We start from the raw sequence: 72,089 nt of genomic DNA, 5'->3' as shown, positions 1-72,089 counted from the left end.
TGCAACTCAATCACAAGAGGCAGGTTAATTATATGTTTCCAAACTCTATGTGGTGCCAGGCATGCAAAAGTCATTATAGACAGTTCACTTTCCTTGAACTCAAACAGGGAATTGTGCAAGAATACAGCAACTTTAAAGCTCAGCCAGGCCCGGCTCGCCCATTGACTCTAGTGGCGCAATGCACCACGGCGCCTGGGCGATCAGGCAAGTGGGGGAGCTTCGCGGCGGCCTCCCTTTTCCCTCCACCAGCCACACCGCGAGAACAGGGAGGGAAGCGAGCGGAACAGGGGCACTAGGACCCTGTTCCGCTCTGCAGCGCCAGGGTCATCCCTCACCCCGGCGCTGTGTTTCATTGGTAGAGGTGACGCCACTACCAATGAAATGCAGCGCCCTGTTGGCAGGAAGGAACCCGCCGTGGCCCGGCCTGTCCAGGCACCCCGCTGGGATAAGGGATGAGGGCCGCGTGGAGCAGCGGCGCCTCCTCCCCCACTCAATCTGGCGGCATCGGACAGGCAGGCAGCCTCCGGCACAGTGCGGCCCTGCTGTGAGGTGTGGGGGCCGCCGTGAGGCTCCTGCCACCCGGCACGCCAGGTAAGAGGTTTTTTTTTAAGAGTGGGGGGGCGCCCGAGGGATCCCTGCACCAGGGCGCCCGATGACCTTAAGACGGCCCTGAGCTCAGCTGAGATCTCAGCTCACATGTCCAATGGCTATAGATGAAGCATTTTAAGTTTCAAGTCAATGCAAAAGTTAAGACCACAACTTCAATGAAACCTTTTCAATATTATTATAAGGGAGAGTAGATCATGTTTTGAAATGCAGTATTGCCAGACTAGAAAGATTTTGTATAACACCTGTCAAATTTATCAAAGGCCTTTCATAGCCATTGCAGTCACACAGTCTCCCACCCACAGACCGATTACAAGCAGCAAAAAATCTTCATGCACCCTCTACATAAAAGGTGCTTGGGGGGGGGGGGTAGACATCCTAACTCTGTTCTGCCAACTTGCCACTCCCCACATTTCTTCCCTTCTGGCTACAACATGTGTCCCTGGTAGCCACAGGGAAATCATGTCCTTATTTCTCAGAGAAGTTTAGAACTATTTAAAGAGAAAGGATTAATGTAGGAACACAGTCTGATACAGTTTTGTGGGACAAAAACCCTCATCACACAGAGAAAATGCTAGACACACATCACCCAGTGATTTAGTGATTTAGGTCACTCCCTGTTAACTCTAAAACACAACTAAATAAAACTGGTTCAAGATACATGTTTTCTATACAGAGCATCAATGTCCATGAAAAATAAAGTGGTATCAAGGAAAAAAGGGCTATGAACTATAGAGGTAAACCAATGAAACCAACGTTTGCAAACTCCCTGTCATTTAAGGTTGCTAAAAGACTGACAAGTTAGAAACAAAGATTTTCATGAATTTATCACTCATGTTCTGTCTGACCTTCACTATTGCCAATTAACATCTGTTTGCTTGCAGGGTGTGTGTGTGTGTGTGTTTGCGCAAGATTTATTTTAAAGCATCTTGTAAATAAAAATGTTTAAGTCTCCAATACTATTGTTTTGGTCTTTAAGGCTTTGCAGAAGATGTTTCTTTTAACCCATATTATTGAAATGCAGTATTTATATTCTTCTTCTAATCCAATACAATTTGAAATCCTTCACTAAGCTCATTAAATACAAAATGCTATCACAACCTTCAGACAAAACCTTATTACCCAAAGCAAACAGAACTCTATTTACCAGTCTGTGTTTTGGAGCTCATGTCCCATTTGTAATTAGCACAGAACCAAGCTCCAAAAAGAAAACAGATAAGAATATGGATAAAAATTGCCCAATGAATAATCTTAAACGAGTCAAAATGTCGACATATAATTTGAAACACTTATCCAATATCTGCAAAAAAAAATCATGCTTGACGTTCATTTTCTCAAAACCTCAATTATCTAGCATGTTTTACTGAATCAAAGCCATAAACATACAATACCAATCTCAGAAACACACCCATTAAGCACACCAAGAACTTATTAGAGGCATCACCAAAAAACATTTTCAAAGGCTTGATTTCAAACATGGATGAGCCCTATTACACTGAAAGCAAAATCATTAAATATTCTTATTCAACCAGCATGTTGAAATTATACTTAATATTGTCATCAGGTTTCCTAATCTTACACACATTTTCATATAGCCCTCTAATGGGCTACAATTACAAACAGAGTGGGGAAATATTCAATGAATGCATGTAGGAAAGCAGTGAACAGTTCTATTAGCAAACATATCCAATAAATGAATTTAAACTCAAAAATAACTTTAGAATGAAAAGGCCTATTATATTTAATTATATCCCCTATAAGAATATCATAGGCTTAGATATGTTGAAATATACAGTAGGTTGTAGAAAGCTAGACTACTTATATTGCCAACATCAAATTGCTCATCACTACATTTTGAGGGAGGGTAGAGTTTTTGGAAGGCACAGAGTGGCAAGCAAAAGGAGTCCCTCTTATATAATACTACCACTTCCCCACCATTAAAACTGCCGCCACCCCCTCCAGCTTTCCCAAACTCAGCTATGAACATGACGGATAAGAACACAAATGGGAACAATATTCTTACCCATGTGCTCCATCATCCTTCCAGTACCTTTACAAGAAGGTATACAGTATGTGGAATCTCCTTCCTCTGGCACTGCTCACGTGAATAAACTTTTCACAGATACTTGCCAGCAGTGCAATGTCCCCTTCCCAAATGCTGAACAACAATGAAATATTCAATACATAAACATTTGACTAGCTATGTTCAGCTCTATAAGTGCATTCTGATTCAAATGATCTATTTTTAATACGTGTTTACTTCACATCAAGTCAAAACGGCTTGAAGGCCTCCCTGGATTTAAGACAACTGATGCTTTAGTTCATTGGTATTTTTTCTGAAGCTTTTCCACACACAAATGATCCAATAACTGGCATGTATTCTAAGTCAGAAATCAAAAGAATCTTTTTTGTCAGGGAAGATGGAGTACATGAGTGAGTTTGTGAGCATGTGTTTTCCCCTTGGCTATAGTTCTGCATAGGGTCCCTTCCAGGGCTATAAGGCCGGGATCCCTGCATATGTTGCAGGGGGCAGAATAGGAGGCATGTCATGGCAGGGTCCCTGGAAGACCCTTGTCTGCTTTTGTGGTTGTGTGGCTAGGAAGCTGCTGAACAGGGTGGAAGGCCTGGTTCACAATCTTACCCTTTTTGTATCTAAAATAGTTAAGTAGTATGGTAAAGGTAAAGGTAAAGGTAAAGGGACCCCTGACCATTAGGTCCAGTCGTGACCGACTCTGGGGTTGCGCGCTCATCTCGCATTATTGGCCGCGGCGTATAGCTTCCAGGTCATGTGGCCAGCATGACAAAGCCGCTTCTGGCAAACCAGAGCAGCACATGGAAACACCGTTTACCTTCCCGCTGTAGCGGTTCCTATTTATCTACTTGCATTTTGACGTGCTTTCGAACTGCTAGGTTGGCAGGAGCTGGGACCAAGCAACAGGAGCTCACCCCGTCACAGGGATTCGAACCGCCGACCTTCTGATCAGCAAGCCCTAGGCTCAGTGGTTTAACCACAGTAGTATGAGCCCCCATAATAAGCTGTACCTATGCAACTTTCATAGTTGGGACCTTAACCAAATTATTCATGTCTCATGGAAAATATACGTGGAAAGTGTTAAGTCCCAGTACAGTGCACAGCATATGTGGAAAGTAGTATGGCCTGAGATCCAGAAGAGTGTAGCTTGGGAAGAGGGAGAAGCTGTCATCATTGCTATATAACAGTAAAAATCAGGCCATAGTTAGATTGCTGCTTGGAGAGAGAAGGATCCCAATTAGTTAATGCCAGTGTAAACTTCCATCTTTGATAAACCATAGAAGTGCCCTTACAATTTAATAAAGAATCTGATTATTCATGCTGCCGAGCAAAAATCAATCTTCAACTAGTAAGGATTAAGGGGAGCTCTTGTCGAGAGATATTATCTCAAATCCAGATATTAGAACATCCGTGCACCTGCCTATGAAGAACATGTCACCAACAAAAGTGGATAGACTGTCAGCCTAATGTGGCACAGTAGTGTTGTTTTGCTATTCATATGGCAATAGTATATTGCAAACACAATGCACTCTCCAAACCATGCATATTTTTCAGGCAGATTCATACAGCACCCTATTCCCATGTTTGCCAAGAGTACTTCAGAGAAGGGGAGCATATGCTTCTCTAAGCTTTGGAACAATATTTAGATAATTATTTCAATGACAACAGAACAAGTTGATGTTCAAGTACTATCAGCAACACGTCTTTCAATTAGCAGTTCTGATAACATCCTGTACTTATCCTGCCACAAAAGCTGCAAGATGAAATGATTAAAAATGGTTATTTTCAGCAGTAAAAGCACTTTTTAAAATTAAATTTGTATACCGCCCTTCATCCGAAGATCACAGGACAGTTTAAAAATACAAAATGAGAACACAAAATACATAATAAAACAAAAAACAAACCAATAGCCTGCCTACCACAAATACATTTAAAGGCCATAAAAGGTTAATTAGCTAAAGGCCTGGTTATAGAGAAATGTTTTCGCCTGGTGCCTAAAGATATGTAACAAAGGCACCAAGTGAGCCTCCCTGGGGAGAGCATTACAAACAGGGAGCCACAGCAGAAAAAGTCCGTTCTCATGTTGCCACCTCCGAACATCTCATGAAGGAGGTACACAAACAAGGGCCTCAGATTATTATTGCACTGTCTAGGTTGATTCATATGGGGAGAGGCAGTCCTTTGAGCATTGCATTCTTGAGCTGTTTAAGGCTTTATAGGTCAAAACCAGCACTTTGAATTGTCACAGCGAGCAACCTAACCACTGATGTTTGCACCATATAACACATTACGGTAATCTGATCTCAAGGTTACTAGAGCATAGACAACAGAAGTTAAGTTATCCCTGTCCAGATAGGGGCACAGCTGGGCCACCCACCCAAGCTGATGGAAGGTACTCCATGCCACCTGAACCATTGCAAAGATGTGCGGGACAGCCACGCCAGAAGGATACCATGGTAGATGCTAAAGCTTTACATCATATAATAACTGTACAGAAGTAGCACAGGGCATATAGGAAAACATAGGTGTTTGTTAATAACATAACTATAAATAGGAGAAGATAGGATGCATTCTGTAATTTACAGCACAATCCAATGAATATTTACTCATATATAAGTCACACCATTGGAAATTGTAAGCATGCACAGGACTGCAGCCTCAGATTACATTAGCATTGTTGAAAAAACTACTGTCTTGCCAAGCCCACACTTGTTAAGATACAGTACAGGTAAAAGGACAGAATAGCAATGACAACCAGATTCAGGTACTTAAACATGTCACCCTGCATTTTAACCATTAGAAGACCTTTAGAAACATGATTAAAACTGGCTTGAAGGAACATCACTTCCTCTCTCCTCATGTCACAATAAAAGCAGAAATTAGTAATCAGAAATTTACAGGACAGAAATTAGTAAGCACTCAAATATGGTTTGGAACATCTAACTCTCAAGAAAAAGTGAGAGTCTCCACAGTACAAAATGACTTGCATGCCCAACACTCCAATCCTGCAAGCATTACTTCAAGATAAGCTCCACGTATTTCAATGGTTCAAACATATGCATGTTAGAATTGCAGCCTCTGTGGCAAAAAATTGACCACTCAATCATTGTAAAGTTAACAATATTAGTGGGACTACATGAATGCATGTTAGCTATGATTTATCCAAGGCTTTGCAAATACAGTACTATCTTCCAAGCAGGACTTGACACAAAAGCTGAACATTTATAGCTTCTTACCTCATCTTCCCAGTCATAAATATACTATACACTTCTTTTTACTAAATAAATAAAAAAATAGGAAGCTGCTCTAGTCTACAGGTGAAACTCGGAAAATTTGAATATTGTCGAAAAGTGCATTTATTTCAGTAACGCAACTTATTATTTTTTATTTTTCTTTTAATTTTTACAAATGCTTTCTTTTGGAAATTCCACAGTAATAAAACAAATAGTTACAATAATACAAAAATAAACATCGCTATTACATTTCATTAAATCAATTCCATTAATAATTGACCCACCTAACAACAAATAATTACAATTACAAGAAATAAAGGCTTGACATATCTTGCTTTGCATGTCATGCATCTATCTCATATATTGGTTTCACCTTTTAAGTTGCATTACTGAAATAAATGCACTTTTTGATGATATTCTAATTTGCCGAGTTTCAGCTGTATACCAAGTCAGACCACTGGTCACTCTAGTTCAATACTATCTACACTGAAAATCTGGAACTCCTGTTAGTCAATAGGCAGTCTCTTCCTAATCCTACCTGGAGATGCCAAAAATTGAACCAGGGACCTTCTGCATGCAAAGCATGTGCCCTGCACTGAGCCACAGTCTTTATGCTTCAAGTCAAATTTAACGGATGTGTCTTCCCAACGAAGGTGTTAAAACTGAAAACCATACAGAATCTTTTCCCAGAGTCTTCACAAGACCCGTTCTCTGCTATTATTGCAACCCTGTCTCCCCAGGGTGAAAGGCAGATAAGGCAACATGCAGCATTATCATTGTTATTGTTGCTATTAAAAATTATTGCATGCTTTTTTTTACTAAGGCAATTCAAAGCAACTGAAATTTAAACAGACACGAAAGAAAAACAAATAACAATCTACAATACAATACAATACAAAGGGGGGGGGCAGGAATCAAACATTCCAGAAGAAGGCCACAGATTAATAAAAGCCAAAGGCCTGGCAAAAAAGAAATGCAAATGTAGCAGATAAAGCTATGTAATGATGGCACCAGGGGAGCCTCCCTGGGAGCAACATTCCACAAGCAGGGAGCCACCACAGGAATGGCCTGTTCTCATGTTACCACTACATCCCAAAGAAGGGGCACATGAAGAAGGGCCTCAGATAACAATCGCAAGGTGCAAGTTGGTTCATATGGAGAGAGGCAGTCCTTGAGCTATTACGGTCCTGAGCCAAATAAGGATTTAAAGCTCAAAACCAACACTCTGAAATGGACCCAGAAACTAACTGGTAGCCAATGAAGTCGGTCCAGGGCTGGTGCCATGCACTCAGACTGTCTTACTGAGAATGTACTCCAGGGCTCCACTAAGTGATTTCGTGTAGTTGTTAAACAACATACAAGATAAAACCTAACCCTGCAGAGCACACACTAAAGGCTCCCTGGGCATCAGCCTGTGGAAACAACCACCCGAGTTGATCTGGAACCACAGGAAAGTGCTGCCGCTCACTCCAACTTAGGTAGCCACTCCAGAAGGATACCATGGCCAGTGGTATCTAAAGCTACTAAGAGATTAAGGAGAATTAATAGGGCCCCGTGTCTCTCCTGACACACATCATCATTCCAAAGCATTTTTCGTGCCAAAACTGGGCCTAAATGTCAATTGAAATGGCTCTAGAAAATTGGTCAAGGCATGGCTTGAACGTGTGCAGCATACTAAGCTAAGACAAGCAACAGACAAGGACAGGGATTTTAAAGTATTTCCTCATCCATAAATATCTAGCTATATTACCCATCAAACCAACTGAACATTGAGACATACAATTCAAAACATATAATGATCCGTGGAAAAAACTTTATCACTTGGAGGCATGCTGTAAAATGCGAGGTGTAGATCAAATTAAGCCAGACAAGATTTAAAGCCCCCTAAAACGCCATATATTTTTGAATACGGTTTTGGAGTCAAGGAAATCTTTCTGCTGCAGCAGATGTTAAACACTGAACTGTGAGTGGAAGGGAAACGTGTGCCAACTGGGATAAAAGGAAGGTCTATGATGGGTCTCATGCTTCTGCTTGTGTAAGAACATATTTGGATCAAGTTCCTTTTTTCTTGTACATCTTTCCAATGAAATATTTAAAAAAACAGCACTTCTGTGAACAGCAGATACCTTCTGCAAGCAGGAAGACACTTTTGGGTTCAACCCAATATTTTTCAACAGAGATTACTGAAGCATAACACGACCACATAGTAATCAAACAATTATCCTGTCTTTTTTTTTAAGACTAACTTTGTTTGGGGGTACAACTTTCATCTAGAATATTCAAAATACTTGAAACATTCTAAATCCCTGAAAGCTAGGGCCCTAGCTGTATAAAAAACAACAAAAGACAATGAAACCTCTGGAAAATTCAAAGTTTAAAATAGAATTAAGCATGGCTTGGTGTAAGCAATATATGTTAATATATTTAAAAGTGGAGTAATGATCTAAGTGGTATGTAGGAGTGAGAGTGTTAAGTTTTAATGTGGAATCAGGTTCCCACACAGCTATGGAGCATTACGAACACGGGATGCATGCATAAGTTGCCTCAGACAAGTTGCTATTTCACAGTCTACTCTACCTCAGAGGATCACTGCAAAAATAAAAATACATGATGTCACAAATGCCAGTCTACCCTCCTTGAAATCTCTATCATACAATTATGCCATTAACATTCCAAAATCCCATTCTACAGGATACTTTCACATATGCATATAGCCATTTCACTACTCTCAATGCGCACAGCATATAATTCCATAAGATAGGACATACAGCTATACGGAGATTCAGCAGTATAATCCATAATGTCTTTAATTGTAGAATCTTACTTACTTTATGTAGTATCTTGCACCTTCAAATGTATAGGCCTCTTCCCAGCCTGTGGGTAGGTCTAAGAAGGAATACAAAGAGCATTTGATCACATTACGGAACCAACTGACAGTAACCAAGTCCATTTTAAATCTATGCATTATTAAAAGAAAGCAATGCTTTTATCTGTACACTTACTACTGGTTGAAATTCCAAACAACAGCCAATAAGATTGAAATTATACCAAGAAAAATCGATGAAGAACAATTCTAAGCTCACTCTTGGTGTCTTCACTGCAACTTACTCTCTCACATATATCCTCAGGATTGTCATTTTACGGAGCAATCCTAAGTATGGGGAAGCCATCATAATTTATTCTGCTTTACACCCGCATAAAGTATGTCAGATCCAAACTCAGAAGTGGTGCCACTGCTACCGGTAACTGAGTCAGCTTTAATATGACAGAGGGAAAACAAGTCTTTAAAATAGAATTTGATATATGCCAACGTTTTGCTGGTGTAAATTCCACTGGCTTGCAGGTCATATGACACAGTTGAACATAGTTAGGTTCTAATTTTTACCTCTCCCCACCTAGTCCCACCCACACCACTCCTCCAGCATGCTAATTTTTCAGGGTTTATGCTGGTGTAAAGTAAGGTAAAGGTAAAGGGACCCCTGACCATTAGGTCCAGTCGTGACCAACTCTGGGGTTGCGCGCTCATCTCGCATTATTGGCAGAGGGAGCCGGTGTATAGCTTCCAGGTCATGTGGCCAGCATGACAAAGCCGCTTCTAGCAAACCAGAGCAGCACATGGAAACGCCGTTTACCTTCCCGCTGTAGCGGTTCCTATTTATCTACTTGCATTTTGACGTGCTTTCGAACTGCTAGGTTGGCAGGAGCTGGGACCAAGCAACGGGAGCTCACCCCGTCACAGGGATTCGAACTGCCGACCTTCTGATCAGCAAGCCCTAGGCTAAGTGGTTTTTAACCACAGCGCCACCTGGGTCCCTAAAGTAAAGTAAGGTAAGGTAAAAGGTAAAGGACCCCTGGACAGTTAAGTCCAGTCAAAGGCGATAATGGGGTGCAGCGCTCATCTCACTTTCAGGCCAAGGGAGCAAGGCGTTTGTCCACAGACAACTTCCTGGGTCATGTGGCCAGCATGACTAAACCGCTTCTGGCGCAACGAAACACCATGACAGAAACCACAGTACACAGAAACGCCATTCACCTTCCTGCCACAGCGGTACCTATTTATCTACTTCCACTGACATGCTTTTGAACTGCTAGGTTGGCAGAAGCTAGCAGATTCAAACCGCCAACCTTCTGATCAGCAAACACAAGACACTCGGTGGTTTAGACCACAGCACCACCTGCGTCCCTATTGTAAAATACACTGGTTTTGGATCAATCAGCTTAGATAATAATAATAATAATAATAATAATAATAATAATAATAATTTTTATACCCCGCCCTCCCCAGTCAAAACCAGGCTCAGGGCAGCTAACACCAATAAAATTACAATAAGACATAAAAGAAAAGAAAACAATTTATTAAAATACAGATTAAAATACAATTTAAAATTTAAAATGCAGCCTCATTTTAAGTAGTCCATAAATCCAAACCATGAGGGAGAAAAACACAGGGGTCAGACTGAATCCAACCCAAAGGCCAGGCGGAACAGCTCTGTCTTGCAGGCCCTGCGGAAAGATGACAAATCCCGCAGGGCCCTGGTCTCCTGTGAAAGAGCGTTCCACCAAGTTGGGGTCAATACTGAAAAGGCCCTGGCCCTAGTTGAGGCCAATCTAGCCACCTTTATGGCTCGGGATCTCCAGTATATTGTTGTTTGTGGACCTTAAGGTCCTCCGCGGGGCATACCAGGAGAGGCAGTCCCGTAGGTACAAGGGTCCCAAGCCGCATAGGGCTTTAAAGGTCAAAACCAGCACCTTAAACCTGATCCTGTACTCCACCGGGAGCCAGTGCAGCTGGTAAAGCACTGGATGAATGTGATCCCGCGGCCAGGACCCCATAAGGAGCCTCGCCACGGCATTCTGCACCCGCTGGAGTTTCTGGGTCAGCTTCAAGGGCAGCCCCGCGTAGAGCGAGTTACGACCGTCCCATGGATCATTGTGGCCAGATCAGGGCGAGAGAGGTAAGGGACCAACTGCTTGATACGGCGGAGATGGAAAAATGCCACCTTAGCTGTGGCTGCAACCTGCGCCTCCATGGAAAGGGAGGCGTCGAAGGTTACACCCAAACTCTTGACAGAAGGTGCTGGCACTAATTGAGCCCCTGCAAGAGATGGGAGTTGGCCCCCAACCCCATGTCATCCCGACCCAGCCAGAGGACCTCTGTCTTCAAAGGATTTAGCTTCAACCGGCTCTCACGTAGCCATCCAGCCACAGCTTCCAAGCACTTGGTCAGTGTGTCTGGGGCCGAGGCAGGTAGATAGATCTGGGTGTCATCAGCATATTGTTGACAACCCAGCCCAAAACTCCGGACAATCTGGGCAGAGGGCGCATAAAGATATTAAAAAGCATTGGGGAAAGGATTGCGCCTTGTGGGACTCCACACACCAAGGAGTGCCGCAGCGACAACTCCCTCCCTAGCGCCACAGATGTGGGCAGGCTAGAGCGAGGGACTTACACCAGAATAGTCTGGCTGAGAATAAGATCCACTGGATCCTAATTCACCCATCCCAACAGATGTTGTGCTTTGATTGCTCTCTTAAACAAATAGTTTCAGGAATATTTGTCTATTAGACTTTGTCTTATATTCCACCACATGGAGTTTTGTCTAGCATCAGTAACATACATCAGTACTAGTTCAGATGCACATATTACTTTAGACACTACTTGTAGTCATGTAACTCTATAAACTGTAACATATTTGAACACAAGTCACTCTAAAAACAAGATTGCACTCTAAGTCACATCCTTCCAAAATGGTAGCTGGGTAAGAATCACAACAGAAGCTATTTGTTATGACAGCATAGTTACATCATCTTGCCATATCTTCAAGTTGAGCTTGCAAGTGTTCATAGACCAGACAATACTATTGAGAATTTATTCTCACTACTAATCCAGTGGCAGAGGAAGAGAAATACGGTGTTTCTCTCTAGTCAGCAATGGAGCATCAATCACTAAAGGCTCTTTTTAGAAGAGGAATCAAAATCAAAGCCTGTCCTCCTCTTTCACTAGAAAAACGCAAGACCACAGAGAAAAAAACTAGACTACTAAAACAGTATGCTTTTTTAATCATAAGCTTCACTGCCTAAAATAATCACTTAGACAAGAGTACTGTATTTTCCTTTGTTGTCTTAATACATCTGGCTTTGCTTATTGCGATACATATCACCTGTCTTTTTTAAGCTGCAGTACATAGCATGAAAAATACCAGTCTAGTAACCAAAATGTTTATAGGAGATACAATCTTTTGGAGAAATATTTTATGCTAATATGAAGCATTTCAAGCAGTACAGCAAACTTGTATCAGGGAATATTGCACAAGCTAGAGTAAAAAAGCTTTCCACATTCATTCCCATGTAAGAAAAAGAACAGCAGGTCTGGTTGGTATATTAGTACGATCAGTTATCCAAATATTATCATAAGACTATTCAGAATTCACCATGCCAGCAGTATGAAGCATTCCATTTGCCAAAAAATAAGTTTGGTTCATTACCTAAAAATATTCTTAAGACAACAAAAAAACCCTGAGTTTTCATGGAAGCTGTTAACATGCTTTGGCACAACTGGCAAATTGATGAAGCGGAGCAACAATGTGCATGGTGAAAACAGAATGTATTGAAAATGTGATCAGAGAAAAAAAGCTTAAATACAGTGGGAGAACATACATCAATTCATGAATGCCAAGTGTGAAACGCAACTACACTCAACATTGAACTCCAAATGTATCTGGCTATAAACTATTCCAAGACATTCCCCACAAATATGACTAGGAAGGATGATAAACAGAACACAAGAACCTCTCCTCCAGGTCACATGCAGTAAAGGCAAAAGAGCAATGTAATGTGTGAATAAGAAACATGCAAACAAGATGTACCAACTGAACATCTCCAGGCTGCCCTCTCTTTCCTTTTTCCCTACAACAGGTATTTACACCAATGAAAAACATTTCTAAATACCCACCTCTCAACAGCCAGTGTACTGAGCCATCAGGTAGCAAAGCAGAAAGCTTTGCTTTAAATCCCTTTTCCAGCCAATCCCTCTTTCTGCTGCTACTCTTCTCCAGAGAAACAAATGGCAAAGGAGACAAATTCTACCTTCCTCTCCTCCCCAGTTATTCCTCAAGCTCCTGCCCCCACTTTCTCAGTCCCACCATTCCCCAACCACTCTCTTATCCTAGATTGAGAGGGGAAGTTTCTAGGTGAATGCACTTGAGTGCAATCTATGAATTTCACAAACCAGTCATCATTAGATGCCAAGCTCTAGAGATCATGATGCTGAAAAGGTATGAGCAGGTGATTTTGTGTTCTGCTCAGGGAGGAAGCTTTAAGCATACAGACTGTGCGACTGCAAGAGAGTACAGTAAAGGAATCCATTGGCTGTGAGCTACTTTCAAGAAGCATAGCAGTTATAATATAAAAGGCAGACAAAAAGGTAGAAGAGCATGCATACATCACCAAGACAACTGAAAGCTTGTACAATTATTTCATTTTTGATACCAGACTTTTGTAACACTTTAACTGCAGAGAACATTTCACCTTTGCAGAGAGATTCATTATTCAACCTGCACTTGGGTGCTGCTGGTTAAATGTAATTTCGTTCCCGTTAGCCTACAATGCATTCAGAGACCCTGAATGGCTAGGCAACTGTCACAGGCTCATACTGTCCCTTAATCGAGGAAAATAAACATTTCCCTATAGCCATACTGCATAAAGGGTTTATAAATGTCTATATTTGTTTTATCTACTTGCAGAACGGAATAGGGCAGCACAAACAGGGAATAGGAATAGATTCAAGAAGCAAGACAAGGGAGAAACAGCTTCTTGCTAAAGTTTCATCTGGCTATGTTGAAGATCTTAAAGCAGTTCAGAACGCTTGTCCAGTGGGTGGAGATGTGGCCACTGAAGAAGATGCATTAAGAGAGCTGCCGATTTCTCTGCAGCTTAGCAGAGTAGTAAGCTAGATTTTGGAGGAACACAACTAAGTTGATAAGAAAACAGATTTGAGGTTAGCTGAGCTGAAATCCAGGAGCCAACTGGAAAAAGATTAGTATGGGTTTAGTTTCCCAAAGAAGAGAGAAGGATTATAGGGTTGGTTACTAAAGAGAATTTGCAGAGCAGAATGGCAGATGAGGATAATAACAGTAAGGGATAGCCAATGGCTAACAAGTCAGCGAAGAAGATATACTGGGGGGGGTTAATAAGGAAATTAGTAAACTGGACATTTGAGAATAAATACTACTTAGGAGTACAAGATAATGAAGGACTGGAGGGCCAATGGGAAATATGTAAAGGAAACTGCCTAGTTAGGGGTGGGTGGGATTAAGGGTTAATTGGAATTGTGAATCAGTGCAATTTAATTAACTAGGATGGCATGACAGTACAGTAATAGAGGTGAGCCACACAAAGACAATGTTTACGTGTCAGTTCTTAGGGAAAGTAGAGTTGCTGGAGTTAAAATTATTGAGGAGTGTCACACATTTCACTTAAGGGCATTTGAGCCTCTTGTGTATCATTTCCCACCAAGAGTTAATATGTTCATCCAAGCCATAAAAGCAGAAGCCAGCCATTTTCACACTGGATGTGAAATCTGTACTTTGCAGTCACACTATAGACCAGCTTCAAAAAAAAGTTAGCCTGAAGTGTGCACTCCTTACTTCCTAGACTAGAGGCTGGGACAGAAGATTTAGGAATTGAGGAAATTTCATTGAAGAGACAGAGGGCCCATGGGGAGGGGGTGGCAGGAAACAACTGAGAGATCAGTTAGTTTTGAGAATGCAGACTATATGCTCATTGGAATGAAAGTTACAATGGGCAGTAGGATAATGTGTACAAAGTGAAGGGTCAGAGACAACTAGCTCAAAAGATGCTGTGAAAACACAAAAGACTGAAATGGCAGATACTTGGAGAATGGGGGCACAGCAAGAGACAGTTTTAGTTTAAAGGGTCTGGGATAGTATACCTGTACACTCCTTTCAAGTGGTCATTGAAAAGGGAGGGAGGGAGTTAAGAGATTTAGAAGCACAAAATAGTGCCTTTCAATGGTGGGTCATTGTGGTCATTAGGAGTTTTTTGTGGAGAAGGAAGAACAATTTATTAGTACCAGGCTTGTGGCCTGAATTCGAATGTGAATCCAAAGCATTTTGGTAAAAGAGAATTCTCTCTCTACTTTGGAAACATGTAGTAAATGAATGGAGTAATTAGATGGGGAAGCAGTTGAGCAAAGAGATGGGTTACAGGGAGAGAGAAAAGGGCCTATGAAAGAAAGGGGTTTTTGCGGGGGCGGGGGGAGATGAATGATCACTGAGCATGAGTTGTCATTTTGCCCCTTCCCAAGGAAGGTGAGGACAAAAGCTCCAGTCAACAGCAAAAGAAGAAGAAAGGTTAAGTAAAGTTAATGAGGGGTACAGACAAGTCAAACTGGATTATGGTTGGAAGCAAGAAGAAAACTCAGCCAGGACGTTCTGCAAGAGTTTAGTGATTTTTTAAGCACATGTCGAGGAAAACCCAGTGGCAGAGGCTGAGTCAAGATCGGAACTGTGGTCCAAGAGGTAGCAGAGACAGGCTTATATGCAGAGGGTCTGCAATGCCAAATTGAAGGGATTGGGTGAGGTAAAGCTCAAATGTGGTTTTATATGAAGCCCCCACAAATTGGAGGGATTATAATGTGGCAAGTGTGACTCAGTGGTGGCTCTATTTGGAGGGGGGGGGACAAGTTTTCCCCCAAAGACAAGAGATGGGAGTGAAGGAAGGGTTTACAGGTGTGGGGGAATGGGGGTGATTCATTGTGGTGCTTTTGTATGAAGAGCCCACCTCACCCAAGTTGAAGGGTTTTTAAACATGGAGAGAGGAGTTGACAGCACCTCCAGGCGAAATGTTTAAAGGAGGGGGAAAGCACCACAGAGAGTGACTCAGTGTCAGCTTTCAAGTCCACAAGAAGGTTTTAAGCAAGTGAGGAGGAGCAGGGTGTGAGAGAGGGGCTGTGTGCCTGTGTGTAGGGGGAAAACAGTGTGTGAGAGGAGAGCAAGAAAAGAAGGGCTAGGCAGGTAAGTGGGGGAGGAAAATCAAGAAACCCACCTCCACCTCTTTCTTTCTTTCCTCACTCTATTCCACCTTCCCTGCAATAAGATCTCTACACTCTTTTCCACGGAGGGCTTGTGAGGACACGGGAAGGGGGGGGCTGAAAGAGAATGACATACAGAGAAGAGAGAAAGGCAGGGGGAAAGTGGGGTTAGCGACGCTTCCAAGCGGGCTGCGCTGTTTTGTGTTTTTCTCCTTACCTGGGCTGCGGCGGTGCCCGGTGATCGCCGCCTCTCCCGTCAGCGGGTGCAGCCAGGTCGTGCTCTTCGCTTCCTCGCTAAGGGGAGAAAACACAGGGCGGCGCGTGAGAGGAGGAGCAGGAGGAGCGCGCGGCGGTGACCCGACCCCGGCCGGACCCTAAAGCCGACCACGACGACCCTCCCTCACAATCTCCCCGGAGGAGCGCCTTAGCGCCGCCGCCGCCGCCGCCTTTGACGCCCCCACCCCGGGCGGGCGGGCGGGCAGCCCCGGAGCCGCTCCTCTCCTCCTCCTCCGCTTCTTCTTCTTCTTCCCCTCAGGGTCATGCCTCCCTCCTTTCCCGCCTCGCGTCCCCTCGCTGCCGCCGCTCCCTCCGCCTTCGCTCCCGCCTCGCTCGCTCGCTTACTTGATGAAGAAGACGCGGCCGCCGCGGCTGATCCCGTAGCTCCAGCAGGCGGGCAGCGAGCGCAGCCGCTCCGCGGTCAGGTCCGCCGCCATGTCCGAGCGCGGCGGAGGAGGCGGCAGTAGCGGCGGCGGCAGCAGCAGCCGGGGCGAAAGCGGCGCGCGGGGGCACGGGAAGGAAAGAGCGCGAGGGAGTGGGAATGGGCGGGGGAGGGAGCGCGGCGCGCCGCCGCCGTCAACACAGCCGCCGCGCGCGCGCGCCGCCGCAAACGAACCAGCCGAAAACACCTGGACGGCGGCGCGAGCTTGGAGAGAGTGAGAAAAGACAGTTGGGGAAAGGCGGGGGGGGGGAGAGGAGGAGGAGAGAAGCTGAGCCCCGCCCACAGGGAGGGCTTATCAGCCGCCAATCAGTACCGAGCTCTCCTGCCACGCTCCTCCTCCACCACCTCGGTATCTCCCCTTCAGCTCTTCTCCCTCCCCCCTTCCGCAGCCGACTCGTTGGCTCGCGAACGCGCGCTGCGAAGCCCCGCCCACCGTGGATTCTTTATCCCCGCCTTGAAATTAAAGGCCGGGGGAAACCCAACAGCGCGCCTCCTATTGGCGACCAGCGGAGGTTACGCGCTCCGGTGTTGCTTAAAAACTCCTGGAAGGGCGAAGAGGGGCTCTGTGTGTGTTTTAATGCTTACCCACGCAACCTCTACACATATGTTGTCCGCAGAATGGTGTGGTGTTTTCCCCCCAGCATGCACGCGCGTTGGCGCTATTCAATGGGCCGTAGCAAAATGTGTTTATGACAGAGTGAATTATCGTATTCATATTAGCCTTCTTTTTATTTTATTTTTATTTCTCTTTCTCCATTCCCCCACCTCCCGAGCTTCGGTGGCATTCAATGGGCAGAGGAGTCATTTGGGGTGTTTGCGTCAAAGGCTGCGATGCTCTTCACGGTTCCGGAGGGGGCGAAAACTAAAGCACCGTTCAGCACCGTGCTGCATGTGTGTGCTAGAGAATAGTGCAGCATTCCGGGAAGGTGGGAACATTTCTCATGTAGGAGCCGCTGTGCCTTGTTTCTGGAGAAGGCGAACATTACTGCTAGGCAAACAGACGGATTTAGGAGTAGTATCAAAGTCCAGCCGGAAGCATCTGATGGATTGATTACAGCACAATCCTACCCCGTGCGCTCATAAACCCGAGGAAAGCGTTGGCAGAATTGCAACCTGATCCATGCCATTCATTCAAAGCATGTGGCTTCTCCAAGACGATTCTGGGTACTGTAGCTTGCAGAGGGTGCTGGGAAACGCAGTTTTACGAGGAGCAAACTACAGTTCCCAGGATTCTTTGGAGGAAAGTCACGTGCTTTAAGTGCATGCTGTGGATACCTACCGTACTCAGAAGGAAGCCCTGCATCTAGGCTTGGAGCCTAAATTTCTGTCCAATATAAAGGATGGCAAAAAACCCCTTCTGGGCAGGATTGTTTGTCTAGGCCAGCATCTTGTTTCCAGCAGTGACTAGACATGGACTTGTGGGACTCCCCACATGGTGGGCATGATGCAGCCTTCCTCTTCAGCTACTAGCCACAATGGCTATGTTCTCCCTCCACTGTCAGAGGCTGTAGGACTGAACACCAGTTGCTGGGAATTGCAGGTGGGAAGAGTGAAGTTCTGCTCTGGTGCTGCTTGCCAGCTTCCCACTGGCATCTGGTTGGCCACTAGGATGCTTGGCTCCATGGGACAATTGCTGTCATATGATGCCACTGCTAAAAGAATTGCATTGGGCCCCAATTAGCTACCAAGCTAGGTTCAACACACTGGTGCAGGTGTACAGAGCCCTGTACAGCTTAGAACCAAGATACCCAAGAGATTGCCTCATCCTCTGCACACCCAACCAATCACTGGGTTCTGCAGAACAGGGCATCCTGCACATGTCAGCCTATCAGGAGGTCCATTCCACAGGATTGGATTCGGGCCTTGCATATCAGGCAGGTACCTTCTCTCTGGCCTTTCCGATGCCCCCTAAAGATGTTCCTCTTTCAACAAGCCTACTAAAATCTTCATCCCAGTTGGTGCGTGTCTTGGATTTGAACTGATTTTATTTATGTGCTGTTACTGTTTTAAATTGGTTTTATATTAATAATTGATTTTTAATCGCTTTTATATATTGCTTCAACTTTTTCTAATATGAAACTTTTATATGCATTATTATATTGTAAATCACTTTGGGATGCCTAATGGGAAGGAGTTAATAACTGATTATGATGATGATGACCAATAGTAATAATAATAATAATAATGCTTATTGCAGTTTCTCTGTTAGGTTTTAGAGCATTGATGTTTTATTGTTAAACTTAACACTTTGTGCGTGTGTGTGTGTGTGTGCAAGTCTCCTAGAGCAATTTGTTTTAGGAGACAACTACATTGAATAAAGAATAAGAAATTAATAATGATATAGAAGCAGTTTTTTATTTTGTTTACACACACACACACACACACCATCCTTCCTTGCCAGGCAATCCCAGAGGGGGTGCAAGAAAGCCATATAATATGTAAAACAACGTAATCATAGTACCATAAAGCAAGGCAGATAAACATCAAATAGCAAGCAGAACAAGCATAAAAAAGAATAAGAACAATAAGATAAAACATCTGGCCTAAGCACTCTTGCCCAACAAATGATGAAAACATAAGATTCAATGCCAGCCGTGCAAGAAGTGGAGTGATCACTCAGCCTGCAAAGAGGGGTAGCTGCATAGGCGATGAAACAAATTAAGCTAGGGCAAAATCTATATAATACTTTTGTCAGTTTCAACTTTGCAACTAATCCAGCAAAGGCTGCAATTCGATGCAGAGTTAGATATGTTTAAACTAATTTTTTTCAACACGCGCTGCTCCACTGAGTTGGCTTTGGATGCATGTCTGAGCCTGAGGGCATAATCTAAAGAACTGGTGCTCTTCGTGTGGCTGTGTCTAACTAACAAGAGCTTTATCTTGAACCTAGTGAGTTTCAGCTCTTACAGGACTATACTCTTTTAATATATTTAAAAAATCCTTCCAGTAGCACCTTAGAGACCAACTAAGTTTGTTATTGGTATGAGCTTTCGTGTCAAGCAATGCCTTTTCTCTGACAGCTTCAAAAAAGAAATCACTGAAAATGAGTAATCGCAGAGGTCAAGTGAGAGGTCATGTGAAAGGTGGAGGGGAGTTGTGGAAATACAAGGAAATATACATATGCTGGCAGGTAATAACAATGCAGCCTAATGACTGCATTGTTCATGGAAAAAGCAACCCCAAGAGTGAGGTCACGTTTCAACCACATCCCTTCCCCTAGATGACAAGCTGCACCTTTGTAGTTTTGTCTCTAAAGTTAAGCAGGTATGGGCTTGACCACAACCTGGAGCGCTCGGAAGGCTTCTGCGTACCTGAGTGCCTTCAAAAGACTGGAAGGAAACAAGCAGAAGTAAAAACAATACTTTATTGTGCAGGCAGATGTTTTATGTCTTGAATTTAAATTCACTCTATTATCATGGTCTCATACACCTCCTTTCTCTATTCCTTCTCTCCTCCCGCCCTTCCCCATGGATGTGAAGACTGTTCTCAGGTTTTGTTCACAAGCAGACACTTGTTTTTTCTAGTTGGCTGGGGCTGAGCGACCTCAGATATGCCTCTTTACCTGCCCGCCCGCCCACCCTTATGTTAGAAGGCTGCTTGCTGTCTCCTTCACACACACACCCGCCCTGTGTCCAGCCCTTGTGAGGCTCTGTTTTATTAACACCATTTTACGGTCAGAGTCCAGGTCAGTGGGGTGTGTGTGTGTGGGTCTTCCCCCTCTCTGATCCTTGGTACTATCCACAGCCACCCCTTGCCTCCTCTCACTGCTCCTGTTTCATATCCTCCTCGAGTGTTTTTGCTTGGCTGGAACGTGTCCTTCAACTCTGCCAATTCCTTTTGCTTCCCTAGATGGGGGAAAAGAGCAGTGTGTGTAGAAACCAGCATGCTGTGAAAAGGTATTTGTTGCTAGGCCTCCTTTTGTCCCTGGGCCCACCCACTGCCACTGTCATGTCCCCCACAAACATTACCGGGTAGGGAATAAAAGGTTCCCTGCACCTACATAGAAAATACTGAGCGGGATCTGACTCTATATAAGACAACGTCTTAAGTGTAAGCCGCAGTCAGCCAGCATCAGGAGTTCTGTATGGTGGCACAGAAACCTCACTTAAATCCATAGCTGTCAACCCTCCCTTTTTTTGGCGGGAAACTCCCTTATTCCAAGCCACAGCTGCCAACCTTCCCCCTTTTTTTGCTGGAAATTCCCTTATTCCAGCATCGTTTCCCGCGGCTATCCTGGATTGTTAGATATACCGTAGACAGTCCCCGGGACAGGTGAGGCTGCTGATCCCTTATTTTCAAATCCGAAAGTTAACAGCTATGCTTAAATCTTCCCCACCATCTCACCCCTCGCTCCTCCATATTTTCCTGCTCTGCGTACACAGGCTGTCCCCTCCCATCTCCTTCACTCCCTGTGACATCTGTTCCATCTCTGATTAGATCACCATCACCCCTCATTATCTTAATCTGTCGGCCGCGCCTCCCTCTGCCACTGAAACCGGATCCCTCCCATCCAGCAACGCCTCTACATCTGGACCTTCCCTGGGCCTAAGCAGCCAGAACTCTCATTTTACAGTATTAACTTTCCTAGTCAGACTGTTATGTTCACATGCGGTGGGAAAGTGTAGCAGTTTAGTCCCCAAACCACAGGGCAAATGACAGCCAGGCAATCATTGAGAGATTTGATGAGGCTGTCTCTTTCCCCCTTCTGCACCATCCTTTTAAAAGAAGAAAAGGCAATGGCTTTTCACTCTGCAGCTATGCAGCCAGCTTGGAGCAGAATGTTTCCAGAAGATACTGGAAAAACAATTACCCAGTGGGTCAGGTACACTTGCGAAACTTGAGCATCAATTGCTTTTCCCATCGCCAACAAATGAAAGAAGATACTCGGTCAGTTTAAAAGCACTACAGAAAATGGTTAAGATACGCTGCACAGCGGCACTGTCTCTGGGTCTCCAGCTGTTGCTGGACTACAACTCCCATCATCCCTAGCTAGCAGGACCCAGTGGTCAGGGATGATGGCTGTTGTAGTCCAACAACAGCTGGAGACTCAAGTTTGAGAAACCCTGGAAGAACACAAGACGACCTGCTGGATGAGGCCAATGGTCCATCCAGTCCAGCATCCTGTTCCCACATGGTGGCTGTGGGAAACTCACAAGTAGGACCTGAGCACAGGAACACTCTCCCCTTCCAGAAACTGGTATTCAAAAACATTACTGCTTCCAGCCATAGAGGCAGAACATAGCCATCGTGGCTAGTAGCTGTTGATAACCTTGCCCTCCATGAATTCTCTAATCCTCTTTTAAAGCGAGCCAAGCTGGTCGGCATTATTGCCTCCTGTGGGAGTGAGTTCCATAGTTTAACTGTGTAATATATAAACAAAAAACAAAAAAATTGTCCAGTAGCACCTTAGAGACCAACTAAGTTTGTTCTTGGTATAAGCTTTTGTGTGAATTCTGTTTCAGTGTATCTGAAGAAGTGTGCATGCACTGAAACAGAATTCAAACAAAAGCTTATACCAAGAACAAGCTTAGTTGGTCTCTAAGGTACTACTGGACATTATATATATATATTTTTCCACCTTGTCAGACCAACATGGCTACCTACCTGAATCTATGCACTGTGTGAAGAAGTACTTTATCTGTCCTGAAACTTCCAGCAGTCAACTTCATTAGATGCCCACAAGTTCTAGTGCAGGCATCCCCAAACTTCGGCCCTCCAGATGTTTTGGACTACAATTCCCATCTTCCCTAACCACTGGTCCTGTTAGCTATGGATCATGGGAGTTGTAGGCCAAAACATCTGGAGGGCCGCAGTTTGGGGATGCCTGTTCTAGTGCAATAATAGGGGAAGAAAAACTTTCCTCTGCCCACTTTCTCCATGCTATGCAGAATTTTATAAACTTAGGTCATGCCACATCTCACTCGCCTCTTCTCTAAACTAAAAGGTCCCCACTATTGCAACCTTTCTTCATAGGGGAGTTTCTTTATCCCATTGATCATTTAGCTTGTCCATTTCTGAACCTTTTCCAACTCTGCAATATCCCTCTTAAGGCGAGGTGACCAGAACTGTATTCCACATTATTCAAAATGCAGTCACACCATAGATTTGTATAATGGCATTATGATACTCGCAGATTTATTTTCAATTCCTTTCCTAACGATCCCTAACATGGCATTTGCCTCTTCTTCTTCTTCTTCTTCTTCTTCTTCTTCTTCTTCTTCTTCTTCTTCTTCTTCTTCTTCTTCTTCTTCCGCTGCCACACACTGGGTCAACATCTTCATCGAGTTAAGCCTTGCTTTAAAGAAAGAGAAGTAAGAATTATGTCTGCTGTTAACTGAATTTAGAGGGGCTAACTTTAAAACAAAACAAAAAACAACCTCTACTTTTGAGCCTGTATCAGCACCATCAGTGTTTCCAGACGACTTGTTTACTGAATATCTATCTTGATTTGTTTGGGGGATGGTTTAGATAGCACTGCATCACAGTAAATGTTATTCTACACTTTCTAGCGCATTTCCCTTTCACTTCCTTTTTCCACAAAAAGCCAGATCTTTTGGAGTAAGCAGGTTTGTTTTGCAAGCCCTCCCAATCAACTATGATTTGCACAACCTAAATCTCCTGGCATGTGATTGAATCAGTCTGCAAGCGCCCTCTGACCCTAGAGAATTAAGGTGGGACTGGGGAAGCATTTCCAGGTAAGGGGAATGAAGAGGTTTTATTTACTGGTGAGGCTCTGCATGTCAGGCTGCAGCACAAGAGAAGGGCCAATCGAAATGTTGGGAGCCCTGCAAATTCCACTTTACCTTTGCTGCTGAATCAAAAGATGATTAGCCTACCCATTTCCCCACTGACCCTTTTGTCCACCCCCCTCCTTATCGCTCCATCATAACAAGCAGGGTACACAGGAGGTAAGGCAAGCAATTGAAATAATGGAAGGTGGAAATCATTGGTGGAAGCAGCAGAAGTGTTTTCATCTCCTGATTTAGCAGCATATTATAGAACAGGGGTGATGGGGAGTCAACCTCAGATATATTTTACTTTTTTCATCATCATGGTAAGCTGTACTTTAAGGCAGAAGGAGGACTGAAATCCTGCGCACACCTGTAAACAAAAACAGCAGCCCTCCATATCGTACACCTGAGCTCTCACATTGAAATCAAAGTTGCATGCTTATGTCTAAACCGACTCAGAAGTATTTGTGGCTCTGCGTCTTAATACAGTGGACTCTTGCGGTTTAGCTGTATGAAGCTTCACTGTCACATTTAAACAACAATTTTCAAAAGGTGGCTAATTGATACTTTAAATAATCATCACAGAAAGCATCTTGGAGCAGCTCATTCTAAATGGCAGAGGCAGATAAGGCTCGGAAAATGAAGCACAAACTGCTTATTAAAGCACGCTCTGGCTCAGAGTCCACTGCTGGAAAAGCCCTGACTCCAGTTCTGGGGAACTTCAAAAGGAACTCCACCCACGCTGCTCCCGCGACAGGAAGAACAGGTTGAGCTGGCATCTGTTCTGGAGGGTGACCAGATGCAAAGAAGGATAGGGCTCTTGTAGCTTTAATAACTGTGTAATAAGAAAAGGAATCTGAACAGGTGCGGCATGCAAAAAGGTGCACCTGGCATAAAAGTTCTGCAATTTCAACCCTGCCACAGGGCAACTTAAAAACATAAACAACACTTCGAACCAAAACATCAACCAAGCACAATTACTCAAGTATGTGAAAACAGTCTGAAAACAGCATTGAAATACATTTCCCCTTCTTGCTCTCCAGCTCGACTTGCATGTTTTTTCCTACTCCGAAGAGTTCTAAAGGAATTCAGTGCAGGCCACAGAATGCCACTTGCTTGCCACACTAGGAAACTCCCAAGTAATTACACCACAGCAGGGGTACTCCTTTCTTTTGGCCTCTTCTTACACCCCTTGTTTAGTGCAACTGTAAATCTGGTCCTCGCTGAGTAACACAGGGGGGAATTACCCTTGTAAAACAGAGGGAGTCATTAGTAGCCTGTTTACTTGGGGCCAACCTTCTGCCACTTAAAAAAAACATTTTGTCTAGCATCTGGCCCATAGCTTGCTCCTTCGTAAATAATGTGATTATCATCCCTCGATTGAGCATTGGTTTCTTTCTATTCATATCATATGCCACCACAAAAATCCAGTTGACCAACTTTTTGCTCAGTTCCACACTGCATTCTGGAAGGATGTGATAATTCATAATATTCAAGAACATTATCTCATGATTATCATTTTATGTCTGATTCATTTTTTATACTTGTTTTCTAGTACAGTGGTTGTTGTTGTTGTTGTTGTTGTTGTTAGGCTTAATACAAGATAGCATTTTAAATTGTTCTTTACCTTGTTATAAAATATGTCATTGTTTTTATTGCAGATGTTTTTTATTATGAAATCACTCTGAGATACTTTATGGGAAGTGATTCGTATTTGAATCAAATAAGTACATTTAAATAAATAAAAGGTCCTTTTTAAATAAGGAATTGCTTTATCTAGTCGTCTCAAAGTGATTCACAAGCATACCATAAAAACAGCTAAAAATAGTTTTGAAAACAGCTAAAGATGGGTTTCAAAACAATGCAAAATGAGGACCTAAGGCTGAGACCTTTTCATCCAGCTGGAGAAGTTGGTTGGAACAAAAATGTCTTCAGTTGTTATTGTTGTTGTTCAGCTTGCTTGAAGGTCAATTGTGCCTTCTGAAATGCTTAATAAAAAAAACATAGTTGAAGAGAAAACAATTATTTGATTATCCTAAAGGAAAATAGGAGTGCGGACCCTTGCTTCGGGCAGAATTGCTAATATACAAACTCAGGGCTGCCGCTCAAAATGGGAACAGCGAGGGTCCCTTTCCTCTCTGCATACCCCAAATAACAACACATAGTAACAATGTCCCTCATACAACACACAATCCAATTAAGCTCACTTAATTACTGACATCATTTACGCTGTGTACCCTGTTTCTCATATTTTAAGACATACCCATAAAATAAGCCATAGCAGGATTTTTAAGCATTCAAGGAATATAAGCCATACCCCGAAAATAAGACATAGTGATAGGCGCAGCAGCAATGCCGGCCGCGGCAGGAGGAGGAGGAAAAAAATAAGACATCCCTTGAAAATAAGCCATAGTGTGTTTTTTTTGAGGAAAAAATAAATATAAGACGTGTCTTATAATATGAGAAACACGGTATGTTCATATCAGTACATGTACAGCTGCTAGCATGGATCTGTTAAAAGCACAATTGCATCAGGACACCTAACAGTACCAGGACATCAGTACTGCAAGTCTCAGCGATGGAGAGCTCTCTGTTTCTTGAAACATGTCCATCTGCCTTTACATTGCAAGTAGTTAAAACAATTGCTACTTTAATTATGCTTGGGACCCCTCCAGATTTAATGAGTGGGGGACATGACGAAAGGGACGTAGCTCAGTGGTTGAGCATCTGCTTTGCATGCAGAAGGTCCCAAGTTCAATCTCCAGGGAGAGCTGGGAGTGTCCACTACCTGTAACCCCACAGAGCTGCCGACAGCCAGTGTGGTTGGTGCTGAGCTAAAAGGACCAGTGGTCAGACTCTGTAGAAGGCAGCTTCCTGGGTTTCAAAATCCTTGACCTCTGAATTAGTTCACCCAAAGCCAAGGTCTAGGTTGGGAGATATTTAACTCTCACAGGGGCTGGAAAGACTCTATAGCTCAGAGAGCATGATGCTGATAATGCCAAGGTTGCAGGTTCGATCCCCATGTGGAACAGCTGCATATTCCTGCATTGCAGGAAGTTGGATTATAGGATCTTCAGAGCCCCCAGAATATGCAGCATTCAAGGGTAAATATGGAAACCATTGAAGGGGAGGGTGGGAGGTCAATGGATAAAGCAACTTTTGTTTTATGCCAAAATTTGTAAAGTTCTTTTTGTGAAAAATCAATAAATAAGATTTCTTTTTTTTAAAAAAAAGATGATCCTCAGGGTCCCTTCCAACTCTAAATAGACATGAGGAATCTTATCAGAAAGGGAGAGCTTTCGGAAAGCTTTCAGAGAAATGGAAAAATACAGAGTTAAGGGAAGGCCAAAAAAATATTGGGTTGCTGGGGTTCTCCAGCTGCATAGAAACCATACATTGAAAGCACATTTCCCCCGCCACCCCAAAGAATCCTGGGAACTGTAAAGGAGCTGAGAACTGTTGCTCTGTGAAGGGTAAACTACAGTCCCCATGAAACTTTTCCCTGGGGGAGGGATCTCTTTTAAATGTGCTTTCAATGATGGTGTGCACATAACCTCTCTCTCTGGAGATCTGCTGCATGCCAGGAGTGCTGATGCCGCTTGCCTCCATCTAGGCTCTTCTGGGATATTTGTAAATAAGCCAGGCATTGCTGACACACCATCCATCTCCAGGGAGCTCTTTTCCAAGAGGAAGCCAACCTCCAGGGATCTCTTCCCCTGCATCATTGGGAGATCTGGGGAGCACATCACAAATATTAATGCTTCTCGTTGCATGTTGAGGTGTGTAAGAGAAGACAGAGCTCCTGCATTTTTAAAGCTGTGCGGATTTTCCTACCACCACCTTCTTAAAGGCAAAGTGGCCCCAACCCCTTTTTTTAGCATAGCTATGAAAAGCATGGGAGCCTTGCCCTTCTTTCAGTCTGGTCACCCTAGTTCCAAATGAGAGAGAGAACAGTCCTGTCCATTGCTTGCTGTGCTGTCTGCAGCAAGATGGTGCTGGAGAATGGCTGTACCGGTAGCTCAGTGGTAGAGAAGGTCCCAGGTTTAATTCCCAACATCTCCAGGTAGTATCCTGTTTGGAATCCTGAAGAGTCAGTGTGTACAATGCTGAGCTAGATGAGCCAGTGGGCAGCTTCCTAGGTTCCTATATTCCACATGACTGTTCCGGTCATTAGCGGTGGAGGAGAACCAATGCATTGCTTTCCCACCCACTGCACCATCCCAAATTGCATTCCAATGAAAGAAGCAAAACCGACTTCACCACCATTTCTTTCGCAGACAACCTGCTCCCTATGTTCGAAGGAATGTTTCAGTGGGTGCAGACACTTAAAACATCCAAAGGGATCCTGGGGAGGATAAGACAGCTGGGCACATAGCTGAACACCCCTGCCTAAAGCACAAGCAAAAAAGAGAAGAAAAGCTGGACTCGACCACGCTTCTCCTGAACTTGCCTTTAAAGCAATGGAATTCCCATCTGGATAAATTACTGATTCCAGATTCACATTTGAGATCGCCTATCCTCTCTCACACCTCTGCTGCAAGTCCTCCACCAAAGACTTTGTTAGTCCAGGAGAATGACAGCTGAACAGTCTGCGTTGGTTGATGAGAATTTTGAAAACAATTTTGTTTACTCTCAGCCGGCTTGATCAAACCCAGCAAAAATTAGTTGGTGGAGGCATGCAAAGCAGATCAATGATTAATGTAAACAAACAGAAAAACCCAAATAAGCCACCAATATCCTCTTTTTCATTTCCTGTTAATATGGAGGATAAGGGAGAAATTGTTAATTTTGTTGCAGCTGCCCATAAATAATTATCGTCCCAGGCCTTTGTGATATGAACTAATCCACAGTGCATAAGTTAAAGGATAGTTGATGTAAGCTATATATTTAAGCCTCCACTCTTGTGATAAAAATTGGGTGTGACTATGTTTGCCCACAGAGAAAATAATACCAAAAAATATTTAGGAGTAACAAAGGTTGTGTAACGAAGGGAGTGTCTGAACTATTGCATCTGACCTTTCCAACTCACAGCCAAATTGTGCCTGACCTCTCCATCTTGAAGATGTCTAACTTCATCCCCTGATGCCTAGCTTCCCCAGCAAACCAACAGATTAAGTAGGGAAAAGGTCAACAAGTTAAGTAGCAGGAACATAATTTTCATTGGCTTGGTAGGGTCTACACTGCTGCATCAGAGCAAGTGAGTGTAAGCAGGAGGTGCAAACCTTCACCTTGCTAGAGTGACCTGAGATGGGAATCTGCACCAAGTCAAGGAGACCCAACTATCGCCTTCAAGAGGTGTGCAGCAATTATCAACCCATGTTTCAGGAAACCTGTTACTAATGCTTCTGGCTGACAGCCAGGTTGCATCAGCCCTGCATCTTAAGTTTGAATGTAGGATAGCATTAAAAGGGTGCTTGATTAAAGGAGCCTTGGAAAACTGTGGCATCCCGGAGGGGTGAACTAGAAGTATTTACAGTTCTTTGAAGTCACATCTCTGATGCCCTTTTGTGTTTGTGTGTTGTGAAAACGTGACTGCATTTGGAATACTGTGTACAGTTCTGTTCGCCTCGCCTCAAAAAGGACATTGTAGAGTTGGAAAAGGTTCAGAAAAGGACAAGCAAAACAATCAACCCCCCCCCCACTTTGTAGCATGGGTCTTTTTTTCATAGAGAAAAAAAGGCCAAAGATGTGTTCATAAATCTCACTTGTCACATCAGATTTGAGGCTTCTGTTGCAGCTACTGATTGCATCCAATTCTCTCTTGGACCCTGAGAGAATTACGGTATAGTTGCCTTGATCAGGAGCAACTGTAGCTATTCAAGAGCTTAAAGGTAAAAGGTAAAGGGACCCCTGACCATTAGGTCCAGTCATGACCAACTCTGGGGTTGCGCGCTCATCTCGCATTATTGGCCGAGGGAGCCGGCGTATAGCTTCCAGGTCATGTGGCAAGCATGACAAAGCCGCTTCTGGCGAACCAGAGCAGCACATGAAAACGCCGTTTACCTTCCCGATATAGCGGTTCCTATTTATCTACTTGCATTTTTATGTGCTTTCGAACTGCTAGGTTGGCAGGAGCTGGGACCAAGCAACGGGAGCTCACCCCGTCACAGGGATTCGAACCGCCAACCTTCTGATCAGCAAGCCCTAGGCTCAGTGGTTTAGCCCACAGCGCCACCTGGGTCCCTTATATTCAAGAGCTTAGGTAATTGTATATGTCCAGCTTAGAAAACTTGGCTTGCTGCTTTTCAAGTGAAAGAATTGATTAATATACTTGGGAGCAGGGCAATTGACTTCCTTTTATTAGGGAATTAATCACTAATATATCTTCTTGGTTTTGATTAAAACGGGGCTGTTGTTTCCATGTCTCAGCAAGAGAGTTCTGTAGAGAAATACTGGAGCATTCCCTGCGCCTGATGCAACCCTAACCCTGCCCACTAAATTTACTGTCCCTGCTCTTTTGTGCTGACCGTTCCTGTATATTCCATTCATTCATTTCTTCTTCCATCCAACTGTTTCCCTTTATCCTTGCTTTTCCATAACCATCTACATTTCTGCATCCTGGGATAGTTACATTGCCTTTCCACCCCATCTCCACCCATTTCTTCCTGCTATCAGGGCCGGTCCTATCATTAGGTAAAGTGAGGCCACTGCCTTAGGCAACAGAGGTTCAGGGGGGCAGCTTCCTTCCACTCATTTCTCTTGAGCCTCCTGGGTGTTCCCCTCTTCTGCAGGAGAATGGAAAGCCTTGCCTGGACCATCTAAGATACTGTATATTCCTGCGTATAAGACTACTTTTTAACCCAGGAAAATCTTCTCAAAAGTCAGGGGTCGTCTTATACTCCGGGTCGTATTTCTTATACGGCGAGTATATCCCAAACTCTATATTTTAACTGGAAAAGTTGGGGGTCGTCTTATACGCTCAGTGGTCATCTTATACGGTAGTCTGTTCACAGGTGCAGTGAAGGTCCTATCACCAGCACTAAGTATGATTCAATAGCCAGTCTGGTTGGCTTCTGTACATGGAATGGAAAGCACTTTCCCTTTGCCTCGGGCAGCAAAGTGTATTGAGCTGGCCCTTGATTATGACAAGGTGGTAATCACCACCTTCCTTCTCTTTCCCCATTGCTCATCCCCTCCTCCTCCTTGAATCTGGCATTGTCTCAGCAGCAAATCTTGAATAGTGCCTTCTGGCTCTGCCACAGGGCCCACTTCCTAGTCCTCTCCACCCATCAAAGTTTCCTGTCGTTGGAATGCTACAGTGTGAAGCCTCAACCTGCCACTCCCTGAAGAATCTTTGGGAACTTCCTGGAGGTGTGTTGTCGAGTGCAGTGCCCAATGCCAAAATCGAGGAGCTCTTGGCTCAGACCTCGGTTCACGCTGTATGTTCATTGAGTGGAACTAGGCAAATTGCTCTCTCGCTCTCTTAGCTCCAGCCTTATCTAACACGGGGATAATAACACAGGCCTGACAGGGATTATTGAGTTTATGCATTCGAGTACTTAGGAAAAGTGATGCTTAATAGTGTATTATCAGGATATATGTCAAAGCCATCACAAGAATGTTTGGGTATGTCCAACCCATTGAAAGCACAGTCATGTCACAGAGGAGGGACAGTCGCAGCATTTGGGACTTTTTAGGTTGGAGAACAAGGTGACCAAGAGGTGGTGTGGCAGAATTTTATAAAATTATGCACGGCATTGAGAAAGTGAAGTTTTTCTCCCTCTCTCATAACACTAGAACTCGTGGACATCCAAACTGAAGATGAATGCTGGAAGATTCAGGACAAATAAAAGGAAGCACTTCTTCACACCAGGCTTGGTTAAACTATGGAACTCCCTCCCACAGGAGGCAGTGATGGCCACCAACGTGGGTGGCTTTAAAAGGTAAAGGTAAAGGGACCCCTGACCATTAGGTCCAGTCGTGAGCGACTCTGGGGTTGCGCGCTCATCTCGCATTATTGGCCGAGGGAGCCGGCGTATAGCTTCCAGGTCATGTGGCCAGCATGACAAAGCCGCTTCTGGCAAACCAGAGCAGCACATGGAAACGCCGTTTACCTTCCCGCTGTAGCGGTTCCTATTTATCTACTTGCATTTTTATGTGCTTTCGAACTGCTAGGTTGGCAGGAGCTGGGACCCAGCAACGGGAGCTCACCCCGTCACAGGGATTCGAACCACCGACCTTCTGGTCAGCAAGCCCTAGGCTCAGTGGTTTAGCCCACAGCGCCACCTGGCTTTAAAAGAGGGCTGGGCAAATTCACGGAGGAGCAAACTATCAAGGGCTACTAACCATTGTTGGCTATGTTCTGCTTCCATGGTCAGAGGCAGTAATGCTTCTGAATACTAGTTTCTGGAAATCTCAGGCGGGAAGAGTTATTTATTATATATGAGTTATTTAGGGCAGCCTTCACCAATTTGGTGCACTCCAGGTGGTCTGGACTATAACTCCTCTCGCGACATAGATGGAGCTGGCTGGGGGCTGCTGGGAGTTACAGTGGTACCTCGCAAGACTAATGCCCTGCAAGACGAATTTTTCGCAAGACGAATGCGTCTTGCAATCTGATGGTGACTCGCAAGACGAATTCGTTTTGCGAAAAAATTGTCTTGCGAATTGTGGTTTCCCTTAGGAATGCATTGAAATGTAATTAATGCATTCCTATGGGCAAAAAAAGAAATTTCAATGCATTCGGGAAACCACGATTCACAAGACGAATTTTTTGCAAAACGAATTGACTCGCGGAACGAATTAAATTCGTCTTGCGAGGCACCACTGTACAAGCAAAAACATTTGGGGGGCACCGAGTTGAAGAAGGCAGATTTAGAGAATGGTGGGCTAGATGGGCCTTGAGGCCTAGTTTCCATCTCATCATCTCCCGAAGTCACGCTCAGCCACTTCAGGTTTTCACAGCAGTCCATAGTGAGCTCTTGACTACTTCACTTCTTTGGTTTCAAATGCAGTGTTCCCTGCTGACCTTAGATATACTTTGAGTAAAAGAAAGAAAAGGGACACGCTTAATGAGACGTAGGCAGCAAAATGTCGCCCCCTCCAGTGCTTTTACAACAGAGGGAGGTTAGAGGAGGCGAAACAGCGCCCTTCTGCCAACAAGTTGTGGCCTTTCGCTTTCACTTGATATCTGTCTGGAAGTTTTGCTTTAATTTAATTGATCGATTAGTGATTTAAAAGGCAGCTAAAATCCTGTAATGGGTTGACAGGACAGAGTGCCTGGTAAATGAGCAGATTCCTGCTGGTTCACACTTCATTACTTTTCTCTGATCATGATGTGGAAAAAGACATTAGATGTGCTCAATGCGCACTTGAAAGCAGGGTAGTTGTGATGATTAAGTGATGTGTTTGCTGCCCTTAATTTTTGAAGGATGGGTAGGATGCACATCTGAGAAAGGAAGAAAAGACCCATGTGGTCTTCAAAGAATCGGCCTGTGAAGTTTGCAGCACATTCTACGTGGGAACTGTTACAAGAAACATACAAGATCTTCTTGCCCTTGGAGAAGGTGACATGTCAGATGTCAGAATGCATCCTTTGGTGCATTTGATACATCAGTTCCCTCTGTGTGTGTTGGCTTCAAGCCGTTTTTTTGGGGGGGGGGAGTGGCTCCTCTTCATCTTTTTGTTCACCAAAGAACATCTCCGCCCCGCCCCCAAATCCCAAAGATCCTTGGAAGCAAAATGAGAGAATTCTCAGTTTACACAGCACATTCTTTCCAGGACAAGCAGAGGGCGCTTTCCCTAAGACCTTGGCAGGTTCTGGGACTGGCACCTCAAGGCAGCTATCACCTTTAAATTAAGGGTGGGGAGATTCAGGCCCTCCAGGTCTCTCTGTGTGGGCCTGGCCACACACACACTAATTCACCCACCTTGAGTGCTTTTGCCTGACTGGAATGTGCCCTTGAATTGCAACAGTGCCTCTCGCATGCCTAGAGGGAAGGAGGTGTGCTTGTAAACCTTTGACTTTTGCATGGCTGGAGCAGTGCCTACTGTATAAAGGTAACAGCCGCATCAACTTTTCTGTCCATGTCCCCCTGGCCACAATCTGCCCTGGCACACGGCCCCTGGAAAGTTGCCCCTGAAGGAATATGGTCCAATGACTGAAGAACTGGCTTTTAAAGATGTCCAAACTGTTTTAGCTAAACCTGGGCTGCCCACACACACAAGAGGAAGCCGTCACTTCAAAATTAAAGTGCATGAAATCATACAGCATTTTTTAATATATAATTTTTTTTAATATATAAGATTTTTTAATATATATAAAAACAATTTATTGAAATCATTTGAATAAAATTATTTAAAAGGGGGGGGGAGGAAAGGCGCACTAGAAGAATTGTCAGTGTTATGGGAAAGACATATTAAAAAGGTGCATTTGACCAAGCCTGCAACATTCAAACAAACCTGAGGAACAAAAGGTTGCCTACCTTTGTTCATCCGGTTCAGTTGGTTCGTTCCTTTGAAGAGCCACGAGGGAAGAAAAGGGTGCCGGGTGCCAATGTAATTCTGCAACCCTCCCTAAGCCCTTAGGATAGAAAGGGATACAAATTGAAGCAAATGAAGGCTGTCTAATTTCAGCTTAACTCCCTCCCACCCTATCCTATAGGCTTATGTTGATGAACAACATGCAAAACATAATATGTACCGTACCAACAGCAAACTCCAAACATAGGTCCTTATGTAGTCCAATATCACTGGGCTCAGGAAAACCCCAAGGTTCATTTATTTATTAACAGCATTAATGGGCCACCTTTTTCTCCAAGGAGCAAAATGTTGCATCTATGGTTCACCCAGTGAGCTTCATGGCAAAAATGAGAATTTGAGCCCTTGTCTCCCAGGTCCTAGTCCAGCACTTTGACCATTCCTCTGGGAAAACCAAAAGGTTTACAAAAGTTGTTAGTAAAAAAGCAACTCAAACCCTAAGAGAGGAACCCTGCTAACAGCCCAGTGCGAACGCAGCATGCTCAGTGGCCACCGAATGCTGACTGACAGTTACAGGGGATGGGGGAATGCAATGGAGTATCTTGGGAAAGGATGTGGCTGGCTGGGATCCTGAACAGGAGCGCTCCGCGCTGAAATGTTTTCTTGCAGCCCCACTTGTATAAATTAGGAAACAGGGCATGGAGGCAATCATTTGTCCCGACACAGAGCTTTTCCCACAAAACCCTGCTCTTTAAAGCTGAATCAATTTGGGTTTCCATAGACTGACATTTGCTCCAACTGAGCTTTAAAGAGCAGGTTTTCGCTGAGAAAGCTCTGGAGCAAAAAAAAAAAGGTGTGTGGGTGTGTGCTTGGACACAGAACTTTAAATCATGGACTGTGCCTTGAAAGAGAGGAGGAAAGGTAAGTATGGATAAGCCCAGAGGGGGGTTATTGTCTTTCTTCTTGTTTTTATTGTGTGTTTTGGGTTCTTATTTATATTTTTATGTTGTGAACCTCCTTGTGATCTTTGAGTGAAGGGCAGTACAAATTTAATGGTTGTTGTTGTTGTTACTGCCAAACCCGCACTTAAAAGCCCTTGGCTGACATGCTACATCTGAGTAACCCATCAGTCAAATCCATCTTCTGTGTGAGAATCCTCCACATATTATGAAGACCACTGTCGTGGCTGCTGGAAGTGCAACAGCAGAGATCATTCAGTATATAACTTAAGGGTTAGTTTTGTTGTCAGTGTTAGTCAACTACCTGAGGGGGAGCTTTTGCTTAGCAACCAGTCAGAGTGGTGTGATCTGATTGGCTGTGTGCTCCTGGGGATGAGGGATTTATGCTGGTTTATCTCCAGCTGAGCTAGGCCTGGGGACTTCTGCTAGTTGAGCTGGAGCTCCTCCATATCCTAACCTGCTCACACTGGCAGATGTAGGGATGAGATTGCTCCCTTAATTGGCTGTTACTTGTTTTTATGCTGTAGTAGTGCATGCATTTTGATGTGCTTGTATCATGCCTTCTTGCTGTAAGATATCCCCAAAATCCAATACAAAAATGTGCCAAGGTGCTCAGAATGGGACACGTCACTTCAGATGCAGGCTGACCAGCATCTCAGTAGCAGTATGTGTTATTTTAATTATATTATGCAAAGTGTTTGTAGTCGCTTTTCAGGGCTACACCCTCACAAAGGGACACACAAGCAGGAGCGAGGCGTGCTATAATAGCCACATTAACGAGGATGCATAACAATTAAAAAGCTGCTCTGTAACACCCAAGCAACCTCGTGACACTCTCAGATAAAGGCAACATTGCAGAGGAAGGCTTTCAACGCTCACCTAAAAGTAGAGCAGAATATTGTTGAGTGGGGCAGTCTGATGGGACCACGTGTCACCAGTCCTGAAAGTGCTGCACTGGCTGCCAGTGAGCTTCAGGTGTTCATTCCACTAAATAAAGCCCTAAACCACTTGGGACACTATAGTACCAAAGAGATCATCTCCTCAAAATTTCTCAAGCTTCACAATTGTTAAGGGAGGTCTTGGTGGTGCTGGTGTCCCCCCCAATCGGCACCTTCTGCAACAGGACCTTCTTGGTGGTGGCTTCCTGTTTGTGGAATGCCCTCCCTGGTGAGATTCATCCGGCTTCCTGTTAACATTCAAGAGGAATTTAAAGACATTCCTATTCACTCTGGCATTTGATGGCTAAAAGATTCAGTTCCCGACAACCTTGAAACTATTAACTGTGAGGATACATGACTGCTTTTAAAAAGATGTTTTTAATCTTTAATGTTTTAATTTTAATTTTTTAATGTTTTGCTGCTTTATTGCTTGTCCCCCTAGGTTTCTTTGGGAGGAATTTAATCTAATTAATTTTTTATTTTTTTATTTTATTTCTGGTACAGATAGGGCAAGGCTCAAGTCTATAGGAAGGAGGCTCCTCAATTCTATAGCTGCCATCAAGAAGGTCTTGTTTCTTTTCTACACAAAGTGAACCAATCTTAGCAGCAGACACATGAGAACAAACCCTGAAGCTGATCTTAGTGTACAGGCAGGGTTATATGGGTGAAAACAGCTCTCCAAATAACCTGGTCCCAAGTCATTTCGGGCTTTGAAAGGTTAATACAGGCATCCCCAAACTGCAGCCCTGCAGATGTTTTGGCCTACAACTCCCATGATCCCTAGCTAACAGGACCAGTGGTCAGGGATGATGGGAATTGTAGTCTAAAACATCTGGAGGGCTGAAGTTTGGGGATGCCTGGGTTAATACCTGCACTTTCCATTGGATCTGGAGGTTCACTGGCAGCCAGTAAAGCTGACACAAAATTGGTGTTATGTTTTCATGCTTTCTTACCTCCACCACATCCATGAACAGCTGCATTTTATACCAGCTGCAATGACCATATCGGCCTCTGAGGCTGACCCCAATAAAGTGGATTGCAGTTTGGAGGAATCCTGTGCATGGATGGCCGAGGCCAGATTGGACCACTTAAAATAGGTTTGCAATTAGCAGGTGTTTTCAGAAAGCACTCCTGACGACAGCTGTTACCTGTGACTCACCAGACAACTGCAAGTCCAGGACTACTGCCAAGATATCCTCCTTGCCCTTTAAATGGAATACAATCCCATCTGCACACCCCTTTCCAGATGCGCTGTTCTCAACCCACAATGTGCTAACCAAAACAGCCAGTCTTCAAAATCTGCACTTCTCAGAATTTTGCAATGCAGTGCCCACAGCAAACTGTACAGAACTGTGTATAACTAGGATAAAATGTGCATAAAGTACACATGTATCAGTGAAAACTGTTAGGGTCATCCTACTCACATGTAGACCCTGGCAGAGACACATGCCCGACTGGCATGTTCTCTCCTTCCTGGTCGTTCGTTTGGGAGCTTCAAAAGCTTTCTCCAGCCTGCACATCACAGTGACTGATACCAAGAAGCATCAGCACACTTAGGGATCCTGCAGAGTATTAGCAGTTCACGTAACAAACTCAGTAGCACAGCATTTTGGCTAAACTATGGTTATTTATATATAATACACTCGGAGCCTTCTGACTCAGCTCCTTCCTCTTTCTCATCAGACAGCAAAGAAAGAACAAAGGACAATAGTCCTGCATCACGGAACACAGTAATCCAAAACATCCTGTCTCCGTCACTTCCCACACTGTGGAATGAAGACATACACCGTCATGTGATAGACAACAATCCCATGACTGCAGACACGAAGCAAGAATCCTAACATACAAAAATGCATTTTATCAGGGGGAATTGCTTTGAAAAAAATGTGTATATTAGTCAAAATTGCATACAAAAATGCATGCATTGGGGGGGGGAATCACTGAAAAAAGCTGATGAATTTGCACAAGGATTTTTTAAAAAAATAATAATCAAGATTTTTAAGGAAATGTGGAGAATTTAACTTAAATATGGAAAAAACCAAAACTTGGAGAACCAAAAGTGACAGATTTATTCATCTCGAACTAGGACTCATCCCTCCCAGTTCTCCATGAACCCTCAAAACTGCTGGGAGATGCTGTGGACCAAATTTTGCAGGTGTGCAAGAAGAGAGGAGGAGGCAGCAAAATACCATTGTCTGAGTGGAAGTCTGTCTGCTCAGCACTGAATACAATCCTCTGTTTCTCGCTCCTGTTTCTCACTTCCCCTGTCTCAGATTAAGTTTCGGTCAGTAGCAAGCAGCAATATTTATATTGTGCTTGTTCAGTGTTCAAAACACTTCACAGTATCTTGGGGAATGTAGATGTTTGGAAGAGCTGCAGGAGATGCAGTGGGCGAAGTTGACAAAACAGCATGCAAAAACTCGGTGTGTATGGAATATACTTCCCACATAGAGAATTCTACAGACCTTTGCAAGGGTTTGAAACAGAATATTCAAGTGTTCTGCAGCTGATCAGATTTATTCAGTATCATCTGAATCCTAATGACCCAGCAGGCTCTTCGCACATTCCACTTGCAAGACAAATGTTGCCACTATTAGCTGCTTTGCTCAATAGCTTGCTTTTCCACTGGTTCCCATCTGTCATAGTTTAAGAGCTGGAACATTTTCAGACGAGAGCAATTGTGATAAGATTATCTTCAGAGCAGCTCCCTACACAGATGATGTGTAGGATAGGAAGCAGTCAACAAGGCCAAACAAGACGCCCATCAAAACGCAGGTCTTTCCAGCCGAGCCTGTCTTGCCTTGAATGGCAAGAAGCAAATACATCAGCAAGGATTAGCAAACACCATTTGATGCAAACAAATCAGGAGTGCCCGACCTGAGCAATGCTCGCAATCAAAGCAGCTTCAAGGGAGTGACAAATGGTGTGAAGTCATTTAATGTATCTAAGTAAAGACAACCGTGGACAGAGCATCTTAATTGTTGCATTAAGTGCATTTAGGTGAACTCAATAAAGATTGATTTCTTCATTGCGTTTTCCAAGTAATGTATGCTTTTTTTCTTTCAGAAAGTCCTTGCTTGCCTAAGCTAGGGTCTTTCCAAGTTGTCCTGCTAGGAGAAAGGGCAATTTCCTGTTGCTTTATTTAGACACGGGCTTCTGCAGTACAGATGTGTGAACCAGAGGAGGTTGGTTGGTCTCTTAGGGTGAATGGCACTGTTAAAAGCAAAAATCTGCCCTTATTCCCTTATGGGGTACACAAGAGCCTTATTGGGTTCTCCATCGGTCGGAGAATATATAACAGAGGCCAATCAGAGAAGTTTGAGAAGCAAAGCCTTTATTTTTACTGTTGCAACAGGGTCCTTCCCCTCAAGCAAGAGAACAAGGAAGGAACCCAGAACAAAAGAGAACCTCCACTTTTATCAGTTTCCCCATCACCAAGAAACACCCCCAATACATCATTCCTACATCACAGCTATGTAATCAATACTTCACAAAAAAAGGAGGGTTCAAGGTAGAAATCTGAGCACTTTTGACACCTCCTAGTCCTCCTCTCACCCCTCCCAGGTGTGAATTCCTAAACACAAAGAAAAATTAACATTTTCGTAAGAGTTGATCACTGTCTTTTGTTTGGAGGAGTCTTCCATTGTGAATGAGATGGCTAGCAGTCTGGCACCATTGATGGGGAAATGTCTAGTTGGCAGAGCCTCCGGCTGACAGGATTATGGCTCCCAAGTTGCTAGTCATGTGGAAATGTGTGTGTGTGTGTGTGTGTGATTCAGTGGGGTGGGGAAAACTCCTACAACAAGATGGATATCACTTTAATTCTGGTCAGTTTGGGAGAGTCAAAATGGTTTTCAGGCCTGTCTTCCTGTACTGTTTGTGTGGTACATTTATGAACATTTATTATATATACAGGTAGGTAGCCGTGTTGGTCTGAGTCGAAGCAAAATAAAAAAAAATCCTTCATTAGCACCTTAAAGACCAAGGTGCTACTGAAGGATTTTTAAAATTTATTATATATGTGTGACCTCAAAATTCTTATAACAGGCACACTACCCCATGAGCCTCACGTTGTCCCCAATCACTTACCTGCCTTCTTACCAGGAGGTGGCTCTGCTGCTTGGCTCGGTCTCCACCTTCTGCTGGCCTCCTTGCTTTGTGCCCTACCAATATTTATTTATTGAATTTATATCTCACCCTTTCTCCCCAGTATCAATGGGCGCCGTCCACCAGTGATGTCAACTTGCCTTTCTCTTTTTTAATCAAGCTGTGGGACTTTGGAAAGTCTGGGGGCAGCTCATGGACACATAAACGAGCCACAATTAATATATCAGAGATACACAGCAATCTCTCTATATAGCCAGCAAGCATAGTGGACTTTGATGCTGTAAATCCAGAAACTTCTCCCCCACCAGAAACCGAAACTTAAACAGCACCACATAAACTGGATATTGATTATCTTCTATGTACTGATGGAAAGAGGCAAAGCTCCGGTAAATATTGCCAAATCAATAGTTCTGGGGAAATAATTGAGTGCAATAATGAGATCTCATTGTAGCAAAACAAATCCATGGTGGCTTGTTGCCAGGATCAGGCGGCAGCTGTGTCATGAATGCATGGCACCACCAGAATGTCTGGAAAGGTGAGTTGAGCTGTGTCAGTTCTGTGTGCAAGTGTCACTTTCTCATACAGACACTATTTTTACATGGCAGTCAGTTCCTGGCAGGGATACATAACAAATTCACTACTTACCAGTTTCAATATTGCCTTTTTATCTCGTACAACCCCGGGGGCTTCATACCATGATGCAGTTTATAAATTTGTTAAATAAAAATAAAAATAAAAGAACTTAACTAACCAGCAGATCAAAACGTAGCTATTCTTTGGATTTTTTGCTACTCTGAATTGCACCAAAGCAAATGTTGATCCTGTTGTTTTTGTCCATGGAATTTTCTTGGCAGGGATACTGGAGTGGCTTGCCGGTTCCTTCTCCAGGTGGATCACGTTTAGTCAAAACTCTCCACTATGACCTGTCCGTCTTGGGTGGCCCTGCATGACATAGCTCATAGCTTCTCTGAGTTATTCAAGCCCCTTCACCACGTCAAGGCAGTGATCCATGAAGGAGCCATGAAGGGGTCACGAAGAGTCAGACACGACTAAACGACTAAACAACAAAAGTGTTGATCCACACATCCCAGTGCATTAGCCATCATTGTCCTTATTGCAAAAACTCCAGTATTTGGAGGACGTATGGTAGGTTGTTGCACAGCACCTCCCAAACAACTCAAATTGTGCAACGTGGTGTGATTGAAAACAGGAACTGTCCCAAAGCACCCATGGTTGGTTTAACCCCACATCCAGATATTCCAATTGGTTAAAAGCAGGATTTTTTTTTTAAAAAAAATGGGGCAATATTAAACATGCATTCCCTTAGTTTGATGTGGAAAGAGCTGTAGCAGATCCTCCTGTTTATGTAGCCTGGGCTCTGAAATGTACACTATAGCCACGGGGCTCAGTTGCTTCATCGCTCCTTCATCAAGATTAGGGACCACATTGACATTCATTGGAGAACAGCCAGAACATAAATACAGACAGTCTAGTATGTACAGGTACTAGCAGCTGTAGATTTTGTCACTGTTCCATATGTTTTGTTTTTCTTCAATTCTATTGCAATGCATTTGTATTCTGGGAATACTGACATGTTGATGGTGTGGGGATATGGATTTAGTAAATAAGGATAACAATAATTCTATTAAATCTTAATGCAAACATTAAAACATTTAAGAAAGAGGGTCTCACACTTGTCAGTTACCCCAGTGCCTTCACACTCTTTGAGCTAGATCCAGACTTAGTCATTCTTAACGCAGATCCGTTGAAATCAATGGGTCTTAAGTTATTTCAGTGCATCTTCTCTAAACCTGCATTCCTTAACTGAGAGTAAGCAACTTTAAATTCAACAGGACTAGACATGGGTAGGATTGCACTGTTAGTCTGGTTCCAGCCCATAGACCACAGCAGTGGAAAATGAGAGCAAAGCTATTTATTAGTGAGAAACTAGGTGACATACTCCTTACATGATGTGTGTGTAAAAGGGATATGGACTTACTCCACCCATTCCTTAAAAAACCAACCACCTTTATTTTTCTATTCCCTCAGCTTTATATTCTTTATTTTTCTATTCCCTCAACTTTATAGATTATGCTAAAGTAAATTCAGCACAAACAGAAAGAAAAAAAGAAATAAACACCAGTGTCAAAGGGCAGACTCAAAGAAATAGAAATAAAAGATGGTGAATATAATTCTACAAGAGGGGTCGGGATGTAATGTGTGAGGGAGCACACAGAAAAATCATTCTAGTGCTGCAAACTCTTTCAGACCCCACAAGTATAAATTTATCTAGTTGGTCTAGTCATTAAAAGGGTTCGATCTTATTGTCACCTCCCACTGCTACAAAATGTTTTAGAGAAGTCTGAAATACTTTATAAAAGGAAACCATTTACCCATTAACAAGACTTTATAGCATTGGTCAGCACTGGCCTTGTTATCCCAGGCACGGAGAGCCTGTTGCCCACCAGACATTTTGGACTCCATTGGCCGTGCTGGCTGGGACTGATGGGAAATGGAGTCAAAGAGCCTCTGGAGGGCACCAGATTCCCCACCCCTGCATTATCCACAACAAGAACCTTCCATACCTGTTCACCTTTGCTATCTACAATTTAACTGCAGTCAAGACGTGGACAATTCAATGACTACCGACTACAGAGATTGCCTCTGGATTGAAGATGCTGAAAACTATTGTCCCCCCGTGTTGACAGGAGCCAGAATCTGCTCTCAGGAATTATTATTATTATTAATAATAATAATAATTTTGCAGTTTTGGGACACCACCATCATGCATGGCAGCAGGGCTGGCTAACTTCTCAAAGCTGTGTGCATACAATGAGCATAAAAGCAAAATTCAAAAGGTGGAAAGGCACAGATCTGAAGAAGATAAACCACTTGGATTGCAGGGAAATTCATCTTGCACTCCTTGTATATCTTCACCAGTTAGGTACGGTGAGGTATATGTGAACAGATAAGCCAAGGAAGCTGATATCTCTTGGAATGCTGACTGTATCTGGCTTTTCTTTACCTTATTGTCGCATTAAATAAGGCAAGGAAGATTGCACGCAAGCATTTTGATCAAGGGATGCAGTGGTGCAGAAGACTACCATGTGCCTTTCGTCAGCTTAGCTTAAGTTAATGGTCCCATGCCATAGGTCTGTTTTGCTCACATCACACCAAAGGGGCATCACAGACTTGGTAAGTGTTGTGTATTGAGTCAAAGGATTTTATATCTGTATTATTATTGTCTGTATTTGCATTAGGATAAAGTAACTGCCTTTTGGTTCCAGAGGGTACAGCTACTATTGGTTCATTTAAGCTGCTGTATTTGGATCCTCTGTCTTATTGGTTTCCTCCAAAAGGCAGCACTGTGATTGCTTGATATTGTTCCCTCCAAAATGTATCCCTTCCTAGCTAGTCCCCTGTCCCTATAAATGTAGCTTTCCTCTCCTCAGTCTTCAGTCTTGTTCACTTTAATAAAGAGCTGTTACTAGAGAACTGTCTCCAGCATGTTTTGTCAAGAGAGCTGAAATCACAAACCCCACGTCACAACAGTAAGTATTGCTGAGCAGGACAATTTCCCCCTACCATTCGAAAGGCAAAAGGCAGGGAGACCAACAGGTGATTGCGCCAGACCCAGCGACTGGCAGAGCAAACTGATTCTGGCTGTGCCTCCAACTTCTTCCCTGCTAAGTTCGCCAGCAGTCAGAAACCTTTCAGGAGGGGCTTGATGGAGATACTTTCTCCCTTGCCGATGTCGGTGGCAATTTTTAACCCAGTGCATGCAAACACACTTTCAAAAGCAGAGGCAATCTTGGGTTATGATCTAATTTAACATGCTAAGTTTTTTAAATATATATATATAAGAATTCCTCCCCCCTTAAACCTCATTTACATCCTGCAACACAGATTTTAAGGACAAACTTCTTTGATCTTTTTAAAAAGGGCTGTAAATGTCTGCCCTTAATTGTATCTGAACATTTCTAGGTAACTTGTAAGTAATAAGGACAGGGAGTTTCGTAGCACTGGAATTTGCATACAGCCAATTAGCATTTCAAAGGGGGATCAACAAATTGTTAGCTGTAGCCCTGATGCACATATATATGGCTGGGAAAGGGGTTAAGTGTGCAGTTGTTCTAGGTAACTTCATAAAGGAACAAACCTAAACAGAGTCACCTCAGATCTAATAAATATGAGGATGAAAGGAGGGCCTGGTTATATTGCAGGGAAGGTTTTAGATTTTTATAAGCAATGTTTTCCTGAAATGTGACTGCAGACGTTTATGCTTCTCTTTGACTTCATTCATGTAATTACAGAATTCTAATCTGAATTCAAAGCATTTGAACTTCTTGATAATAAAAATGCTTCTTTTGCTGCATTGTTCAAATGAGATGGCAAACTTTTCGCTTTTAAATGTTTGATAAGCAGTTTGGCGCTTATGCGGGTGGCGCTGTGGGTTAAACCACAGAGCCTAGGGCTTGCCAATCAGAAGGTCGGCGGTTCGAATCCCCGCATGGGGTGAGCTCCCGTTGCTTGGTCCCAGCTCCTGCCAACCTAGCAGTTCGAAAGCACCTCAAAGTGCAAGTAGATAAATAGGTACCGCTCCAGCGGGAAGGTAAACGGCATTTCCGTGTGCTGCTCTGGTTTGCCAGAAGCGGCTTTGTCATGCTGGCCACATGACCTGGAAGCTGTACGCCGGCTCCCTCGGCCAATAATGCGAGATGAGCGCGCAACCCCAGAGTCCGTCACGACTGGACCTAATGGTCAGGGGTCCCTTTACCTTTACCTTTATATCAAACATATATCCTTTAATTCTCTTTGAGACACTTTTGTAAAAATGGATTAACATATATGATAAAATAATAGTAATAAAATAAAAAAATTCCTTCAGTAGCACCTTAAAGACCAACTAAGTTTTTATTTTGGTATGAGCTTTCGTGTGCATGCACACTTCTTCAGATACGCTGAAATAGGAGTCCCCAGGCGCTTATGTACAGAAGGGGTGGGGAGGGGGTGGGGAGGGGAGGGGGTATCACTCAGAAGGGTGGTGGAAGTGGGTGATTGACTGACTGATAGCTGTTGGGGACTCCTATTTCAGTGTATCTGAAGAAGTGTGCATGCACACGAAAGCTCATACCAAAATAAAAACTTAGTTGGTCTTTAAGGTGCTACTGAAGGAATTTTTTTATTTTACTTCGACCCAGACCAACACGGCTACCTACCTGTAACCATAATAGTAATAGTAATACTTATTACTCCCAGAGGCATTTCCTTAAACCTGAAGGCCGGGGCGGCAGCACAGCTTCAGAGTGTTGGGCTTTCAGAGAGATACAAGCTAGATCACTGGATGTTAAGGAAAACCTGCTACATTTTCCAAGAGCTAAGTTGCTAAGAACTGTGGTGCCTTGCAAATTCTTTAGGATTAGCAAATTAATTAAATGTAGTACCTACAGAGAGCAAGGGCAGATTCATCCATCTGTTACTGACTTTCTCTACCCTAGAAGCTCCATCACTCGCAGCAGCAGCTTTCACCATCATCAAGCTTGCTGTAGTGTAAGACCTGCCTTATATATACCCCAGGTGAGACCCTCCTGGCAGCAGCTCTCCTGGGTTTGGGGCAGGGGTCTCCCTCAGCTCTATCTGGAGATGTGGGAGACTGACCCTGGGACCTTCTGCATGCAAAGCAGATTACTGAGCTAGAGCCCAGTGAGTCAACACCGCCAAAAAGTCTCACTGCCACCTACTGATCAAGCTATGATTGGCTTTGACACACCACATCTCTCCCCCAGATGTGCACTGGCAGCTGTGGAGAACACTGTATATTTCAGCTTGGCCCTTTCCCAAACGGGTATCATAGAGTTGGAAAAGGTGAGAAAAATGACAACCGTTCCCTAATAGGAAAAGCCAAAGTATTTGGGGCTTTTAGAAAAATATTATATGACCCAAGTGGAGGTGGGTAGAGTTTTATCTAACCGTGTTCAACGTGGAGATAGTGGACAGAGATTTTGTTTCTGTCATCTCTCTTTAATACTAGGATGTTGGTCACACCCACACTGTATATTAAAAGGACATGGCTTCCCACAAAGAATCATGGGAACTGTAGTTTTTTAAAAAGGGATCTGGGAATTGTAGTTCTGTGAGGGCTAAACTACAGTTCCCAGGGTGCTTCCACTTTAGTTATCCACCTTAAATGTTCTTTAAATGCATAGTGTGGCTGTGATGAGGCAGACAAAAAGAAGATAAGAACCTAGGAATCTGCCTTATAGTAAGTCTGACCATTGACCCAGCTAGCTCCTGCCTAAGGCTCACTTTATTATATTACTGCTGCTGGTGGTTCGATTAGAGGTGGCATGCCATTGTAAAAAAAATGACCTGTCTGTGAAAGGTTGGATTGCCAGAGTCTGGCTTCTGGCGTTGCATGAAAAAAAATCAATCACTGCAGTCCTTGTAGAGACCCCAAAGTCAAAGACAAATCCATTAATATGTCCATCATCCTCTGTGTTGGCAAAGGGTCACTTTTAATTATGCTGCTGCAAAATCACGCATGACCTGTGGCCACATAGTGGTACCAGTGACCAGCCTGTACAGAATATGTGGACCTCGAGGTAGTCTCACATACAAACCTGCTGGATCAGGAAAATAGCCCATCTAGTCCAGCATCTGCTTCTTACCCTGGCCAACCAGATGCTGGTGGGAAACCCACAAGCAGGACCTAAGCAGAAGAGTCAGTGACGGAGCTTCATGCTCCGGCACTGGGGGGCGGAGAGCAGGCAGGGTGGGGCTGGTGTGCGTCCTGGGGACGTGGCACACCGCCTGCGGGGGCGTGGGGCAGGCATGATGGCACCCCACCGGGATCACGCCCCCCCCGCACTCCTCTTCCTCCGCCACTGAGAAGAGTACTCTCCCCTTCTCTGATTTTCAGCAACTGGTATTCAGAAGCATTGCTGCTTCCAATTGTGGAGGCAGAAACTAGCCATCATGACTAGTACCCACTGCATACATTTATCCAGTCCTCTTTTGAAACCATCCAGGTTGGTGGCTGAAATATACTCAGAGTCCTATAGTGACTTCATGCTCTTTATTGCAGCTTGTAAAACAGTGAATGAAATGCCCCCCAAACCTCAGGCTTTTACATATATACATTATTTACACAATGAGTCCTGTCTGATTGGCTGATTCTGCTTCCCTCCTGGCGCCTGATTGGTCTTTTCCTGCAGGGCAATCAGTTGTTGCATTCTAGGATCCTACCAGCCTAATAGGCTGATTAACTTCTTCCTGGAGCCTGATTGGTCTTCTCCTGCAAGCCAATCAGTTGTTGCATTCTAGGATCCTACTTGCCTATTGTTCTAGGATCCAAGCTTAGTACATAACAGTGGCCATCACTGCCTTTTGCATAAGCAAGTCTATTGTTTGACTACCGGTATGTGTTGTAGAAATGAATACCTTTCTTTTACCCATCCCGAATCTCCCAGAATTGGCATCCTTGGATGTCCACCACAATCAACTTCATTGGCTCTAGTGTTATGAGAGAGAGGGAGAAAAACGTCTCTTTCTCTCCACTTTCTCCATGTCATGCCTAATTTGTCAGCTCCCATTATGCCACCTCTTGCTTGCCATTTTCTCCAATGCGGCAACTTTTGAGGAGAGGCAACGAGAATGGCACAAATGTGGTCGCACCCTAGCTTGCCATAACAGCAAATGGCTTGTTACTGTTGTTGTTTGTTTAAGGTTTTGTAATGCGCTCTCTGTATTTCATGCATTTTGGAAAATTCTATAGAAATGTTTTCATTCATATATACCATACATTTCCGTGTATCAGACGAAGTTTTTTTAAATTAAAAAACTATGTTTAAAATTGTGGGGCGCACTATACATGGATAGTGCAATTGGTTGCTGCCACGAGCCGGAGAATATGAGAGGTTATTGGGTGTGTTATTGGTTGCTGCAGCAAGGGCTTGTGTTGATTGGCAGTTACTGCGGTAATTGGGCGGGCGATAGGCAGCTTCTGCTGGTGCGGGGACAGACGATAGGTGACATGTGTGAGCAGCAGTGTAGTTCTGGCGGGTGAGTGATTTTCAGCAATCCCAACAACTCAGGGCAATCTCCCCCCATTTTCTTAATTTGGAGTCCCCCAAAATAGGGGGCGTCTTATAAACGGGGGCGTGTTATACATAGAAATATTCTCTCTCTCTCTCTGTGTGTGTGTGTGTGTGTGTGTGTATCTACAGTGGGAGCTCGGGTTACAGACGCTTCAGGTTACAGACTCCGCTAACCCAGAATAGTACCGTACCTCGGGTTAAGAACTTTGCTTTAGGACAAGAAAAGAAATCGCGCAGCAGCGGCGCAGCGGCAGCGGGAGGCCCCATTAGCTAAAGTGGTACCTAAGGTTAAGAACAGTTTCAGGTTAAGAATGGACCTCTGGAACGAATTAAGTTCTTAACCCGAGGTACAACTGTATATCCCAACCCCCCACCCTGCTAAGAGACACTTCATGCAGTCAGAGAATAGGTGGCCTGTTGCAGATGCTTCCAGGCACGATCTGGTTTAGCATGTAGCATGCTGTGTGTTGAACTGGGAGCAGACAGCAAGTGGTGAGAATGCATTGGCTGAAGTGCAGTCCACATGTCTGCTCCCACCACAGTTTGATTTAATTGGCCTCCCGTAGCTCTCGAGAAACACTTGCTTATGTTAATCACACTGTGTTGAGAGCTGGCTGCACAAATATTCAGATGTTGCTGAGCCCCTGGAGGAAGAGTCCATGGTCACTGTCAACTGTTGCACGTCATAGCTGCCAAGTTCTCCCCTTTTTTTAAGGGAAATTCCCTTATGCTGAATAGGTTTCCTCGCGAGAAAAGGGAAAACTTGGCAGCTATGTTGCACGTTCTAGAGATGCGGGAGGAGCCCCCACTGCTATGCTATGCTATGCTGTGCTCTGAATCTTAATGTTGAAAAACCAGCTGGGTCTCTTGTCTTTATTTATCTCTCTCTCCCTCCCCCCCCCCATCACTAAAGACTTCATTTCTTCATTTTGGAGGCAAGAAAGGTTTTTTCTTATGCAGACTTTTTAATTCTCATGGCAATTAACTGCTGGGTGTGCTTGAAGCAAGAGCCAAGCAAAGGAATCCAGGTGTTTCAGTTGAAATCAGAGGGTCAATGGATGCTTAATTCCACAGGAATAGAGGAAGAGGAGGAGGAGGAGGAGAAAAGGAATGTGGTGCAGACATCCAGAGATGACAGTGAATTTTGCTAGGCTTGGGTGCAGAGACATGGCTTCTGGGACTTGCTAATGCTGGCCTCAAAGGGAATGGCATTAGAGACCTGTTATGTTAAAGTGATATCTAAAATATATAAGATGTTATTGGAATGGGAGACAAAGGATGAACAAGTGAAATCCTGGGCAATAGATACTGGTCACAACATAGAAATGGAAGCATGGGAACGATTATGGAATATGGATATAAAATTTACAACATGTTATGGTTTAAGAGTAAATTATATGAAAATGTTATATAGATGGTACCAACACCTAGTGGATTGGCAAAACTGTATAAATCAAAATCGAATAAGTGTTGGAAATGTAAAGAGAAAGAAGGTAACTTTTTCCATATGTGGTGGTCTTGCAATAAGGTTAAAGCATGCCGTGAACTCATCCTTGTTGTTGTTGTTTAGTCGTTTAGTCATGTGACCCCATGGACAAGAGCACTCCTGTCTTCCACTGCTTCCCACAGTTTGGTCAAACTCATGTTCGTAGCTTCGAGAACACTGTCCAACCATCTTGTCCTCTGTCGTCCCCTTCTCCTTGTGCCCTCAATCTTTCCCAGCATCAGGGTCTTTTCCAGGGAGTCTTCACTTCTCATGAGGTGGCCAAAGTCTTGGAGCCTCAGCTTCATGATCTGTCCTTCCAGTGAGCACTCAGGGCTGATTTCATTCAGAATGGATAGGCTTGATCTTCTTACAGTCCATGGGAACTCATGGGAACTCATCCTTAAGGACCACCTATTCCCATATGAATTGACCTGAACCTTGCAATCATCACCTTGAGGCCCTTCTTCGTGTGCCTCCTCCATGAGAGGCTGGAGGGTTGCAACACGAGAACAGGACCTTTTCTGCTGTGGCTCCCTGCTTGTGGAATGCTCTCCCCAGGGAGACTCGACTGGCACCTTCATTAAATATATTTAGGCATAATGTTTCTCTTTAACCAGGCCTTTGGCTTGGGCTGATTAGCATTCTATGCCCTTTTAAATGTGTTTGTAAGGGGGGGGGTTATTGGTTTGTTTTTGTTTTTATTCTGTATTTTGTGTTCTCATTTTATATTTTTATGTTTTGAACCGTCCTGTTATCTTCAGCTATAGGGCGGTACACAAAATAAATAAATAAATAAATAAATAATAAAATTTAATAAATGAAATGAAATAATAAATCCTCTCTGTTGGTATCTTCCCAATGTTGAGCTGCTGGTTGGACCACATTTTCATAGGTAAACTTTGGCATTGCCATTGAGTTTCTTAAGCCATTCATATGTGGCTTATTAATTTACTCTCATGCCTTCTCTATTAACTTGTGAAAGGTGAGGCAGTTTAAAAATAAGCAACCATAGCAGTGGGTTTCATTGTGAAGAGAGAGAGAGAGAGAGAGAGAGAGAGAGAGAGAGCCCTATCTATATTTAGTCATCGAGTAAATAAGTTTCCTTTGCTGTGAAATCCTCCCCAATGCATCTCAGAGCAGGATAAAAAGAGCAGATTATTGTCATGACTACCACTATTTCATTGCAAGCCACCAATTCAGAAAATACAAATAAAATGATCCAGCTTCCCTCCAAGACCTCATTTATTAGCAAAAAATAAATAATTAGCACTTAGGGTTGCTGGATCACAACCTGGAGATGTGCCATGTCTATGCAAATCCCCAGGAGAAGGAAGATCCATAGCGTTCCCATCTGCCCTTTCCTAAATTTCACAGAAACATAGGAAGCTGCTTTACTGAGTCAGATCAATGTTATGAACACTCATAGGAGCCAATTCCTAGGGGCTGAGGTCCCTTTGAGAGAGCCAGGCCTCCCACAAAGTTGATGGGCATTGCCATTCAAATAGTGAGCATGTGCCTGTGTCTTGAATGATTATGTGGGGCGGGGCTTACCTGGGCCTCTGCAATATTTTATTCCAGTTGGCACCCTTGTCTACACTGAATGGCAGAAGCTCTCCAGGCCAGGTGCACATACGGTAGTAGACTTAAAGCACCCGCCTCAAAGAATCCTGGAAATTGTGGTGTGCTCGGGGTGGTGGGAATTAAGAAAGAGAGAGAAATCTGATCTCCTGTATTCTTCCCTAAAGGCTGCAATTCTCTACACATTTCCTTGAGAGTCAATCCTGTTAATGTCTTAGTTTTGAGTAAACCCGCACAGCCTCAGGCTATTAAGCGAGCTGCCCAGAGCCTTCTGCCTGCTTTTCCTTTTCCTGCTTTGCCTGACAAGCAGCCTAAAAAGGGGCTTGTTTAAATTCAATTTTGTAAAGTGCAATAATCTTTAAAGTCGGTTAGGAGTTGTGCGGCAAGTGACAAGCAAAAGGCAACCTTCACCCCGGACAAATTGGCAGATGGAGACACGGTTTGGACAAGGGCGGTGGGTAATTTGCTGCTTGCCCGTGGATGCCTCCTCTGCAGTTCGTTCCTTGTAAGGAAGAGCAAGGAGAGATTGTCAGAAAATAACAGCCAGCAGGCGGGCAGGCAAGCCGTCCAGCCCCATATAGCAGAATTGGCAGGCTGTACTCAGGGGCGCTGCTTCAAAACAATCATATGTGTACTGCATTTCTTGGAAGCCGACAGAGGCCTTGGCACCAATGTCTGTGTTCTTCTGCAGCTGGAATCCTGAAAGCATCTTGACACATAACGAAACTAACGGTTGCTTGAAGGACTTTAAACTGTGCTTTTGTGCAGCAATATAGTCTTCTGAAAACTAGGCAAGAGAGGAGTCAGCATGGCTGTTGTATGCCGCGGGACACCCCTTTATGTCAAACAAGATGATTGACATTAAATGTGCCAATAGCAGCTTTGGAGGAGTGATTTATTTGTGTGCATGTAAAAACTTCTGCAGGGTAAAAAGGCTTAAACCTACTGAGTGCCCAGTAGCAATAATGAAACTCTCCAGTGGCTGCTGTTTGCAACTTTAAAAATGTGGACATCAAACTTAAAGATGCATTTGATGTCAGATTTAGTTTGGTGCTCTTCAGTGTATTCTAGGGAAGTGTATTCTTGGAAGCTTATACAGTGTTCTTAAGTACAGAGTTCACTAACAACAAGACCCCTCCTCTTCAGAGAGGGGGGGATTTGCGGACGGGACCTGCTCTACGCAACAGGCAGGGGGCGGGATCCGCCCCCTGCTCCACCTTTACCTGCCGCGCTCAGGGCTGGCCAATAGGGCCAGCTGAGGGGGCGGAGCTAACAGGTCTTTAAAATAGCGCGGCAGGCTCCAGATCGCCCCTCTTTGCCCCTGCACCACATCGGATCTGGATCTTCGCTGGATCGTCGTTGGATCGTCGTTGGATCTTCCTCAGAGCGACCACGCGCTGTCCTCAGCCCTCTACCGCAAGCGGACCAGCTGGCCGGGTGGCTGCTTTGAGCGCTGCTGATTGCGCTCCTCCTGTACTGCCTGCCCCCACGCTCCCGCCTCTCAGCTGATCAGCGGGAAAGCAGACAGCTTCGGATACACAGCAGCCTTTGCTGTCTCGGCTGAGGATCTGCGGCTTGCCTCCCCTGTAGTGCTTCTGCCCTCCTCACTGTAGCGCTTCCTGGACGCTGTGGGTCATCTGGTTATCCGTCGCTAGATCGGATCTTTGGAGTGACCGCGTGGTTCATCCCACCTCTCCCCGCTGTGCCGTGGTTGCGCCCTGTGTGCTTGGGACCTCGCAGTGAGTACCCGCGATCAGCGCATCCCATTTGGTATCGTGGTATCGTTACGTTGAGGGTGTTTGTGCGGGGGGTGGTTTACTTCCCTTGGTGGTTGGGGCCATTGCCAGTCCTGGGCTTTGCATGCTCCCCATCCCTTAGCAGGCGCCACGTATTGTTCCCCTCTGGTTACCTAGGTAACGTGGGACGCCATTTAGTCGGACCACGTGGGAGGCCGCTAGTCTCTGCCCCATCCTGAGCCTGACCTTCCCTAGGTGCCGGCTGCTTGGCGCACGTGGTACGTGTTTGTAGCTTGTTGCGGTTGCCTTCTGGAACTTGGTTATTGAATCGGTGGCCCCTATTTAAACTCAGCGCCATCTTGTGTGTCCCCACGTGTGCAGCCCCCGGCAGCCATTTTGAGTGTGTCTCTTGCTGTTTTGTTTTGCAAACCCGGCGCCATTTTGAGTGTCCCCACGTGTGCAGCCCCCGGCAGCCATTTTGAGTGTGTCTCTTGCTGTTTTGTTTTGCAAACCCGGCGCCATTTTGAGTGTCCCCACGTGTGCAGCCCCCGGCAGCCATTTTGAATGTGTCTCTTGCTGTTTTGTTTTGCAAACCCGGCGCCATTTTGAGTGTCCCCACGTGTGCAGCCCCGGGCAGCCATTTTGAGTGTGTCTCTTTGTGCCCTGTTTTGTTTTCCTGCTATTTTCCTTTTGCTAGATAATAATAGTAATAATAATAATAATAATAATAATAATAATAATACAGCAGTGCGTTGCCTGGGCGCCTTTATAAGCGAACTAATTCAGGAATCTTGCCTTTAATTGGGCCAGGGCACTGAGCAGGCTGATTCATTGCCTCTCCTTGGGGGCTGCATTATCAGCAATAGACACTTAATTGCATTGGGAGTTCTCTCCGGTACAAGTTTTTGTTCCCTCTTGGCCTGTAGCGGCTGTGCCCCAGGCAATTGCTTCCCTTGTGTGTTTTATCTGGCCCTTGCTACAATTTAGCTTGCCTTCCCTGATCTGAGATTCAGCTTGCCTGTGCTGGTGTCTGCCGCCTTGGACTCCCTGCTCGGTTTTTGCTTGTGATAAGGCCAATCCCCTGCACACAATAGTAAGAATAATACAGTTTAGCTTGCCTTTGCTAATTTAGCTTGCATTTGCCGGTCTCCTCCTTTAATAGTAAAGAATAATAATAAATAAATAAATAAATAAATAAAAATAATAATAATAAAAAATAAAAATAAAAAATATATATATAAAAAAAATATATAAAAAATAAATAAATAAATAGAATAAGTTAAAATAAATAAATAAATTAAACAAAGAAAAATAACAAAAAATATATATAATAATAATTATAGCATAATTAATTAATAGATTGTTGGACATATACTGTTGTCATTGTTGTTGGTTGGTTTCCACATGGAGTCGGGGAACAAAGTCGCCATGGACGTGCAGCCACCAAAGGATGTGGAGTCGGGAAAGAAGCCCGCCCATGTTGACACTGCCTCTAACGCGAGAGGACAGGTAGGCAGCAAGCCGCGGGCTCCTCGTAAGAAGAGTGCTACCCCAAAGGTGGTGACTCAGTTCTTTAGCGAACTAAAAACCTTTATGTTGGGTTTCGAGGAACGCATGACTAACCCTTCTTCTAAGGAATCTAGGTCTTCATCGCCCGATATTATTCCTGATACGCAGCAGGACGATCGGCCGGGCACGTCAGCGTCTTTGTGTCACGGTCCACAGTCAGGTAGGCTGGACAGGTCCCCGGTCGCTGCCTTAATATCTGCAGCATCTGTGGCTAGGGACCAAACGGTGCAGGCTTCCCTCCGTGACTCATCTTTGCCCCAGTCTTCCTTGAGCATTCCACAGGGTCAGCGGCATAGCGTTCAGCATCCCGGGGCCGATATTTCTTCCGGAGGCGAGGAAGCACAGCCTCATGCCCCGAGGAGCCAGCAGCCGGGTGGAAAGCGGCGTGCCAAGACGAAGCATATCCAGGAGTCCCACACCTCTTCTGATGGGGAGGATGAGCGGCGTCAGGTCCGGAAAAAACACCAGGCAAGGCGAACAGGCAGTTCCGGGGGTAAGCATGTACAGGACTCCTATGCCTCTTCTGGAGATGATGAGGATCACAGGGACAAGCCAGCACGAAAGAGACATCATAAGAAGAAACATGCCTGCAGGAAGTCGCGTTCTCACAGTTCAGAATCAGGTACGTCATCCGATTATGATAGCGATGCATCTCTGGAGTCTTACTGGGGGAAGGCTGAAGGGATTTCTGGCCTTCCGGACTGGGCCTGGCGTAGGAGGGCTAATTCCCACCGTAAAAAATTTGGGGGTGCGTTGGAATGGAAGGATGGGGCCCTAGTAGCGGATGTTACTTCCTCCACGCACAATGAATCGGACACAGTTCCTGGTGACCACCTTTCCCCTAAACTGAGGGAAAAAGTATTGAATGGGGAGTACGTAGATATGTTCGATTTGGTCCCACCTGCTGAGGAGCTGGGTAAGGGAGAGAAAAAGCCTTCTTACTCGAGGCGTAGGGGCAAGCCGAGGGTACCTAGGACCTTCGAGAACTGGCTGGACGGCTACCAGGCATTCATGGGGGCTGTAGTGGCCGCATACCCCAAGCGGGCCCTTCATCTGGTGGCCTATCTGACCAATATTAGGACAGCCTTTTCCCTAGCCGGTGAAGCGGCGGCTATTAGATATGACGAGAAGTTCCGCAGGAAGGCTTCTCGCATTCCTAATGCGCGCTGGGACAAAATTGAGAGTGGCATCTGGAACGTTGTGGTTGGCCCGTATGTGGAAAAGAAACCGCAGGAGGCCTACCGCTCGGGCCGTGCAGATGCCAGGAAGGAGGTAAGGCGAAAACTGCTGTGTTGGGAGTACAATAAAGGTGTTTGTAACAGGTCTGTCTGCAGGTACTCGCATGAATGCGAAAAGTGCGCAGGAGCTCACCCAGCAATGTCATGCCACAAGGGTAGGCAGCCCTTTCGTGGGGGCCGGGGACACTACCAACAAGGGCCTAGAGGTGCCCCCGGCCCCACCAATGCAACAGCAGGGAACCGCAATTGACATGAAACCGCAGGAAACCAACAGGGAACCGGGGCTGGCGTGTTCCCCCATTAAGCTTGCCCCATTGCGTCTCCTTCTGGATATCTATCCTAACAAGAAAGCCGCTAATTATCTCTGGCTAGGTTTTTCACAGGGTTTCAGGATTCCTGTAGCGGGTTCACTTACAGCCAAGGATTCCCCAAATCAGAAATCCGTCAGGGAAATGCCCGAGGTCGCCATCAAAAAGATTGGAAAAGAGATTGCAGCGGGTAGGGTGGCAGGCCCCTTCCCTGACCCCCCACTTCAAAACCTACACATCTCCCCTTTAGGCATTGTCCCCAAGAAGTCCCCGGGAGAATATCGGTTAATTCACAACCTTTCCTATCCAAAAGGGGGCTCCGTTAACGATGCGATACCACCCGAGTTATGCTCAGTCAAATATGCATCTTTTGATCAGGCAGTAAAGCTAGTTAGGGGGCATGGGCCGGGTGCCCTCCTGGCAAAGTGTGACATTGAGTCCGCCTTCCGGCTCTTGCCAGTTCATCCTAGGGATTTTCATTTATTAGGTTTCAAGTTCCAAGGAAAATTTTACTATGACAAGGCCATGCCGATGGGTTGTTCGGTTTCCTGTGCTGCATTTGAGACCTTCAGCACCTTCCTGGAATGGGCCCTGCGTTTTAGGACCGGCCTGTCAGGGGTGTGTCATTATCTGGATGATTATTTACTCGTGGGTAAACCAGACACAGCAGAATGTGCTTTTCTTTTAAATGCATTTGCGTCCCTAGCTCATGAATTAGGCGTTCCCCTGGCTGCCGATAAAACGGAGGGTCCAGTTCACTCCCTCACCTTTCTTGGCATTGAGCTAGATACCATTTCTCAGTCTTCCCGCCTTCCCCGAGATAAAATCCGTGCCCTTAGTGATACCATACGTGAGGTCCTTCCACTTAAAAAGCTTACTCTTAGGCAGATCCAATCCCTCCTTGGTCATCTTAATTTCGCGTGCAGGGTAGTCTCCCCTGGCCGCCCCTTTTGCTCGCGGCTGTCTAGATTGTCCGCCGGCCTCAAGCTGCCTCATCACAGGGTCCGCCTCCCAAAGTCCGTCAAAGCGGATTTGGAAATGTGGTTACAATTTTTGGAGCATTATAATGGTATCTCATTGTGGCAGGACACCTTGACGTTACATGCAGACTTTCAGGTCCAATCTGATGCGGCGGGGTCCCTTGGGTTCGGCGTCTACTTCCGAGGGCGCTGGTGCGCTCAGCGTTGGCCAAAGAGCTGGCAAGGCAAGGCCATCACTAGGGATCTCACTTTTCTTGAGTTTTTCCCAATAGTGGTTGCAGTGCACCTGTGGACAGCCGAATTCCGGAACCGCCGGGTTTGCTTCAGGACCGACAATCAAGCTGTGGTAAACATATTGGCCAAGCAGTCCTCACGTTCTGATAGGGTTTCCAGTCTACTGCGCTCATTTGTGCTGCTCTGCCTAGAGTGTAACATACTGTTTTCAGCCAAGTTTGTGCCCGGGATAAATAATGACATAGCGGATGCTTTATCTCGATTTCAGATGGACCGCTTCCGGTCACTGGCACCTCTAGCTCAGCAGTGGCCAGAACCCTTCCCGGACCACCTCTGGAGCCTTGGAAACGCAACGTGATTAAGGGAGTATTGGCCTCCGTGGCCCCTTCTACCCTCCGTTCTTACAATCAAATCTGGGGTAACTTTTTGGACTACCGGTGCAAAGTTCTAGCCCTTGCACATAATATCCCACCGACCACAGATCACGTTTTACAATACTTGGAGCATCAGTACACTTTGGGGCGGGCAGCAAAAACTTTAAAAATACATACAGCTGCAATTACTTTCTTCAGTAAGGCTATGTTCTCCTTGGACCCTTGTGCGGACTTCATCGTCCACAGGGCAATTGACGGTTGGGGCAGGCTTCAGCCCAAAAAAGCCGAAGGGCGTAGGCCAATAACTTACGAATTGCTCTGCCTGGTTCGCCAAAAGTTAAGGTCAATTTGTTGGTCTAGATACGAGGCACGTTTATTTTCTGCTGCCTATGCCATCTCCTTCTTTGGGGCCCTCAGGGTCGGAGAGGTGGTAGTGGAAAAGCACTCAGACAATGAATATCGTGGCCTTCTTTTGAATGACATTCAGTTGTCCAGCGCAGAACTGTTAGTACATATCCGCAGTTCGAAAACTGATCAGCGCGGCAAGGGTGCCTGGTTAAAGTTAACAGCTTCTGACCATCGAGGTCCATGTCCTGTGAAGGACACTAGGCGTTATTTGTGCCTGAGACCTGCTGGCGCTGGCCCACTATTTATTCATGAGGACGGTTCCCGGCTGATGAGGCACCAATTCACGCGGGTCTTGCGCATGGCAATCGACGCATGTGGGTTTCCAGCAAAGGAATATGCTGCACATTCTTTTAGGATAGGGGCTGCTACCTCTGCAGCACATTTAGGCCTCCCTACAGACAGGATTAAGGAATTGGGCCGTTGGAAGTCGAACGCCTATAAGGGGTACATTCGTAAGGATCTTTAGCCGGCAGCCACTTACCTCCTCCCTCTTCTCCCTTCATTCCGCAGCTTCACCCTCAGTACGAGTCTGGATTTGTGGGCACAGCATCGTGCACTGGGCGCGAGTGCGGGCGTGCGATCGGGGCCTTGGCAACAACCTGGGTTTGCCGGCTGACGTGTGCGTTTCCTGGATCTCAAGGCGTGGGATGCGTTGGGAAGAGCTGATGCCTGCTGTGACAGCTCGAGCTGCTGCTTGCGGTCCCCCCGATATCCTCATTATCCAGCTGGGGGAAAATGATCTTGCTTACAAAAAGAGCGTGGACTTATTGCTCCATATAAAGAAGGACTTTGATGGACTTGCTGCCTTGTTCCCGGCTACTACCTTGTTTTGGTCCACACTGCTCAAGAGGAGAGTGTGGCGCGACTGTCATAACCCACGGGCCTTGGAAAAATCCAGGAAACTGCTGAATCGTGTTTTGGCACGCAAACTGCGTAGCATGGAGGGCAATGTTGTGGAGCACCCTGAAATCAAGTTCAGTGAGGTGGCTCTCTACCGTGATGATGGCGTGCATCTTTCAGATCAAGGAAACGACATCTGGCTGGCTGATATCACACGAAGCATTAGGGCTTGGTTACAGCGGTGAGGGTATTGGCGGCGAGCCCCTTTTGGGCTCGGGTGGCGGTAGGCATTGGAATATGGAGTTGTCTGGTGTGTTCGAGGACTGGTTGTGGCCATCATCCAACCCTCCTCATATAGGGGTATCCCCTTAAGGGATCCGGCGGTCGTGGATCCCGTCCGACGCCCTGCGGGTGGCTAGGGCCATGGCACGACCCCGGTGGCACCAGGGGGAGCTTTCAGTTGTATTTGCATCAACAGGCTCCTCCCTTGGGGTGTTAACCTGATATGACCCCCCGCCGAGCGGGGTGGAGTCACGCTTGCTAGGGAGTCCAATGCCTAAGCCAATACCTCTCACTTGCTTTAACCAATAAAGTTGTGGCCTTATTCTACCCATTAACCTTAATACCACGTGTCACTGTGTCTTTATTTCTTGCGGGGGGCGGGTCCTCGAACCGCAAGACCCCTCCTCTTCAGAGAGGGGGGGATTTGCGGACGGGACCTGCTCTACGCAACAGGCAGGGGGCGGGATCCGCCCCCTGCTCCACCTTTACCTGCCGCGCTCAGGGCTGGCCAATAGGGCCAGCTGAGGGGGCGGAGCTAACAGGTCTTTAAAATAGCGCGGCAGGCTCCAGATCGCCCCTCTTTGCCCCTGCACCACATCGGATCTCCCACCCACCCGCCCTTTAGGTCGTCCCTTAGTCAGGTACATTTTGACCTTGCTATGGACTTCGGTTGGTCGCCTTTGGGTCGCCTTTGGTGGCACAAAGGGTCCGGGTAGGAGTTTTTTCTCCAATTGGCTAATTGGCACCGGCCTCTTGGTTTTTTCGCCTACCTCGTAGCAATTCGTCACAACTTCTTCTTCGGTATTTGGCGGTAGGCATTGGAATATGGAGTTGTCTGGTGTGTTCGAGGACTGGTTGTGGCCATCATCCAACCCTCCTCATATAGGGGTATCCCCTTAAGGGATCCGGCGGTCGTGGATCCCGTCCGACGCCCTGCGGGTGGCTAGGGCCATGGCACGACCCCGGTGGCACCAGGGGGAGCTTTCAGTTGTATTTGCATCAACAGGCTCCTCCCTTGGGGTGTTAACCTGATATGACCCCCCGCCGAGCGGGGTGGAGTCACGCTTGCTAGGGAGTCCAATGCCTAAGCCAATACCTCTCACTTGCTTTAACCAATAAAGTTGTGGCCTTATTCTACCCATTAACCTTAATACCACGTGTCACTGTGTCTTTATTTCTTGCGGGGGGCGGGTCCTCGAACCGCAAGCCAGCTTGCCGTATCTGAATCTGGCTGCCATTGAGTCTGGTCTTCTCCAGTAATGTGCTGGCACAGGTTTGGGTTGGGTATGTACTAGGCAGGCCAGTTAGGCCTGGCAGATAGCAAGACTCAGTGTGAAGCAATACCGTAGTACACCCTTAGAAAGGGAGTGGGGAGATTTCAGGTTGGCAAGATCTACTTTCATCTTTATTAGAATGCTGAAGTCCATCAAAGAATTGTAGAGTTGGAAGGGATCCTGAGGATCATCTAGTCCAACCCCCTGTGATGCAGGAATATGCAGCTGTCCCATATAGGGATTGAACCTGCAACTTTGACGTTATCAGCACCATGCTCTAACCAGCTGAGCTATCCAGTGCATCATCAGGAGCCAGGTGGAAATTGGAGGCTTGGGTGGGAGAGATGGAATTAAGGTACAGTACATTCTATGTTTTTTTTTGGGGGGGGGACTATAGCCAGGGAGCAGATTGCATGTTTTGCACGTAGTAGGTAGAGATAGGTCTATTTCTAGTCTGTGCCAATTTCACAAGTATTCATTCCAAGACCTTTCTGCTTTTTGAAACAGAAAAATATGTTCGGTAGTGACAGCATGTAGGCTAAATCATCGCCTGATATGTGCCATGTTGAGGGCCCATTGCAGGCTTGAATCCTGTAAACAATATAAATAAATAACATTAAACAGTATTATATAAGTGCTCACAGATGATGTTGACGGTGGGGGGGGGGGATTCAAAGATAAGTGTTTAAGTGGAAAGTTGGCTGCCTAAGTATATTTGATCTAAAATGAAGCTGGCACATCTTTCAACACCACTGAACACCCTCAGCTCCCAAAAATATCAGAGAGACCCTTTGCAGAAGACTTGAGGATAATATTCAGAAAGTACTTCATTCACAAATGCAATACAGTCACGTTGGGAGAGCACACAGCAGGTATCTTCCTGGCAGCCAAAGTTTTGGACATGAAGCAGATCACAAACCTTTATTCCCTGAAATCAGATCGTGGAGGACTTTGAGCCTTTTTAATGAGTACCCTCAGATTCTTTGAAAGAAGATGTATGGGCCTCTTAAAAGGCTTCAAAGGGGAAATGACTTCAGTACAGAGAAGAAAATCAGGGTATATTCTCACAACCACCTCAGCCTAGATTAGTAAATAGGTCATACAAGTGGGACCTGCAACAAGATGTTGCAGCATTGCATGCTTCTGTTCAGCGTGCCAGCCAGCCACGGTTTGTATCAGAATGCTCCATTCCATTTCCCCATCTTCTTCATCCCCCCCCCCCCCAAGACCCTGAGCATTATGTACCTCTGAGAATGCTTAATCCTCATTGGACTACTTTTAGGGGTGTTGTTTTTAAACCCAATAGATTCTTCTTTTGTCTGATAATGGCAAACCATAGCTTACTGTCTTCTACAAATGTAGCCACTGATAGTGACAAAGAGGTTGTAGGTTGTATCCATCTATTTTTTTTTTACTCAGAGCAGGCCTATTTAGATTAATGCAGGGGTAGGCAACCTAAGGCCCATGGGCCGGATGCGGCCCAATCACCTTCTCAATCCGGCCCGCGGACAGTCCGGGAATCAGCATGTTTTTACATGAGTAGAATGTGTCCTTTTATTCAAAATGCATCTCTGGGTTATTTGTGGGTCATAGGAATTCGTTCAATTTCCCCCCCTTCAAAATATAGTCTGGCCCCCCAGAAGGTCTGAGGGACAGTGGACCGGCCCACGGTTGAAAAAGGTTGCTAACCCCTGGATTAATGGGTCTATTATGTCCATTGGTTTTAGCGAATCTATTCTGAGTATGGTTATGGTAGACCCAACCCATTGACTCATGTAGGGACATTGTGTGGCGATGACCCTCCTTCCCATGAAATAAGACACAAGACATACTGTATAGATTTTAATTGGGTGAAAAGGCCACAACTTTATTGGTTACGGATGTTGAGCGGTATTGGCTTAGGCATGGAAACCTAACCACTAAATCTGACTGCAACCCGTGTGTTGCAGTCTGTGAGAAGTTAACCACCAGCAAGGTGCCCAGTGATGTACATCTACCGGAACCGCCTTCTGTGGCTGCCGTTGGGGCGTGCATTACGGCCCTGACCTCCGCGGGCTCAGGACAAGCTCCGCCCCCAACACCTTTATCGGAATATTTCACTACTCTCTGGGCATATGATGATGTAATTTACGCTAATTTCCAATGCCTAACCGCCAAACCAAAGTTGTGACGAATTGCTATGAGGTAGGTGAAAAAACCATCCTGGCTAGCCCAAGTGGGAAAAGTCCTACCAGGCCCCCTGGCCAACCAAGGCAACCAACCGAAGTCCATAGCAGCGTCAGCCTAGCCTAAAGGGTGGGTGGGCGGGTGATCCGAACAGCTGAGGGGGAAGCGGGCAAAGAGGCAGAGTTCCCCCCTCCGCTCTGTTTAAAGGGGGGTGAGGCCCAACCCCCTAGCCGACCTTATTGGTCAGCCCGGGCGTGACATAGGCGGGAACTCCCTGCACGCGAGGGGCTGGGCTCCCAGCCCCATCGCCAGAGTGCAGAAGGGTCCCGCCCACAACACCACCTCCGTTGGGATGCGGAAGTGGTTTTTTGGAACTTCATCTCTGCAGCTGAGATTTGGAAAGGATAGCCATTCTGTGCCGGTTTTCCGGTAATCAGGCAGGTAATACTTTTAATTAGGATGTATAAAATGAGAGAAACTAGCTGTGCACCATCTTTTAATCAATTAAAAGGGTGCTCCTAATTAACAGGGCAGCAGCAGTTTAAAAAAAAAATAAGAAGAAAATGTTAATTATTTTATATTCAAGGGCTTACATAGCCGTAGGTGGTGGGAGGCAGCTAGTGAGAAGAGAGACTTCTCCTTGTTTCTTACATGGGAGGACGTGTCTCTTCTGAGATGGTGTGACATCCAAAATCAGGAGAATGCTCCCTCTTACACAATCATCTTTAGAATTATTGTTTTATATGTATGTACATTTATAGAGATAGACAGTGCTCTCCTATACTTGCCAGCTGAGAAGTTAGCCCCACTGAGCTCAAGAGGACTTGTTTAATGTGAATATTAGGCAATATTGCCTACAATTTTTTGTTAAAATGCTGATGAATTTCCACTGGGATTTTTTAAAAGAAATGCAAGCAGGTATCAAAACTTAAGATTGAAAAAAACCCCTGAAATGGACAGATTTACCTATCACTTGTAATAATAAAGTAATTAGTTATACGGTGCAGCAATACAGTTCCTAGTAGGGTCACTCTTACTATAACCTGAAGATTTTTTTTTAAAAAAACCTGTTCTTAAGTGGACACCTGCACACAAATAGTTTTGTGGTATTTTTCACCTGCGAGTCTTCAAAATGAAATGCCTCATTGAAACGCCTAGTTGTTTTGTTTTGTTTTAAAAAAAATCTTGCTAATTCTTTCACTCTGTGTTAATTCTGTTTCTCTTGAAACATCCCAGTCTACTATTTTCTGTCTTTCTCTCTGTTTGCACACTTTCATCCTTCTGCCCAGCCTTTTACATCCCCTTAAAACTCCGGACTCTGCAGCTAGTCTCCTGCTGTCTCTGGGATGTGAGCTCAGTAACAGGGTAGGCAGGGCAGGTTAAAGAAAAATGCTCAGCAAGGGGGGAAGTATAATGGAAGGGAAGAGGCTTCTAAAATTGGCCAGTTAAGCACTGGAAAGGAGATTTAAAAACCCAGGCAACAGACAAATCTTTCTGGTGAGATTCTTCATCTTAATTATGGCTAGAGATGTTCTAACTGGGATAAGATAGCAGGAGGTTACATCTTAGACTTAGTGGGTCTGTTATGGATAACCTCCCCTGTAATTACATCAATGGGGAAACCTTTTCAAGCCTGAGAGCCGCATTCCCTTCTGGGAAAACTTCTGGGGGCCACATGCCAGTGGTGGGTGGGACCAGAGGCAGAAGTGGGTGGAGCAATATATTTGTGAGCTTCCACACACATCCACTACCTGTCTCTATCCCCCATCCAGGCAAGCAAGAGGCCAGGCCAAAGCACTCAAGGAGGGTGCTAAGCAGGGCCAGTGAAAGGTAGGACGTGTGTTTTGGACGTAAACATTTGTGTGTCTCTATATCTATATCCCTATATCTACCTATACCTATATTACAGGTTCATGACGAACTATGGGTAAAAACATGTATTGGAAACAGATCAACTTTCACCAGCCTGGAGTCCTCCAGATATTATTGATTACAACTCCTATCAGCCCCGGCCACCACATGTATGCTGGATAGGGCCTATTAGAGCTCTTGAGGACACCAGGTTGGTTAAAATTGAAAGAGAGATTTTTGTCCATCTCTCTCTTATCCCATGCAGTGCAATCCCCATGCCATTGCAATAAATCTGTTCATACTGCAACCATGTAGGCAGGACCAGTTGGGTGGGTTTGTCTCAGCCAGTTTTTGCCCAACTGGTATGGAGAGCAACTGCCAATCAGGTGGTGCGAAATCACACAACTGGCCCTGCCTACATGGTTCATGTCATCCACAGCAATATGGGGTCTCACAATACAGGACTGGTGCTGGAAATGGCCTGCCTTTAGCAAATTCTCCCTCCCCTCCAATATTGCTTATGGAATGAGGGCTTATCTACACTTATCCTCTTCCTGCTTTCTCCCAGAGAAAACTGCTCTTTAGCGCTTAGTCGGACCAAACGGCAATTCAGGTTTTCTCCAGATTGACGTTTGCTCTGATTTAGCGCTAAAGAGCAGGTTTTCCCTGGGAAAAGAGTGGGGCAAGGAAAAAATATATGCTTGAACCCATGCCTAAAAAGCGTGGGTCAAGTTGAAAACCATGCTTTCTACACATGGGGCAAGCAGAAGTGTGGACGAGCCCTGAGACTACATGACTCAGTGCATTTCATGTCATCAGCATCCTTATCCCTGCCTGCAGACATTATTGATGTGGGAGTGGGAAATTAGGATACTGTACTCGTGTTATGATAGATCTGAATTATGCGAGAGGATCTTCTAAGATTCTTCCTGATGAAAACTCCCTGGATCTCGCCCCCATTAAAGCCCCCATTCACAGCTGCAACACCTGTCTAATCCCTCCTAAACACAGTTCCACAGCCAATTCAAATTACACCTGTAGCCCTCAGCTCCCACACTTTAAGAACTCTGTATGGCCAGGCATATATTACTGTGCATGTTCTCACCTCCGTAGGTGGGTGTGACTCACACCCAAGATACTTGGAACAGCAAATTGCCTGTCAGTGCCCACGAAGGAAACACCTCTTGTTCTCCATCAACTAGCAGAAACCCACAGAAAAGGACATTTTGCAGAATTGGAACAGCTGTCGGGATATCAAGGCAACTTCCCCATTCCCTAAATCTGCAGTCAGTTTGACTCAGGAAGAAAGCTATTTCCCAAACAAGGTAGATAGTGGTCTCTCCACATGATTCCTAGCAACTGGTAGTCAGAAATATACTGTCTTTGAAAGTGGAGGTGTAACATAGCCACCATAGCTAGTAGCCACTGATAGCTTCATCCTCCACAAATTTGTCAAAACCTCTTTCAAAGCAATCCAAATTGGTGGCCATCATTATTCCTCCTAGTGACTGGGAGTGGCAGCCGGGACCATATAACACCGTTCCTGAGAGATCTACACTGGCTTCCAGTACGTTTCCGAGCACAGTTCAAAGTGTTGAATTTAAAGCCCTAAACGGCCTCGGTCCTGTATACCTGAAGGAGCGTCTCCACCCCCACCATTCAGCCCGGACACTGAGATCCAGCACCAAGGGCCTTCTGGCGGTTCCCTCAATGCGAGAAGTGAGGTTACAGGGAACCAGACAGAGGGCCGGCAGATGTCAAGGCAATAAACAACTATTTTACATTTAGAAGACAACTGAAGGCGGCCCTGTTTAGGGAAGTTTTTAATGTTTGATGCTGTACTGTTTTTAATATTCGGTTGGAAGCTGCCCAGAGTGGCTGGGGAAACCCAGCCAGATGGGCGGGGTATAAATAATAAATTATTATTATTATTATTATTACTCCTAAAATAGTGTAACCATGGTTTAACTGGGAACCCACAGATTCCCCATTCTGCCCTGGGAAATGCACCAACACTTCTATGGCCGCAGGTTTTCCTTGCCCATTCTTCCTCCCAGTGGACATCATTGGATTATTCCTTTTTTAAAAAAACAAACCTGCTGTTGACTTGTTAGGAATCGCTTGAATTGCAAGTCTGAAAACAGAACTAACTGGAAAACCATGTCAGGATGTCATCATCTGTTTGGAAACAGGATGTGTGGAGCTAATACATCTTTTGTTTTGTGCTTTCCACAGGCACCGAGGTTCAATAAATTACATTTTGAGGTTGACCTCAAAGGAAGTCAATATCTCCTTATTACCCAATTGAGTGGGGGGAGGATCTCAGTTTGGCAGGGGCCGCAGCAGCTTTAATATCTCCTGTTGGAACGTGGCTACTGTTATAAGCAGCTGTGACAGCCTTCCTCCAATCAATAAGCTACATACATCTAAACAGGATGCTATGATTCAATGCCAGTGAACAAACAAACTTTTATGACCTATGGTGGATTCATTTTCCCATGTCTGCCAGAGACATCAATGCAGAAATTAAATAGTCAGTGTGGTCTGGAGACGACAGCAGAAGGAAACAAATTTATGTATCTAGAGAGCTGTTTCATACATTGCATTTTAAAAAATGATCACAAAGTCTATGCATATGGTGTACAGAGGCTAAATCCTAAAAACCAGCTTTTTATATACTTTGTATCTTAATTAAAGGTAAAAGTAAAGGGACTCCTGACCATTAGGTCCAGTTGTGACTGACTCTGGGGTTGCAGCACTCATCTCGCGTTATTGGCTGAGGGAGCCAGAATACAGCTTCCAGGTCATGTGGCCAGCATGACTAAGCCACTTCTGGCGAACCAGAGCAGCACACAGAAACGCCATTTACCTTCCTGCTGTAGCGGTACCTATATATCTACTTGCACTTTGACGTGCTTTCGAACTGCTAGGTTGGCAGGAGCTGGGACCAAGCAACGGGAGCTCACTCCGTCGCAGGGATTCAAACTGCTGACTTTCTGATCAGCAAGTCCTGGGCTCTGTGGTTTAACCTACAGCGCCACCCGCGTCCCACTTGCATCTTAATTAAGGGTGTTTTAATATTACTGTGTATTGCTTTTATGGATGCAATGTGTAGCAAAAAATGACATTGGGTAGAAAGACACAACATTTGCTCACACTTTACATGGCCAATCACAGTTCTCTGGCAAATGCCCCTGAATGTTAATTGGAATGCACATCTGCCTGTCACACTTAATGTTGTTTACTATGGGAAATTCCAGCAGAGCCCCAGCAAACATGATTGCTGGGTAGCGTGATCCTAGTAATAGTTAGCATTTAAACAAGACACGGAGTTTTCCAAGCACTTCATTATTTCTCTAATATTTACAAAAATAAGCAAATTAGTATTTGGATTGTTGTTATTATTATAATCAATCATCCTTCTATTGCAGAAGGGGACCCCTGAGGCTAAGAGACAGTGGCTTGAGTAAGATCACCTGTAGCCACATCTCACCTGACTTTCATGGTATCCAAACTACACCAGCACAGTGCCTTTTTGCCCTAATGCCAGGAACCCCAGTTCACATGGGAAGAGTCTCACCATATTTTTTTTAACATAGAAACCCTGAAACGCCCCCAGCTTTGATTTTGTTTCTTCCTCACAGAAACCTAGAAAAACAGGGATAGTATATTGAGTTCTGGCTGCATACTCACCATATATTTAGAGCACCCACCCAAAGAATCCTGGGAATTTTAGTTTGTTAAGGGCGCTTGGAAATAGTCACTGGAGTAAACTATTAGATTCCTTCAGCAACAATAATCAGCATCAATGGTAACATCAGCAACAAACCCTCCTTCTGACCTCCCAACCTCATCTTATGGATACAGTCAAAGTTGTCTTGACGTGTTGACCAAAGAGAGAGGAACCTCTGAGCTTCCTTTATCACCAAATAAAATAGTGTCATCTCCTTTCCATTTTCTGCTTGACTTAGCAAGATGTGATTTTCTGTTCAGGAAACAGGAGGAGGAAAATTGTGAGCACCCGCTGCAGATTTGTCTCCCACCAACCCTAGTCATTGTAGTAAGCTCTGAACTCTGGTCCAGTTTGCTTAGACATGGGATAGCTCTTGTGAGTGAACCCGCTAATTGGATAGATAATGCTATCTGCAACACATCCAAACCTGCATTCTTTGAGGAATATCTGGCTCACCAGGGAGCTGTGCGTATTTACTCAAGATATTTGTGCAGACATCCATGCACCAAGAAAGGTACATATGGGTTCCTAGCAAATGCTTTTGCATAGCCCCTTTGCTTTCTTCCTCTTTAAGAATAAACCATTCAGCTTGGCCCACTTCTTCCCCAGTCCTTCCTGCCACTGGCTATTTCCAATCTCATTCCAATGAACCTGGTTGATGGGAGATTCAGGACAGACAAAATGAGGTACTTCTTCACAAACTGCATAGTTAAACCAGGGAATCTAGAAGATCCACAAGATGTAGTTGTAGTAAGCAAAAATCTGCTCTTATTGGGTTCTCCATCGGTCAGAGAATATAACAGAGGCCAACCAGAGAATTTTGAGAAGCAAGGCCTTTATTTTTGCTGTTGCAACAGGTTCCTTCCCCTCACGCAGGAGAGCAATGAAGGAACCCCAAACAAAGGTGTCCTGCCCTTAAATAGAAATTTGAAATTGGTTTCAGCCCACCCCCCAGAAGCATCACCCATCTCAGGTATTGGCACCATTACAGTGGGTGTTTCCGGCTATATGGACTCTGTTCTGAAACCATATGCTATCAGTGCTCCCAGCTACGTACGTGACACCACAGATTTTCTGAGGAAAATACAATCTTTGAACAATCTTCCTAACAATACTATACTAGCCACTATGGATGTGGAATCTCTATACACCAACATCCCACACAATGATGGTTTACAAGCCATAAGGAACACCATTTCAGATAAAACCACAGCGGACTTTGCTACCAAACTCTGCCACTTTGTCCTTACCCACAACCACTTCAAATTTGGTGATGACCTGTTCCTCCAGATCAGTGGCACAGCCATGGGCACCCGCATGGCCCCACAGTATGCCAACATCTTCATGGCAGATTTAGAACATCGTTTCCTAGACTCCTACCCACTCAAACCTCTCTTGTACCTACGATACATTGACGATATTTTTATTATCTGGACACATGGACAACAGACCCTGGAAACCTTCCACCAGACATTCAATGACTTTCACCCCACCATCAACCTAACAATGAACCAATCCATGCAAGAAATACATTTTTTTGGACACTACTATAAAAATACAGGATGGACGTATAGACACCACCTTATACAGAAAACCAACTGACCGACAAACATATCTACATGCTTCTAGCTACCATCCTAAACATACCAAACAATCCATCGTATACAGCCAGGCCCTACGTTACAACCGTATCTGTTCCAACTCTACAGACAGAGAATCTCACCTAAGAGATCTACAGCAAACCTTTTTAGAACTAAAATATCCACCTGATGAAGTTAAACAACAGATCAACAGAGCCAGACTGATACCTAGGGAGAACCTGCGGCAAGACAGACCCAAAAAAGAAAATAACAGAACACCACTAGCCATCACATACAGCTCCCAAGTTAAAACAGTACAACGCATCATCAGAGATCTACAGCCTCTCCTGGACAATGACAGCTCCCTTTCTCAAGCTCTGGGAGGAAGACCTTTCATTGCCTACAGACAGCCACCCAATCTTAAACAACTCCTCACCCACAATAATACAACCACCAGACTTAACATGGACACTGGTACCAGAGCCTGCAATAAACCCAGATGCCAACTTTGCTGCCACATACACCCGGACAACATCATTACTGGCCCCAACAACATCCAACATACCATCTCAGGACTATTTAATTGCTCATCTTCTAACATTGTGTATGCCATCAAATGCCAACGGTGCCCTTCAGCTCTCTATATTGGACAAACAGGCCAAACCCTACGCCAAAGGATAAATGGACATAAATCTGACATCAGGAACCATAAGACTGAAAAACCAGTAGGAGAACACTTCAATCTCCCAGGACATTCTATACAAGATCTCAAAGCAGCTGTTTTATTACAGAGAAATTTCAGGAACAGACTGGAAAGAGAAGTTGCTGAATTGGAAATCATTACCAAGCTTAAAACCATGGAAGCACCTGGGATGAATAGAGACATCGGATTCTTATCTCATTATGCATGATCAAGCTCTCTTTAGCACCTCAGCCCAGGACTAATTGCAGCCATCAGCAGCCATTAACAGCCATCTCCAGGTTTACCACTCCCATCAGCCCACCACCCATTCCCACCCACCCCCACCACCCTCTGTGACACTTCTGTTTCTAGTGTATCTGAAGAAGTGTGCATGCACACGAAAGCTCATACCAAAATATAAACTTAGTTGGTCTTTAAGGTGCTACTGAATGAATTTTTTTATGTTAATGAACAATTATTATATATATATAGTGATGGCAACTAACTTGGATAGCTTTAGAAGACATTCATGGAGAACAAGTCTACCCACAGCTACTAGCCATGAACCCCTTGGCTCCAGTATGACAGTATCTGAACACCTGCTGCTGGGAATCACAGGTTTGGAGAGTGCTGTTGAGTTCATAAACTGCATGAAGGCTTCATCTAGGCATCTGGCTGGCCACTGTGAGATCAGGATGCTGACCATGATGGGCTTTTGGTCTGATGCAGCAGCACTCTTATTTCCAGTTTTCTGGAGAAAGTAGGGAGAGTTAACATAGGAAATATCCTGAGGTCCATGTCACAACGATGAAGCCTCATCTCTGCCTGCCCTCCAGATCCAACATAAAAACCTTTCAGAGGTCCAAAGGAGCAGACAGTTCAGGGGTTTTGTAAGGACTTGTATGCACCACATCTGAAAAGCACCCGTTATCTTTGCAGTTCTGCTCTACAATGTCTCCATTCATATGAAACAGAATAAGAACCAGGTTAGCAGCCAACAGAGTTCTAATTGAAGGAAGGTAGCTGCTGCTGCTTCCAAAAGCATTCAGTTAGAAAAGGCTGTTTATGATCTTCTATCCACATGGTAGACAGGGGAATCAAGGATAACCCTGTGGATGGTTCAACTGGGCACAGTTGGCTTTCCATTTTTCAAAACAGCAGGCTGCTACTGCAGTCCATGATTTCCCCACAAAACTGACAATGATCTCTGCAAACCCATTGCCTTCATGCCCATTTTCAGGCTTTCTGGCAAGTATTCCCTGGTGCTGGGCACCTTTTAATGATCTGTTTTAATGTATCGATGTTGTTCTTGTGGTAATGAAACCTCTGGCATGGATTGGCTGGGGTGGTTGCACGGAATGTTCAGTGGCACAGGGAACAAAGCAAACTCTCCAGTCCAGATTCTCTGAGAGAAGGGGTGGTTGTCAGTTTGACTGGGATTAAAACCTCACACAGGAACAGAATGGGGTCTGGGAAGCAATTGTAGGGTTAAAGGTAAAGGTAAAGGGACCCCTGACCATTAGGTCACGACCGACTCTGGGGTTGCGCACTCATCTCGCATTATTGGCCGAGGGAGCCGGCGTATAGCTTCCAGGTCATGTGGCCAGCATGAGAAAGCTGCTTCTGGCAAACCAGAGCAGCACATGGAAACGCCGTTTACCTTCCCGCTGTAGCGGTTCCTATTTATCTACTTGCACTTTGACGTGCTTTTGAACTGCTAGGTTGGCAGGAGCTGGGACCAAGCAACGGGAGCTCACCCCATCACAGGGATTCGAACCGCCGACCTTCTGATCAGCAAGCCCTAGGCTCAGTGGTTTAACCCACAGCACCACCTGGGTCCCTTTGGAATTGTAGGGTTAGGGAAGCTAAATCCTAGCCCAA

The 72,089-nt window shown here is 44.9% G+C and overlaps 2 protein-coding genes across 23 annotated transcripts in view; one reads left to right on the top strand and one right to left on the bottom strand.

Annotated features, from left to right (window-relative positions):
• PLEKHA5 (pleckstrin homology domain containing A5) overlaps positions 1-16,859 on the bottom strand; it is a 175,802-nt gene extending 158,943 nt beyond the window's left edge. For all 22 annotated transcript variants that reach the window (XM_035127637.3, XM_088652439.1, XM_088652432.1 and 19 more), the window contains exons 1-3: positions 16,543-16,859; positions 16,139-16,215; positions 8,700-8,757 (exon numbers count right to left, since the gene is read on the bottom strand). In XM_035127637.3, the coding sequence (XP_034983528.2) occupies positions 8,700-8,757; positions 16,139-16,215; positions 16,543-16,634 (227 nt within the window). In that variant the 5' untranslated portion in view covers positions 16,635-16,859. The remainder of the gene's footprint in view (positions 1-8,699; positions 8,758-16,138; positions 16,216-16,542) is intronic.
• Positions 16,860-53,937: 37,078 nt separating this feature from the next.
• On the top strand, positions 53,938-60,073 carry LOC148684658 (uncharacterized). The gene has a single exon (XM_088652430.1). The coding sequence runs from the start codon at positions 55,601-55,603 to the stop codon at positions 57,374-57,376; it is 1,776 nt and encodes a 591-aa protein (XP_088508556.1). The 5' UTR covers positions 53,938-55,600; the 3' UTR covers positions 57,377-60,073.
• Positions 60,074-72,089: the final 12,016 nt, after the last annotated feature.

The sequence above is a fragment of the Zootoca vivipara genome, chromosome 9, assembly GCF_965207765.1.
Source record: "Zootoca vivipara chromosome 9, rZooViv2.hap1.1, whole genome shotgun sequence".
Lineage (NCBI taxonomy): Eukaryota > Metazoa > Chordata > Lepidosauria > Squamata > Lacertidae > Zootoca > Zootoca vivipara.
Note: the sequence above shows the minus strand (reverse complement) of the source record. Positions and strands in the feature narration are given on the sequence as shown.

What these genes read in the sequence shown, in the direction of transcription:
- LOC148684658 (XM_088652430.1), top strand. Translation starts at nt 55,601, where the DNA reads ATGAATGCGAAAAGTGCGCAGGAGCTCACCCAGCAATGTCATGCCACA.